The sequence below is a fragment of the Gossypium arboreum genome, chromosome 13, assembly GCF_025698485.1.
Source record: "Gossypium arboreum isolate Shixiya-1 chromosome 13, ASM2569848v2, whole genome shotgun sequence".
Lineage (NCBI taxonomy): Eukaryota > Viridiplantae > Streptophyta > Magnoliopsida > Malvales > Malvaceae > Gossypium > Gossypium arboreum.
Genome location: NC_069082.1, coordinates 83,143,871 through 83,215,959, shown reverse-complemented (window position 1 = coordinate 83,215,959; position 72,089 = coordinate 83,143,871). Strand labels below are relative to the sequence as shown.

The 72,089-nt window shown below is 34.8% G+C and overlaps 3 protein-coding genes and 2 long non-coding RNA genes across 8 annotated transcripts; 4 read left to right on the top strand and 1 right to left on the bottom strand.

The window, feature by feature from the left end:
* The first annotated feature begins 44,573 nt into the window (after positions 1-44,573).
* On the top strand, positions 44,574-46,601 carry LOC128286553 (uncharacterized). Its single transcript, XR_008277160.1, has 2 exons — positions 44,574-45,046; positions 46,254-46,601. It is a non-coding gene; the product is annotated as an uncharacterized LOC128286553 (long non-coding RNA).
* Positions 46,602-47,661: 1,060 nt separating this feature from the next.
* LOC128286554 (uncharacterized) lies at positions 47,662-48,725 on the top strand. The gene is made up of 2 exons (XR_008277161.1): positions 47,662-47,737; positions 47,834-48,725. It is a non-coding gene; the product is annotated as an uncharacterized LOC128286554 (long non-coding RNA).
* A 2,537-nt stretch (positions 48,726-51,262) lies between these two features.
* On the top strand, positions 51,263-54,074 carry LOC108484374 (uncharacterized). 2 transcript variants are annotated; one of them, XM_053024761.1, is made up of 4 exons: positions 51,263-51,496; positions 52,757-52,874; positions 52,953-53,172; positions 53,421-54,074. In XM_053024761.1, the coding sequence occupies exons 1-4, from the start codon at positions 51,345-51,347 to the stop codon at positions 53,603-53,605; spliced, it is 675 nt and encodes a 224-aa protein (XP_052880721.1). In that variant the 5' UTR covers positions 51,263-51,344; the 3' UTR covers positions 53,606-54,074. The 2 variants fall into 2 exon arrangements, with proteins under 2 accessions (XP_052880721.1, XP_017643632.1); XM_017788143.2 differs by having other exon boundaries at positions 51,265-51,496; positions 53,649-54,074.
* A 6,506-nt stretch (positions 54,075-60,580) lies between these two features.
* On the top strand, positions 60,581-65,227 carry LOC108486697 (FRIGIDA-like protein 5). Its single transcript, XM_017790882.2, has 5 exons — positions 60,581-60,747; positions 60,977-62,642; positions 63,230-63,802; positions 64,076-64,251; positions 64,365-65,227. The coding sequence occupies exons 2-5, from the start codon at positions 61,055-61,057 to the stop codon at positions 64,905-64,907; spliced, it is 2,880 nt and encodes a 959-aa protein (XP_017646371.1). The 5' UTR covers positions 60,581-60,747; positions 60,977-61,054; the 3' UTR covers positions 64,908-65,227.
* Positions 65,228-67,132: 1,905 nt separating this feature from the next.
* Positions 67,133-70,994, bottom strand: LOC108484274 (tubulin-folding cofactor B-like). 3 transcript variants are annotated; one of them, XM_017788004.2, is made up of 9 exons: positions 70,844-70,994; positions 70,329-70,460; positions 70,085-70,236; positions 69,849-69,967; positions 69,659-69,720; positions 69,378-69,419; positions 68,588-68,721; positions 68,195-68,264; positions 67,133-67,436 (listed from the first exon to the last, which is right to left on the bottom strand). In XM_017788004.2, exons 2-9 carry the CDS (start codon positions 70,428-70,430, stop codon positions 67,389-67,391), a joined length of 729 nt encoding a protein of 242 aa, XP_017643493.1. In that variant the 5' UTR covers positions 70,431-70,460; positions 70,844-70,994; the 3' UTR covers positions 67,133-67,388. The 3 variants fall into 3 exon arrangements, with proteins under 3 accessions (XP_017643493.1, XP_017643492.1, XP_017643495.1); XM_017788003.2 differs by having other exon boundaries at positions 70,329-70,448; XM_017788006.2 differs by having other exon boundaries at positions 70,329-70,439.
* Positions 70,995-72,089: the final 1,095 nt, after the last annotated feature.

Genomic DNA, 72,089 nt, shown 5'->3' with positions numbered 1-72,089 from the left:
TATTATACGAATTAGCCCACTATTTTGCTAGTTTAAGCTTTAAGGGTTCCAAAATAAAAATAAAAATCAACAAAAACCACTATCAAAATAACTTACATGCAAAGGTTTAAGTTGCTAAAAATTTCAAGCTTTCCAAAGCTCTTCTTTGCTAAAAATTTCAGTGGTAGTAGGAAGAAGATGAAGCTTTTTCTTTTATTTTTATTATATTAACCAATTAATACCTAATACCAACCTACCATCCAAATTTCATGATTACACTCCATGTACCTCCACTATCTAATTTATGGTTTAATTACTACATAAGGACCTCTACTTTAAATTTATATAGCTATTTAACACCTTTAGCTAATAGAACATAATTTTTGCACTTTATGCGATTTTGTCCTATTTCACAAATTGAGCATACAAATGGTAAAATTTCTTAACGAAATTTTTATACCATAATTCTAACATACTATTGACCATAAATAATTTAAAACAAATTTTATAACCTCGGATTGTGGTCCCAAAACTACTGTTCCGATTTCACCGAAAACGGGTCGTTACAACTCTCCCACATTAGGGATTTTTGTCCCCGAAAATCTTACCAGGTAATAGATTATGGAGTAGTTTTCTCATAGTTTCCTTTATTCTGTGATGTTGATAAAGAACCTTTGCTAAAGCAATGCTTTTATTTCTCAATTCATTTATTTCTCATGTTAGAATTTTGATCAGTTCTTCACTGTATGTCATATCAGGATGAATCTCAACATTTGTTGGATTAATAACATGTGGAGGGTCAGATTGATACTGTCGTAACATAGACACTAGAATGACATTATAATCCCTTTTAAGCTCTAATAGTAAATCTAATCAGTACGGAATAGGTCCGTTATTTCAGTAATTTTATACTGTCCGATAAACCACTTACGCAACTTCCATTTTTCGACCAAAAACGAAGAATTCTCTTCCAAGGCAATACTTACAGAAACATTCTGTCATCAATCCAAAATTCAATATCTTTACATTTCAAGTCTGCATACGAATTTTATCTATCTAAAGCTGTTTTCGAGTTTTCACGAATCACTTTCATTTTTTTCTAACCTCACAAATCAAATTAAATCCATGCCCTTTTTTCACACTGAACTCTATACAATGTAATACACTGAAAACTATCATTATACGCGAATTAGACCAACATTAAATATTTTTCCAAGTTACCTCTGCATTCAAATAGATACAGACATTCCGTGTAATCTATTTGAATGGTCAACAATAACCCAGATAACATCTCTCTTTTTCAGATATAGGTGTAATCTCGATACAAAATCTATAATAACTCTATCTTATTTCCACTCTGGTATTATCACTGGTTGTAACAGTCCTGAAGGCACTTGATGTTCAGCTTTAATTTGCTGACATATCCAATATTTGGATATAGAATTGGAAAGATCATGTTTCATTCCCAGGAATTAATACATCTGTTTCCATTGATTGCACATTTAATTACTTCCGAAATAAACAGACATAATACCATTTTGAGCTTCATGTAAAATTTTCTATATCAGCTCTAGACTTTTCGGTACACTAAATCTATTTCTAAATAATAGAAAATTAGCGAGTCCCACCTGATATTTTGAACTAGAAGTCATTTAACACTATACCCATTTAGCTTGTAACTCATTTTCACACTTCCGAACTTCACAGATCCATTGTAAAACGTCGGTTTAGCTTTTAACTTAGCCAAAATCGAGTCATCATTAGAAAAATATACAGTCGAGTATTCATAATTCATAAAACAAAACACAACATAAACTGTTCACTGACACATCAATAAAAACCACAATTTCCTTACCGGATCTCAAGCTGAACCATAACTGATGCTTCAGTCAACATAGCTTTTAACTTGTCAAAACTTTGCTGACACTTATTAGACCATTTTATCTGTCACATCTTTTTGTAAAACTCCATATCAACAGTGTGACTTTTACTGATAACTTCTTTTACAAATATCCAATAACAACAGGTTAGTCTCAGAAAATCTCTGACTTCAGATACATTTTTCAATGTTATTTTCGGTAAAAATTCTATAGCAAAATATTTTTACTTCTCTAACTAGTAGTAATCTAGGTAACACTTCTAGAAACTCATCAAATTTTTTTTCCATACCTCTTTCGCTGATCTAAACTTTTACTCAAATTCTTTAATATCAAATACATAAGCATTATAAGTATTATAACCTTTTCTGACACATTTCTGCGTTGATATGACTGATATCACAGTAGGCAAATCATTCAACTTTTATGATTCAAAATAGAGCATTTCACTATCCTGATACTTCAATATAATATGCTTTTGTTTACCATTTACCACAGCATCATACAGAGTTAATCAGTTTATCTCCACAGTCACATCAAGTTTATCAATAGGAAAGAAAATACCGGTAATGACATCTAACGTAGAAGTATCTTCCACCGTATAAACTTTTGTCAATGTCTATCCTTTCACGTAAACTAGAGAAATTGAGTTCTGTATTACTATATTCCCAATATCAACTAGAAATTATAACCGTCATAGATATAATTATCTCCGGCCAATGAATATCCTTTACAAATAAGCCATGTTTGATAGATAATGAAATCCAACATGTGAAACTATACTAAATTTTCTAGAATACAACCCGTATTGAATGATAAAAGGGCTCGATGATATCTAAGAGAAAATCTAGAAGAAAAACACAGCTCATACGCAATGGAATTAGTTATGACAGAGGTAATATAATTTCCATATGTATATAACAAAGTAACAACCGGTAGAAACAGAATGACTGCATCATATGAATTTTACTGTCGAATTTTCTACCAAACATAATGGAACAAAATACCAAAGAAAGATAGAATAATGTCTATCATAACACAACAAACTATCGATGCTTCTATCTAACATTGTGGTTAGCAAACTTTCTCATATGTTAAGGATTACATCTGAAAATGAACAATTACATATATCTCTGAAATTAAATAAACCCATAGAATATCCAGTAAAGATCATCATAAGCTACTAGACTATAATTGCTGCTCTCAAATAACTTTACAATTTAAACATTATTCTACTGACTATAACAGTCATCATTAATCCCACATTATTCCATTTACTATCGAAAATCAATTCAGAAGAAATTCTAGGTAATTCAATTTTTAGATATCAAATCCAAATAAGTCGAATAGTCGAGATTAACCTCTTCTTTAACAGTGACATTGCTTAATCCGAATGATCTAAAAAAAAATTGATATCTCTTCTAGAACTGTCTTTACTTGCTAACCCATTTTCAACTCTAACCACACTATTAGTCATTCAACCACTGAATTCTTTGGTTACACACTTTGTGAACTTATGCAATCTAAATCTTGTGAATTTCATTGTAGAACACTATACTGGTGAAGGGATGAAGATTGTAAAGCCTCAAATTTTGACTCTCATATATGCACACATATAACATAACATTTATCAACAAGATAATGTTATGAACTTCTATTCGTACCTTTATGAGTTTTGACTCATCATAAACAATATCTTTACTCAAATACTTGAGTATCACTTTCAGTATTATCAGAATTAGCTAGGTTGGATATCATCTCTGTCTTAGTAAAATAAATAAATAAATAAATAAATCTCATCAGAGTCAGGAGATATCACACTATCACAGGTTATATAGTGGCATGTATAACTAGAAACATATACGCAAAGTTCATTATGAGAATAGACTAAATCGTAGCTCTGATACCACTGAATGTAACGCCCCTAACTCATATTTGACGTCAGAACAAGGTTGCGGAGCATTACTAGACTTATAATCGAACAAACAAACATTTCATGTTCGTCTCACATTCAAATCAAAAACCATTCATAATCAATCATAAAGTCCCTTATATGGGTCCTCGAGGCCCAAAATAAATATTAGAATCAAGTCAGGACTAACCTGGAAGCTTGGAGAATTTTTTGTGAAATAAAAAAATTTCTCCTAAGTGCAGGGGACACACGCCCGTGTGGCCAGGCCGTGTCGCTCACACAGCCAAGTGACACGGCCGTGTCCCAGCTCATGCCCATACCCGTGTAACTCTCTAACTTTGGTCACATGGCCAAGCCACACGCCCATGTGCTAGGCCGTGTGAACAATTGAATTTGCATTAATTAGGTGCAGGGGTCACATAGCCAAGACATACACCCGTGTGCTAGGCCATGTGTCACACACGGCTGAGACACATGCTCGTGTTTCTGCCCGTGTTTCTGCCTGTGTGGATGAAAATAGGCTATTTTCCAAGCCATAATTCTCACCCAACTTGGTACCGACCTAAACACCTTAATGTGCATATAAAGATGGCATATTTAGTCATTCCAAACCAATCAATAACAAGCTTATAACACCTTATAAGATCACACACAACCATGATACTAATAGGTACCTTAATTGGCTACTTTAAACATGCCAATTTAAACTTCCAAAATCTGTCTAAATGGTCAAACACAGAAAGGAGACTTTGTGCTTAAAATTTGACATGCATACCATATCTCAATTTCATCCATTTGGTACACAAAATACCAATTCACAGACAAGACACTCACTTAGCAACCATACCCCACATATCATAAAGCCATTTACACATGTTTACATAACAAAACATATATCATTTTCAAGCCAAATCGATTGGCTAAAAACACAACAAGACATATAAGCTACTATTAGCCAAAATGACATATACATGCCATTATAACCAAAATTATAAAACCACAATACCAAAATAGCTGATAGATAGTGTGATGAAATCTCTGCCAACTTCCAACCCGAACGAGCTTCTGATATCTAAATACACAAAGAAATTAACACAAAGTAAGCATGTAATTCTTAGAAAGTTCATAATTCAAAAATAAAGCTTACCTCTACAATTTATAATCATAAGCCACTTTAGCCAATCCAACATGTCTTGGCCTTAGTCTAAACAACATTAGCCTCTCAATTTTAATTATCACATAAACTAACAAACCATCTCAAAACATCATAGCATAAGTACACCCTACTTAAATGCATTTACATTTTCAAGCATGTGTCTAAGCTTATTTCAATCGTCTAATAATTCATACCTTTCCATGCTTTCATAGCAATTCTAATTGAAGCAATTGACGATCTTTCCTTCTTTTTATACTCATTTAACCACAATCGATTTTAGTATGAAATTATAACTTAACCAAATAAGATTTCAGTTCTTTCGATAATTTAAGTAACCTTACCACAAGATCTATTAGCGACATGGCACCTGGTGCTTAGCGATAAACCACAGAAAAGGTTGTGCCCAGCACTAGTCGGATTAGCTGACAGCATTAAATGCGAGCCCAACTCTAGTTGGATAAACCAACAATTTTTGCAACCAGTGCTAGTTGGATATACCGACTATAATAATTGTGAGCCTAGCTCTAGATGGATAAACCAACGATATTTGCACCCACTGCTAGTAGGATATACCGATGATAATAATTGTGAGCTCAGCTCTAGTTGGATAAACCAACGATAATTGTGCCCAGCACTAGTTGGATAAACCGACAATTGTGTGCCCAGCACTAGTCAGACAAGCTGATAAAGATTGCGCCCAGCACTAGTTGAATATATCTACGATTGTACAATTATCTACTTCCATAAATTTCTCATTCATTTTCCTTAACATTAATTCCATAATATGCGTACATTTTATATCAAGAGCTAATTTAGCATTAATTAATTAATTTGTAATTAAAAATAAAATTTAGTTTGAGTCCACGAACTTACCTCAAATTCGCATAGAGATAACGGTTGCTTAACCTACGACTTTATCTTTTCTCCGATTTAGTTTCGAAAGTTACTTTTCTTGATCTATATAATCAAATTTAACTCATTTAATCATAGTTCTAATTAATTCGATCCAAAATTCATGTTATGGAAAAATTACTATTTTGTCTCTATACTTTTGACCTTTTTACAATTTAGTCCCTAGGCTCGTAAAATGAAATTCATGTAGTTTCATCCACATCTAAGCCTAGCCGAATTAATATATCTTATTATCAGTCCATAGAACCCACAATTTTCACATATTCTCAAATAAACACCTAATTAACATTTTCATAAAAAAAATTTAACAAAAGTTGTTTAATACCTTACAATACTTCATTTTCTTCCATTAAACTTCACTAACAACCATCATGCTTCCATGGAAAAAACCCTAGCCTTTCAATTATTTTACAAATTAGCCCCCTATTTTGCTAGCTTAAGCTTTAAGGGTTCCAAAAATTAAAAAAAAATCAACAAAAACCACTATCAAAATAACTTACATGCAAAGGTTTAAGTTGCCGAAAATTTCAAGCTTTCCAAAGCTCCTCTTTGCTAAAAAGTTTGGTGGTAGTAGAAAGATGGTGAAGTTTTTCTTTTATTTTTATTATATTAACCAATTAATACCTAATACCAACCTACCATCCAAATTTCATGATTACACTTCATGTACCTCCACTATATCATTTAATGGTTTAATTACTACAAAAGGACCTCTACTTTAAATTTCTATAGTTATTTAACACCTTTAGCTAATAGAACACAATTTTTGCACTTTATGCGATTTAGTCCTATTTCACAAATTGGGCATACAAATGGTAAAATTTCTCAACGAAATTTTGATACCATAATTCTAACATACTATTGACCATAAAATAATATTAAAATAAATTTTATGAGCTTGAATTTGTGTTCCCGAAACCACTATTTCGATTTCACTGAAAATGGGTCGTTATAGTAACATATGCTCGAGAGGGATTATATCAGGATTACCCGTCCGGGCTAAATCCTATCTGTAATGAGGTTAATAGGATTACTTGTCCAAGCTAAATCCCGTCAACAACAAATGCAGGACCTTATTCATTTTGGGAAATCACATATCTATTGATTTTCATTTATTCAAACAGAATTTGATATTTTTTCAGGAAATTTTCGAGTATGTGATCAATCTCATATATTTATCCATTTATGCAATTCAAATGTTCACATTCAACTCAAGCATTAAAATAACATTTTTATCATTTATCACTTATCAGGTATTATCATTTATTTCAAGTACTTTCATTTCTTACGCTTTAACGAATATGTGATCATTTCACATATTTATGGCATTTATACAATTTACATACACAACATTCAATTAAAGAATATAAATATATGCAATTTAGTTACACGAACTTACCTTAATAAGTATTTGTGTACATAAAGTTTACTAATCCAACATTTTCTCATTTCCTTTTTCTAACTCCTTATTCGGCTTATCCGGGTCTGTACGAGTAAATTTAACATCAATTTAATGTAATTCATACTCAATTTAGTCCAATTTACAATTTAAGCAAAATTATCATTTTGCCAGTAAACTTTTAATAAATGACGATTTCGTCCCTAGGCTCGAAAAATAAAGTTCATGCAATTTAATCATTATTCCGAGCCTAACCAAATTTTTCATGTAATATTTACAACCCATATATTTCATAAAAATCATAATTTTTTCATGTATTTCTCATTTTTACAATTTAGTCCCTAAATCAAGTTTTTATCAAAATTCATTTGTAAAAGTTGTTTATCTATCAACAACCTTCATTTTCTACCATAAATTTCATAATTTCAGCATATTCATCCATGGTAAAAATTCAATACTTTGATATCTTTTCAAATTGATCCCCAAAATAAATAGATTAAGTTACCCCGATATCAAAAATATAAAAAATTTTAAAAACAGGGCTTGAATACTTACCTAATTTGGCCAAGAAAGCTTGCTTTCTCTTTCCTAGGGTTTCCATGCGAAATATTTGGGGAAGATGATGATAAATGATGATATTTTCATATTTTATTATTTATCACCTTTATTTTTTTATTCTTCCAATTTTGTCCTTTTCTTTAATTTTATTTTCCATGGATGAATCATCATCCTTAATGACTAAGCATTTTTAATGGTCTAATTATCATATAAGGACCTCCAATTTAAATTTATATAGCTATTTAATCCCTTTAGCTATTAGAACTCAACTTTTGCACCTTGTACAATTTGGTCCTTTATCGATTTAAGCATGTAATCGATAAAATTTCTTTACAAAATTTTCACACAACATTATTATCATATTATAGACTATAAAATAATATTAAAATAAATTTTCTTTCAGGAATTAGATTTGTGGTCCCGAAACCACTGTTTCGATTTTTTTAAAAATGGGTTGTTACAGTTGTGGTAGTGGAAAGAATGTAAATATCGAACCGGGGAGGCAAAGATTGTAGTTATTAATAAGTTGTTTAATCACGGTAACCACTGTCACCTCGAAAGGACCTTCACCTTTTTTCCAATGCCATAGTCACTGCCCTATGAGAGTCTTTTTGCATCCAACTCTGTCGCAGTTTTTGGACAAGACAGAGGTTAAGGATACTGCTTCTGATGGAGATGGAGAAAAAGAATAAGTTATTTAGACTGGAAAGCCCCTTAGTTTTTCCCTATGATTATGATATCAAACTTATGTATGGGGTTTACAAACTATCCTCTTTTGGTGAGGTGGAACTTGAACCCGTATCTGTATAACCACCGCCAATTGGACTCCCGAGTTATACTCCAACATGTGACCTCACATTAACATCTGTCAAGTAGCCATAGTTATACTTCACTCCGTGATTGTATAAGCACCTCGAAGTCCGAGCTTGAGTTGCAATGTGATGGGCTTCTAAGGTAATGGTTTCATCTCGACACGACAGATGAAATAGCACCACCACTTCATCTTGAACTCAAACACACCTTAAAGCTAGCACACTATCTCCTTCAAACACAAATAAATCTTTCCGTAAAAAATTTCAATATTGAACAAAAAAATTGAGGGGAAAATTTTTAAGGTTGAAAGTTAGTGGCCGAAAGAGTTTATGGAGTAGAGGGAGGAAAACCAACTTTATATAGGAAATCTAGTACGCAAGAATGGACAAAAAAACATGTACCATGAGTATTTGCAATTATCTCAGGATGTTTGAAAAATAAGGACAGGGATCCTTGAGTTCTGGAAATTTTTCACGGGTTGGACCTGTTTTCACCCCTCAATTTTTCAACCAACCCCCAACCCGTGAAAAATTTCCAAAAACTTGAGAATCCCTGCCCTTATTTTTCAAACATTCCAAGAATCTTGAGATAATTTCAGATACTCGTAGTACATGTTTTTTTAACTAAATGCTTTTAACAAGAAGCGTCTTTTAAAAAACCACTCAGACTTGTCATGTCCCATCTTTTCGAACCATTTGATATGTTTGATATCCAAGGGCTAGTATTTGGTATAAAATGAATGCCTATTCTGTTCATTCCATAATGAAATTTCGAGTAGATGGAGATTAAGGATAACATTGTTTATATTAAAGAGATGAATTTCAAAAATCGACCCAACACACTGAATTAGATCAAGTAAGTTTCATGGTTGTTATTACATAATTAGTATTACTTTTTTCTATATAATGTTTTTGTTTAAAACATGTGAAACAAGTTATTCGGTTGACTATGAGTCGACGAATTAAAGTCGTTATCTATTATGATTGGGAAATTTTGTAATATCGAAAAAGGTTGTTTTTGCATCAGCCCAAACAATGAAATTGGCTTTCAACCGGACCATACAATTGTCAGAGTTCCAGTCTAGAAATAGGCGAAAAGTAGGGAGTTCAAGCCAGAGGAGAATTTCTAGTTTGAAATATAGATAAATAGCATCAGTACACCCCGTTAGATATGAAATATTCGAGCTTAGAGGCGACATGGCAATCGAGGTAATGTTCCAGACTCATTGTTGTAGTGTATCATCCAAACTAGAGTTATATACCAAGTCTGTGACAGCTCAAAATTGACCCTAGTCAGGAAGTGGTTTCGGGACCGCTAAACCGAGTCACCGAAATGTTTGAACGTAATATTTATTGTCTAGAATATGCATTTATGAATGTGTGAAATTTTCAAGCTTCGATTTAGTCGATTGCATGTGAATTCAGTTATTAGGACTTGTGTGACACTTTTGAAATGTGATAGGCTAATCTATAAGGACCTAATAGTGCATGTAATAAAAAGGGGGGACTTGCATGTCAAATTTCCCCCCTAATAGCTAGTGGCCGGCCATGACAAGGAATTATGGGCAAAACATGTCCTAGACATGTTATGTTGGTACATCATAGGAGAAAAAAATAAATTAATAAGTATGGGTAATAAAGAAATGAAAAAAAAAAAGAATGTGTGAGTGAACCCCCCTTTGCCGTGAGTTGAAGAAAAGCAAAGAAAAAAAAATTGTTCATCCTTTTTCATTCCTTTTGGCTTAAAATACTAAGGAAGAAGGAAGGAGTTTTGCTTCATGCTTGGTTTGGAAGAGGATTAGGAGGAGGTTTGACCATACTTGTATCTAGATTAAGGTATGTTTGAGGTTGTGCCATGAGATTCATGCATGTATTTAGTTGCTAGCTTGATGTTCTTATTAGCCCATGGTTCAAATCCTTGCTATGTCATGGGGATGATATTCGGCCAAGGTGGATTTTGTGTTAATGCCATTGCATGCTAAATATGAAGCTTGTTGATGATATATGTGATGGTGGGTTGAGGACTCTTGGATTTTCTTTTAGCATTTTTGAGTAAGACATTAAGTTCTTTGTTTAATCATGACCAAAAATTATGGTGTTGTGATGTATTCGGCCATGGTACATCCATAAGTATGATTTATGCTCATTGCATGGAAAGTAAGATTTGTGTTTTGGATTTATGTTCATGTTTAGTTACAATCAACTTGAGATTCGGCTCTAGCATATATATATATATATATATATATATATATGTTTGCACATGATGTATTGGTATGACATATATACTATCTCAAGGTATATATTTGCATATGGTGATGTTTCGGTTATGAAATAAATGATGGATGCGTATTGAGTTACAATATGGAATGCGTTAGTTAGTAAAATGTATGCTGTTTTTGTGAGGTATTAAGTGTATAATTGGCCTCAACATGGACATGCATATTCGGCCACATGAAGGGGGGGTTGGTGTGCATGCATTCGGTTAGAGGCAAGCATATTGATGCCTATTCTTGGCTTGGAAAATTCGGCTAAGGAGAGTACTAACTAATGTGTTGAATTCGATTCGTGATTTCATACACATGTGACTCTAATGTCTAATGTATATAAGGGCTAAGTACCTTGAGCCTCACTTTGATGTTTGAATGAATTGTATTGAATTGCTTGTTGTGATTAAAAATTGTGCATGACCATTGTGTATTTGAGCTAAAGGATGGCCATATGACCATTTAAACTCCTTGTCATATTCGGCCATAAGCTATCATAATGAGATTTTAATAAGTTAAATTTGTGTGAATTAGCTCAAGAGCTTAGAGGACCACAGTTGGATAAGGGAAAGGAAAAAGTGATCGAATAGCCGTCGAAATCGCTCGACAACATCCGAGGTAAGTCTTGAGTAATGACCCTACTTGAATTATATTGAAATGATTTGTCATATTATGGCGGACAGCCGAATGTGCGAGGGACTAAGTTATAAAGTCAATTGAAATCATGCTCTTTATGTGTGGCTATTGAGCCGAAATTGGAAAGGTTTGATAGATGTTTTGTGTTTGAGCCTTAGTAACGAGAATGAAATATGGATGTGTCGTGATCATTGATATATGTGTACATGAGCATTTGAATGATACCCGGCTAAGTCCCGAAGGCATTTATGCTAGTGATTATATCCGGCTAAGACCAAGGCATTCGTATGAAGTTGTTATATCCGGCTAAGACCAAGGCATTTGTGCAAGTTACCAAACCGGGTTAAGAGCCAAGGCAATTGTGCTTGTGGTTATATCCGCTAAATTCAAGAGACTCGGTTTGAAGGTGAGCGTTTTGGTGCTGTAATAAATTCAATTAATACGCTCGAAAAACCCATACGATAAGGTATGTTTACATGTGCATCGGAAAAGTCGATCCGTTTGAAATAGTATTCGCTCAATCGACTAACGAATTTTTCGCTCTTAGATAGGTTGATACCTTGTGTGTATATGTTGATGAAGTGTGAAGTAAGTATGATTATGAGAATGTGTATTAATAAAGTGATTCATTTAGCTATGTGAATGTAATACTTTAGTCAAAGCTGATTTCATTACTTGAGACTTACTAAGCATTAAAATGCTTACCCCGTTGCTTTGGCTCTCTGTTTTATAGATTTTGCTCGTTAGCTATCGGCTTCGGGATCATCGAAGTCGAAGTCATCCACACTATCAAAGCCCCCTTTTTGGTACAAATTTTGGTTGAACTTTGAAATGGCATGTATAGGACTACTCTTTCGTTTGTTGGCCGTAGACCCCTTTGATTTTGTATAAATTTGGATAGCCATGCGGAAATGGCTTATATACACTTTGGCATGGTATCATAATCATTTTGTATGTTGTTCATTAAGAGGTATGGAAATGTTTGGAAACGATTAGCCATTGGAATGGTTAATCATGATCATTCCTTGTGCCATGTATGCTAAAAGGGCTAGTTGAATCAAAGAAATTATGAAGTAGGTAAAGTTTACCTTGAAAACAGATGCTGACAGCAGCAGTGATGTGGATGTGAAAAATCACTAAAAATAGTAGGAAGGGAATTAAATAGTGAATAAATTATTTAAATGAACCTTGATGAATCTACTTTCATATGGAAGAAACGAAACGGTCATATGAGTTATATGTTAAGAGATATTAAAGTTCTCGTGAAACAGGGCCAGAACAGTTTCTGGATCCCCTGTTCCGATTTTGGAAATTCATTGTAAATTAACCAGAGATAATTAGGAGTCATGCCATATATTTATAGATTCCTCTTTGAGTCTAGTTTCTATAGAAACAAGCGGCATCAGTATTGAAGCCCTGTACAGGGAGATATCCAAGTCGTAATGCACAAAGGTCAGTGTAGTCGATCCCTGTAACAGGGGAGACTTTAACTAATAAACTGTACTAATTGGCCTGACCAAAAATTCTAGAAAAAAATTTGTGGATGGAAATATGAGTCTAATTTCAGGGAAAAATTACGAAACTTATTTTCGAGCTTTGAAACTCAAGATATAATTTTTAAAGTGACAGTGACGCAGTAACCAGCTTGTCTGGAAAATTTTAAATGGACTGTGAAAATGATTAAGTCAAGTTTGTGTGCACCTTGTGTTCGACTCCGGTAACGGACTCGGGTACGGGGTATTACAAAGTCTGCCGACGTTGATGAAGTGGTTCGAGTTCGACAATATTTTCAGTTAATGTCAAAATGAAACATGAAACTGAAAGTCCAACCACGCGATTGTGGGGTGGGTTCACAATATTATTGCAAAGCTCCCATTATGAAATCTCAAAAATCATCAATGAGAAGACATTTATCGGTTTCATCCCTCGATTTCAACTATGGTACACAGTTCTTCTAACAGTCGGGGTTTGTCGGTAACTGCAACTTCGATACCCCGACATGACATTCTTTTAGTGATTTTGATTTCAACTTGCAAATGTCGATGTTCTATGCTGAAAACACTTATATGAGTATGCCACCAAGTTACACCGTCGGGCAATCTGCAAGTGATTTTGGTTGTACTAAAAAGTGCATAAGAAAGGATGATGTATTCCTTACAACTTGCATCGAAAAATGGACATCCAACCCTGGACATGCAACTGGGGTTAATAACGAAGAGGGATATGAATTCGATAATGATCCAACCCGGGAGTCCGGGGAAAATGGTTCAGAAATTGCATTATTTCTAAACCAAAGCCGATTCCTACCAAACCAGAAGATGGTGGTTCTGACAATAAAGGTCTGGACAATATTGAAGGAACCCATCGAAATTTATGGCATATGTACCTCTAACCCACATGCATAATGTCAATCTCGATGCTGAAGCTGGGTTAGAATTTCTAGAACTCTTTCACAAAAAATTGGACCAAGTGAGTTAGATGTCAGCTATTTATAACATGGAGTTTTCCTCAACAAATGTTTTTGTTGATGCAATGAAGTAGTACAACATAAATCGTGGGGTAAACTTCTACGTTACAAAATCCCGATCGAAGAAATTCAAGGCCTAGTGCGCAATGTGTGAAAACAGATGTTCATGGAAAATCATGGCATCTATGAGAAAGAAGACTTGGTTCTGGGCCAATAAGAAATATAACGCTCCGCATACTTGTGTTGCCACTGGTACGTAACATTGTCATTCGAGATTTTATTCTGGACCTATGTATGATATTGACTTTCTCATTTTGAAAAACTCGTACTTTTGTAGGTATGACATAGGAGCATCTCAGGTTTGATTCTAACATGGTCTCTGACATTATATTACCTATGATGAAAGAGAGTCCCAGGATTTTCGTACCAATTTTGATTGCCAATATCTGTAGTCAATATGATACATGCTATTGTACTACAAGGTGTGGCTCGAGAAACAAAACGTTGTAGAAAATATGCATAATAGGTAGGAGAAATCATATAATGATTTGTGGCAATGGTGTTAAGTACTGGAACAGTACATACCAAGTTCCATAACTGATCTGAGAACAGAGCTTGCATATTTCCGCAACCGCTTAGTCCATGGGAAAAGAGTTCTCTATCGTTTTTTCTAGACTTTCAAGCAATGCAGTATTGGTTCATGTACGAGAGATATGAGTATTGGTTATTGTTGGTTGTTGCTGTGACAGCCCTATAGTGACCCTAGTCGGAAAGCGGTTTCGGAACCGCTAAACCGAGTCACCAAATTATTTGAATGTGATATTTATGGTCTAAAATATGTGAATATGAATGTGCGAAAATTTTAAGCTTCGATTTAGTTAATTGCATGTGAATGTAGTACATAGGACTTGTGTGACACTTTTGAAATGTGATAGGCTAATCTACAAGGATCTAATAGTGCATGTAATCAAAAGGGAGGACTTGCATGTCAATTTTCCCCCCCAATTAGTAGTGGCCGGCCATGAGCATGGGTGGACAAAATGTTATGGCTAAAAAACATGTCATAGACATGTTGGGTTAATGCATTATGTAAGGAATAATAAAATAAAGAGCATGGGCAATAAAGTATTAGTGTTAGTAGGATGAAAAAAAAAAAGAAAAGAAAGAATGTGTGATTGTTTCCCCCATTGCCGTGAGTTGAAGGAAAGAAAACAAAAAAAAAAGTGTTCATCCTTGAACATCTTTGGCCGAAAATTTTGAGAAGAAAGGTTGAAGAGGTTCGGCCATGCATGTAACTAGGCTAAGGTATGTTTGATGTTGTGCCATGAGATTCATGCATGTTTTAGTTGTTAGCTTGAGTTCTAGCTAGCCCATGGTTCAAATCTTTGCTATGTCATGGAGATGGTATTCGGCTAAGGTGGATTGGTGTTGATGTCATTTACATGCTAAAAATGAAGCTTTGTAATGATGCATGTGATGGTGGATTGATGACTCTTGAATCTTCTTTTTAGCATTTTTGAGTGAGACATTAAGTTCTTTGTTTAACCATGACCAAAATTTAAATGGTATGGTGTTGTGATGCATTCGGCCATAGTAGAAAGTAGAGGAGAAATATGGTTGTTATTCACGTTATTTGGATGAGAAATGGTAGTAAGGTGAAGAGCAAATGTTAATGTTTGATTTACTAGTGTGTATATGTGTATTAGCCGAGTTTTGAATTTGAAACAAAATGGTGTGTAGTCAATACAAGCAACCATATTTGTAGGAAGTATTAAGCATATAATCGGCCTCAACCTAGACATGTATATTCGGCCACATGAAATAGATTTTTGTTGTATGTGTTCGGTTAGAGGCAAGCATATTGATGCTTTTATCTTGACTTAGAAAATTCGGCTAAGGGGAATATTAGCTAATATGTTGAATTCGATTCGTGATTTCGTACATATGTGACTCTAATGTCTAATGTATATATGGGCTAAGTACCTTGAGCTTCTCTTTTGATGTTCAAATGAATTGTGTTAAATTGCTTAATGTGATTAAAAATGCGCATGACCATTGTGTATTTGAGCTAAAGGGTGGCCATATGACCTATTAAACTCCTTGTCATATTCGGCCATAAGCTAGCATAATGAGACTTTAATAAGTTAAATTTGTTTGAATTAGCTCAAGAGCTTAGAGGACCACAGTTGGATAAGGGAAAGGAAAAAGTTATCGAATAGCCGCCGAAATCGTTCGACCACATCCGAGGTAAGTTTTCGAGTAATGGAACTTAGATTATGATTTGATTAGATCATGTTTTAAGCAAATCAAAATCATGCTCTTTGTATGTGGCTATTGAGCCGAAATTGCAAGTGTGATAAGTGTCTTGTGTTTGAGCTTTGGTAATGAAAATGAAATACTGAATGTGTCATGATTTATTGATAAATGTGCATGGTTATTCGAATGATGTCCGGCTAAGTCCCGAAGGCTTTGTGCTAAGTGACTATATCCGGACTAAGATCCGAAGGCATTTGTGCGAGTCACTAAATCCGGACTAAGATCCGAAGGCATTTGTGCGAGTTACTAATTCCGGGCTAAGCCCGAAGGCATTTGTGCGAGTTACTAATTCCGGGTTAAGTCCCGAAGGCATTTGTGCGAGTTACTATAACCGGGCTATGTCCCGAAGGCATTTGAACGAGTAGCTATATCTGGTTAAATTTCGAAGGTACGTGATTCGGGAATGAGCGATCTTGCTGTAAAAATTTCAGTTAATACGCTTGTAAAATCCCAACAATGAGGTATGTCTCGTATGTGCATTGGAATAGTTGATTCCCTTCGAATAATACTCGCTCAGTCGAGTAATGAGCTTCCGGTATTTGGCTAAGATGATCCCTTATGTATGAATATAGGGGTTGGAATGTGAAGTAGGAATGATTTGAGAATATGTATATATGGAATTATCCGTTTAGTTATATGAATGCTATACTTCAGATGTGCTTAAATTCTTTGCTCAAAACTTACTAAGCATTTAATGCTTACTCCGTTTATTTAATTCTCTGTTTTATAAATTTTGGTTCTTCAGCTATCGGACTCGGGATTTTGAAGTCGAAGTCGCCCACACTATCAAAGCTCCTTTTGGTATACTTTTGGTTGAACTTTGAAATGGCATGTATAGGACTACCCTTTTGTTGTTGGTCATGTACCCTTCGGTTTTGTGTAAATTTGGATAGCCATGCGAAAAATGGCTTAAATATACTTTGATCATAGCATTATAATCGTTTTGTATGTTGTCCGTCGAGAGGTATGGAAATGTTGGTAACGGTTAGCCATGGGAATGGTTATTCATGATCACTTTTGGAATATGTATGACAAACTCTAGTTGATCCATGGAGGATCATGAAATAGGTAAAGTTTACCTTAAAAATAGATGCTGGCAGCAGCAGTGATGTGGATGTGAAAAATCACTAAAAATAGTAGAAATGGAATTAAATAGTGAATAAATTATGTAATCGAACCTTGATGAATCTATTTTCATAGAAAAGTAACAAAACGTTCATATGAATAGTATATTATGAGATGTTAAAGTTTTCGTCAGACAGGGCCAGAACAGTTTCTGGATCCCCTGATCTGACTTTGGAAATTCATTATAAATTAACCAGAGACATTTAGAAGTCATTCCATATATGTATAGATTCCTTTTTTAGTCTAGTTTCTATAGAAACACACTTCATCAGTATTGAAGCCCTGTACAGGGAGATATCCAAATCGTAATGCATGAAGGTCAGTGTAGTTGCACCCTGTAACAGGGGAGACTTTAACTAATAAACTGTACTAATTGGCCCAACCAAAAATTCTAGAAAAAAATCTGTAGATGGACATATGAGTCTAGTTTTAGGGAAAAATTACAAAACTGATTTTCAAGTTTTGGAACTCAAGATATGATTTTTAAGGTGACAGTGACGCAGTTAGCCAACTGCCTGGAAATTTTTAAAATGGACTGTGAAAGTAAATGAATTAAGTCGGTTAGCACCTGGTGTTCGACTCCGACAACGGTCTCGGGTACGGGGTGTTACAATTAAATTGGTATTAGAGCTACAGTTTAGTCGATTCTAGGACTAACGTAATGCGTTGGGTTTAGCTATACATGCCATTTTATGTGATTATTTGATAGTGTGGTGATTTCTGACAATTGAAAATGTGTTTATTATAGTAATGAATCCGATCTGACCGAAGCGGTAGTGATGATCTTGAGAGTGTAGCGCTGCTCCCACAAGGGACAGGCCGCGGACTCTCAACCTAATGCTAGTAATCCGAATGATGAAGCTAGACAAGCTTTCTATAGCGTGATGAATGATTGGTTCAACCAATACATTCGATCTAATCTGGTTGTTCCACAACCTCCATTCCCGACAAATACCACCCTCAAGACCTACAATACCTCCGGTAACTTACCAAATAAGGTCAAATAAGCCCCCAGTTGATGAATCCAAAACACGGGCTACTGAATTTAAAGCTACGGATAGCGATGATGCCGAGCAAGCGGAATTTTGGTTGGACAACACTATCCGGGTACTCGATGAGCTATCTTGCACACCCGATGAGTGCCTAAAGTGTACCATCTCCTTGCTACGTGATTCTGCCTACTATTGGTGGAACACGTTGACTTCTGTCATGCCCAGAGAGCAAGTAACTTGGGAGTTCTTCCAAACCGAGTTTCGAAAGAAGTATATCAGTCAGAGATTCATTGACCAAAAACGGAAGGAATTTCTTGAACTCAAACAAGGTTCCATGTCGGTTACCGACTATGAACGAAAATTTGTAAGGCTTAGCCGGTACGTGCGAGAATGCATTTCTTTAGAAGCCGTGATGTGTAAACATTTCGAGGATGGGCTGAATGATGATATAAAGCTGTATGTTGGCATTTTGGAAATCCGAGAATTTGTGGCACTTGTCGAGCGAGCTTGCAAAGCCAAGAGCTCGAGATGGAGAAAAGAAAAGCTAAGGTGGGAGCAAAGGAGTTTCAGAAGAGGTCTTCGGGAAGCCCTTCCCACGATCATCGAAGAAATTTAGAGATGGCTTAGGCCGGTCTAGAGACACTTCGGGCTTTTCTAGACGAGATCGCGATCGACCCCTGTGAGCACACGAGTCACTTCGATCGCCGGTGTTGGAAATAATCGTCGAGACGTAACGGAGTGCCGTATTGTGGCAAATGGCATTCGAAGTTGTAGATTCCATGACCGCTCTGTTACAAGTGCGGTCATTGACCACTTTATCAAAGATTGCCCGAGATTGTGCGAGCAGAATGTAAAGCGAGTGGGAAACCGAAAGTGCTACCACCGCCGAGGTAGACCATCTAGAAACACGGAAATGCTAGTGGTGGTCGAGAGGATCTAGAGATGCTATGACCGATCTAAGGCTCGTGCTCTGCTAGGGCTTATGCTATACGCCAAGACGCGAGGATGCTTCCTCGCCGATGTTATTACTGGTACTTTTACTCTCTTTGATACTAATGTGATTGCTTTGATTGACCCCGGTTCTACTCATTCTTATATATGCGAAACCTTAGCATCCAAGAAGACTTTACCTATTGAGTCTCTTGAGTTCGTAATTCGGTGTCAAATCCCTTGGGTCGTTACGTGCTTGTCGACAAAGTGTGTAAGAAATGCCCCCTAGTAATTCGAGGTTCCTGTTTTCCGACGGACTTGATGCTTTTTCCGTCTGATGAATTTGATGTTATTCTTGGTTTGGATTGGTTGACCGTGCATGATGCGGTTGTGAATTGCAAAAACAAGACTATTGATTTGAGGTGCGCAAATAACAAGATAATTCGAGTTGAGTCTACGGACTTAAAGGGGTTGCCAGCTGTAATATCAGCAATGTTGGCCCAGAAATATGTAAGAAAGGGGTGCGAATCATACCTTGCGTATGTACTTGATGACAAAGAGTTAGAAAAGAAACCCGAATCTGTGCCGGTGGTTTGTGAATACCCGGATGTTTTTCCTGAAGAATTACCGGGTTTACCACCTGTTCGGGAGGTAGAGTTTGGTATTGAGCTTGTACCTGGGGCTACGCCGATTTTGATAGCTCGTTATCGTATGGCACCAACCGAGTTAAAAGAGTTAAAAGCTCAGTTGCAAGAATTAACGGATAGAGGTTTCGCTCGACCAAGTTTCTCACCTTGCGGTGCACCAGTATTGTTCGTAAAAAAGAAGGACAGAACCATGAGGTTGTGCATTGACTATCGTCAGCTGAATAAAGTGACGATAAAGAATAAATATCCGTTACCGCGTATTGATGATTTGTTTGATCAACTAAAGGGAGCCTCAGTGTTTTCAAAGATAGATTTGAGATCGGGTTATTACCGATTCATAATTCGAGATTCGGATATACCCAAAACCGCTTTCAGAACGAGATACGGTCACTACGAATTCTTAGTTATGCCGTTTGGGCTCACTAATGCCCCTGCGGTATTTATGGATTTGATGAATCGGATCTTTAGACCGTATTTGGATCGGTTTGTAGTTGTGTTTATCGATGATATTTTGGTCTATTCGAGAAATGAAACCGATCATCTTGAACACCAGGATTAGTGCCGCAAATTTTACGGGATAAGCGGTTATATGATAAGTTCAAGAAGTGTGAGTTCGGTTAAGAGAGGTTAGCTTCTTGGGTCATGTGGTATCCGTGACGGTATTCGAGTTGACCCGAGCAAAATTTCAGCCATACTTAACTGGAAGCCTCCAGAAATATTCTCGAGGTTCGAGCTTTTGGGACTTGCGGTTACTACCGACGGTTTGTAAAGGTTTCTCAATGATAGCCACACCCATGACGGCTACTTCAAAAGATGTTAAGTTCGAATGGACGGAAAACTGTCGAAAAGTTTTGATCAACTGAAAACTTATTTGATGAAGCTCCAATTTTAGTCTTGACCGAATCGGGCAAAGAGTTTGTCATCTATAGTGACGCCTCCCTACTTGGGTTAGGTTGCGTATTGATGCAAGAAGGTCGAGTTGTGGCCTATGCGTCGAGACAATTAAAGCCACATGAGAAAAATTATCCGACCCATGATCTCGAATTAGCTGCCATCGTATTCACCTTGAAAATATGGCGACATTACTTATTTGGTGAGAAGTGCCATGTATTTTCAGATCACAAAAGTCTCAAATATTTGATGACTCAAAGAGACTTGAATCTGCGACAAAGGCGTTGGCTTGAGTTGTTGAAAGATTATGAGCTTGTCATTGATTATCACCCAGGAAAGGCTAATGTGGTTACGGACGCCTTAAGCCGAAAATCACTGTTTGCTTTACAAGCGATGAATGTACACTTGTCTATTCTACCCGACAATGTGTTAGTAGCTGAATTAAAGGCCAAGCCATTATTGATTCATCAAATTCGTGAAGCTTAGAAAGTCGACGATGAATTGGTTGCAAAACGAGCTGGATGTGTTTCGAACATGGAATCAGAGTTTCGAATTGATGACGACGATTGTTTGAGGTTCAGAAGTCGTTTGTGTGTTCCAAGGAATTCAGAACTTATTTCGATGATTCTGAACGAAGCTCATTGTAGCCGAATGTCAATTCACCCGGGGAGTACGAAAATGTACAACGACTAAAGACGTCAGTTTTGGTGGCATGGTATGAAACGAGACATTTCCGATTTTGTCTCGAAGTGCTTAGTATGTCAGCAAGTGAAGGCGAACATCAAGTGCCTCTTGGTTTGCTTCACCGATCATGATACCTGAATGGAAATGGGAACGAGTCACGATGGATTTTGTATCTGGGTTGCCAATGTCGGCAAGTAAGAAAGATGCGATTTGGGTCGTTGATGATAGATCGACTAAGTCACTCACTTTATCCCGTCGACGCATTTAATTTTTCATTGGATAAACTAGCTGAATTGTATGTTTCTCAGATTGTGAGATTACACGAGGTACCGATTTCTATTGTGTCGGATAGAGATCCGAGATTCACCTTGCGATTTTGGAAGAAATTGAAAGAAGCTTTGGGTACCAAGCTGCATTTTAGCACCTCTTTTCATCCACAAACCGATGGTCAATCCGAGCGGATAATTCAGATACTTGAGGATATGTTGAGATGTTGCATCCTCGAGTTCAGTGGTTCGTGGGAGCGTTATTTACCTTTGATTGAATTCGCTTACAACAATAGTTTTCAATCAAGTATTAAGATGGCACCTTACGAGGCCTTGTACGGGCGTAAATGCCGTACACCATTGTTTTGGACCGAGCTCGGTGAAAGTAAAATTTTCGAGTGGATTTGATTAAAGATCTTTGAGAAAGTAAAAATAATTCGTGAAAGTCTGAAGGCAGCATCAGATCGTCAGAAGTTGTACGCGGATTTAAAACGAAGAGATATTGAGTATCAGGTGGGAGACAAAGTGTTTCTTAAGGTATCACCTTGGAAAAAGATACTCAGATTTGGCCGTAAGGGCAAATTGAGTCCGAGATTCATTGGGCCGTATGAGATCTCCGAACGAGTTGGCCCAGTTGCATATAGGTTGCTTTTACCCCCTGAACTCGAAAGGATCCACAACGTTTTTCATGTTTCGATGCTTGACGTTCTGAGATCCGATCCTTCGACGTAATAAGCCCTCCGAGGTCGAAATTCAAGCCGATATGAGTTATGAAGAAGAATCGATTCGTATCCTAGCTCGTGAAGTGAAAGAGTTGCGAAACAAAAGGGTTCCGTTAGTGAAAGTGTTATGGCTCAAACACGGGATCGAAGAAGCTACTTGGGAAACCGAGAATGCCATGAAAGAACGATACCCAAACCTATTTACCGGTAAGATTTTCGGGGACGAAAATTTCTTAAGTGGGGGAGAGTTGTGACAGCCCTATAGTGACCCTAGTCGGAAAGCGGTTTCGGAACCGCTAAACCGAGTCACCAAATTATTTGAATGTGATATTTATGGTCTAAAATATGTGAATATGAATGTGCAAAAATTTTAAGCTTCGATTTAGTTAATTGCGTGTGAATGTAGTACATAGGACTTGTGTGACACTTTTGAAATGTGATAGGCTCATCTACAAGGATCTAATAGTGCATGTAATCAAAAGGGAGGACTTGCATGTCAATTTTCCCCCCTAATTAGTAGTGGCCGACCATGAGCATGGGTGGACAAAATGTTATGGCTAAAAAACATGTCATAGACATGTTGGGTTAATGCATTATGTAAGGAATAATAAAATAAAGAGCATGGGCAATAAAGTATTAGTGTTAGTAGGATGAAAAAAAAAAGAAAAGAAAGAATGTGTGTGATTGTTTCCCCCCCCCCCCATTGCCGTGAATTGAAGGAAAGAAAACAAAAAAAAAAGTGTTCATCCTTGAACATCTTTGGCCGAAAATTTTGAGAAGAAAGGTTGAAGAGGTTCGGCCATGCATGTAACTAGGCTAAGGTATGTTTGATGTTGTGCCATGAGATTCATGCATGTTTTAGTTGTTAGCTTGAGTTCTAGCTAGCCCATGGTTCAAATCTTTGCTATGTCATGGAGATGGTATTCGGCTAAGGTGGATTGGTGTTGATGTCATTTACATGCTAAAAATGAAGCTTTGTAATGATGCATGTAATGGTGGATTGATGACTCTTGAATCTTCTTTTTAGCATTTTTGAGTGAGACATTAAGTTCTTTGTTTAACCATGACCAAAATTTAAATGGTATGGTGTTGTGATGCATTCGGCCATAGTAGAAAGTAGAGGAGAAATATGGTTGTTATTCACGTTATTTGGATGAGAAATGGTAGTAAGGTGAAGAGCAAATGTTAATGTTTGATTTACTAGTGTGTATATGTGTATTAGCCGAGTTTTGAATTTGAAACAAAATGGTGTGTAGTCAATACAAGCAACCATATTTGTAGGAAGTATTAAGCATATAATCGGCCTCAACCTAGACATGTATATTCGCCACATGAAATAGATTTTTGTTGTATGTGTTCGGTTAGAGGCAAGCATATTGATGCTTTTATCTTGACTTAGAAAATTCGCTAAGGGAATATTAGCTAATATGTTGAATTCGATTCGTGATTTCGTACATATGTGACTCTAATGTCTAATGTATATATGGGCTAAGTACCTTGAGCTTCTCTTTTGATGTTCAAATGAATTGTGTTAAATTGCTTAATGTGATTAAAAATGCATGACCATTGTGTATTTGAGCTAAAGGGTGGCCATATGACCTATTAAACTCCTTGTCATATTCGCCATAAGCTAGCATAATGAGACTTTAATAAGTTAAATTTGTTTGAATTAGCTCAAGAGCTTAGAGGACCACAGTTGGATAAGGGAAAGGAAAAAGTTATCGAATAGCTTGAAATCGTTCCACCACATCCGAGGTAAGTTTTCGAGTAATGGAACTTAGATTATGATTTGATTAGATCATGTTTTAAGCAAATCAAAATCATGCTCTTTGTATGTGGCTATTGAGCCGAAATTGCAAGTGTGATAAGTGTCTTGTGTTTGAGCTTTGGTAATGAAAATGAAATACGAATGTGTCATGATTTATTGATAAATGTGCATGGTTATTCGAATGATGTCCGGGCTAAGTCCCGAAGGCTTTGTGCTAAGTGACTATATCCGGACTAAGATCCGAAGGCATTTGTGCGAGTTACTAAATCCGGACTAAGATCCGAAGGCATTTGTGCGAGTTACTAATTCCGGGCTAAGCCCGAAGGCATTTGTGCGAGTTACTAATTCCGGGTTAAGTCCCGAAGGCATTTGTGCGAGTTACTATAACCGGGCTATGTCCCGAAGGCATTTGAACGAGTAGCTATATCTGGTTAAATTCCGAAGGTACGTGATTCGGGAATGAGCGATCTTGCTGTAAAAATTTCAGTTAATACCCTTGTAAAATCCCAACAATGAGGTATGTCTCGTATGTGCATTGGAATAGTTGATTCCCTTCGAATAATACTCGCTCGATGAGTAATGAGCTTCCGTATTTGGCTAAGATGATCCCTTATGTATGAATATAGGGGTTGGAATGTGAAGTAGGAATGATTTGAGAATATGTATATATGGAATTATCCGTTTAGTTATATGAATGCTATACTTCAGATGCGCTTAAATTCTTTGCTCAAAACTTACTAAGCATTTAATGCTTACTCCGTTTATTTAATTCTCTGTTTTATAGATTTTGATTCTTCAGCTATCGGACTCGGGATTTTGAAGTCAAAGTCGCCCACACTATCAAAGCTCCTTTTGGTATACTTTTGGTTGAACTTTGAAATGGCATGTATAGGACTACCCTTTTGTTGTTGGTCATGTACCCTTCGGTTTTGTGTAAATTTGGATAGCCATGCGAAAATGGCTTAAATATACTTTGATCATAGCATTATAATCGTTTTGTATGTTGTCCGTCGAGAGGTATGGAAATGTTGGTAACGGTTAGCCATGGGAATGGTTATTCATGATCACTTTTGGAATATGTATGACAAACTCTAGTTGATCCATAGAGGATCATGAAATAGGTAAAGTTTACCTTAAAAATAGATGCTGGCAGCAGTAGTGATGTGGATGTGAAAAATCACTAAAAATAGTAGAAATGGAATTAAATAGTGAATAAATTATGTAATCGAACCTTGATGAATCTATTTTCATAGAAAAGTAACGAAACGTTCATATGAACAGTATATTATGAGATGTTAAAGTTTTCGTGAGACAGGGCCAGAACGGTTTCTGGATCCCCTGATATGACTTTGGAAATTCATTATAAATTAACCAGAGACATTTAGAAGATATGCCATATATGTATAGATTCCTTTTTGAGTCTAGTTTCTATAGAAATAAACGGCATCAGTATGGAAGCCCTGTACAGGGAGATATCCAAATCGTAATGCATGAAGGTCAGTGTAGTCACACCCTGTAACAGGGGAGACTTTAACTAATAAACTGTACTAATTGGCCCAACCAAAAATTCTAGAAAAAAATATGTAGATGGAAATGTGAGTCTAGTTTCAGGGAAAAATTACAAAACTGATTTTCGAGTTTTGGAACTCAAGATATGATTTTTAAGGTGACAGTGACGCAGTTAGCCAACTGCCTGGAAATTTTTAAAATGGACTGTGAAAGTAAATGAATTAAGTCGGTTAGCACCTGGTGTTCGACTCCGAAAACGGTCTCGGGTATGGGGTGTTACAGTTGCAAATGATGGTAATTGTAAAATCCTGCCAATAACTTTTTCAATAACACCGAGAGAATCTGCAAATGACTGAGATTTCTTCTTGACTCACTTGAAAAGGCAAGTTGTGCCGCAACTCGATATATGCGTCATCTTTTACAGGGGACAAGAAATACAGAACGTAATTAAATGACATGGAAGCCTCTAAGACTATACACACCATGGGTATTGTCTACGACATATAGGGTTTAATTATATGGGTCGATACCATTCGAATGCTCAGTGAGTAAAGTTATTAACATGGGTATGTAGTTGCCACTATTTCCTATTTCATTGTTTAACATGAAAAAGTGTTTGCATTCATGGACATATTGTTTTTTTTTCTTCTACAGGGTATGAGCTCATCCAATATCGTTTTCATTGAATGTTGGAGACGTTATGGGCTATTAACGAATGCAGTGCAAAGTGCCTTGAAAACATACCCTTCAAGTTGTTTACTTAATTGTATGATGAGGGTCTACAATACGGGCACATGATAACTAACCTAGCAGAATACATAAATTTCGTATTGAAAGGGACACATCATTTGTTGATAACCTTGGTAGTCAAAGGGACATATTTCCATTTTCCAGCCTTATTTCCAAAGCAAGCGAAAAAATATGTCGAACAGATAAAAGGCGGTCACGTTTGGTACAAAGATGTGATGAAAGAAATTAGAGAAAATGTAGAAAGAGCGAACTCTATGTTTTTAGTGTGTCACTTGCGCTCAAACCTATCATTTCAGGTTACAAAGTTTAGTAGACCTGACCAAGGTATTATCGGGGAAGCGTACCATGTCTACCTAAGACGATGGACCTACGACTGTGGGAGATTTCAAGCACTTCGTTTTCCATGAGCACATGCAATTGCTGCATGTGCCTTGGCATAACTGGATTGCATGAGTTATTGTGACAGCCCTAAAGTGACCCTAGTCGAAAAGCGATTTCGGGACCGCTAAACCGAGTCACCGAAATGTTCTAACGTAATATTTATTGTCTAGAATATGTGAATATGAATGTGTGAAAAATTGAATGTTTGGATTTTGTTAATTGTAAGTGAATTTTATCAAATAGGACTTATGTGAGAAAATTTAGAAATGTGCTAGGCAAATGTAAGGTGGCCTATTAATACATGTGGGAAAATGGTTGTCCTTGCATGTCAAATAACCCCCTTTCCTAAGGTGAGTGGCCGGCCATGACAACATTATGGGCAAAGGAAACATGTTTCCAACATGTTTTGCTAGTGGTGTATGTAGGAAGCCATAAAATAAAAACTAGCATTAAAGAAATGAAAAAAAATGAGCATGGATGCCCCCCATTGTGCCAGTAGCTAGAGAGAAAGAAAAGAAAAAAAAAAAAAGAGGTTTTGTTCATTCATTGTTCATTCTTTTGGTTGTTCTTGAAAAAAAAAAGTGAAAGGAAGGAAGATTTACCTAGGTCAATTCGGCAAGTATCTTTGGCTACTAGGAGGTAAGCATTGAATTTGTTGATTTGGTTTTGTAATATGCTAAGTTGAAGTGTGGGTGCACTTTTGTTAAGGTCAAGGAAGATGAGATTTCTCATGTGTATTTAGACAATATGCCGAATGATTAAGTGTTGGAGATAGGAGTTTATTTGCATGTTAAATGATTCCTACTTAGCCCATGCTAAAATTTGTAATTTTTATGGATGATAGGAGCAATAGGCTAGGGTATAAAGGTAGGGATTTTGGTTGTTCATCTAAGTATTGATGAGGAATGTACTATGGAAATAAATCGGCCTTCCCAAGAATACGAGTTGTGAATGTTTATACGTTTTGATTTAAGTAAAATAATTCATGTTTGAACACACAAGGATTCGGCATTGTTCATGACTATTGTATTTAGAACGTGATTTTTGAATATTCCGAATATTGGAATGTAAGTATAGGTGTGATCGGTCATGGGAATTTGAGATGAAATTAGGTGATTAAAAGATGTTATAGTTGACATTGTATATATATATATACATACATTCGGCCATATGGGGTAAAAAAAAAAAATGGGTCATATGCTCATGAGATAAAATTTTGTGAATTGATGTATTAATGATGATAGTATAGTTGATGTCATGTATATATGTATAAATATTTGGCAAGACGGTTAAACTAGTTTATTTATTGACTAAGCTCAAGAAGCTCGAGGTGGAGAAACAAGCAAAGGCAAAGGAAAGAACATCGAGTAGCCGAGTTGGAACCATTTTGCCCAACACAAGGTAAGTCATTAAGCACATATGTTTGATATTGCTTAAATGATTGGAAAATCTATGCAATTGTGTTTAATGGAATGCTATATATGTATAAATGAAATTGTATGTGTATGGAGTGATGATAATTGTTGAATGTAAAAGAAATAGTGAAATGTGTAGAAAGTTTGCTTTCGGCACTATGTGTGAGCAATACGTGTGTATGGTGACGAGATAGGCACTAAGTGTGCGTGTTGGAAATATATGGCACTAAGTGTGCATGCTGGAAATATATGGCACTAAGTGTGCATGCTGGAAAAAATAATACTGACCTGGGTGTGCGAGCTCGAAGGTATGGCACTATGTGTGCGGGCTTAAATCGCGTGGCACTAAGTGTGCGAAATCGAATATTAAGCACCGTGTGTGCGTACTCTATATATATGGAGGTGTGTCTCCATCGAGTTGAGTATGGACAGCGGATCGGTAAGTATCTCGAGCTCATGACGAATAGAAAATACGTTCATGCTCGGGGTTGAATTTGGTAAGCCTTAAATCTATGTGATGATTGAAATTGTATGATTGTGGTGGAAATGAGTTAGTGTGTGAAAATGCTTCAAATATCTTGTTGTGTAGAATATGAAATGTGGATGTATGACTTGGTATGAGATTGGACCAAAAGGTCCGAGGAATTATGGTATAGATTCGATATGGATGAGTACCTAACCTCGTTTATTGTTCATGTTGTAGTAACTTTATCATGGATTGATGAATGCTTATGACTTCTTGAGTTATAAACTCACTCGGTGTTTTCTTGTCACCCATTTTAGGTCTCTCGGACTCGTATTGTTTGCGTGATCGAACCGTCGTTGAAGTCATCACACGGCTGAAATATTTTGGTATTGTCTTCGTTGTTGAAGAACATTTGGCATGTATAGGCTATTATATTTTGTTGAACTGTGGGTTGTAAACTTTAAGCCATGTGAAAATGGCCTATGTGGTCGCCGAGTGGGATGCTAGAACCTATAGCCACGAGTCTTAGAAACTTTAATTTTGATAAGGTGGCCATAATTTGTGTCATGTATGATGGATGATTAAGGCCAAGGAAAGATTCATGAAATTGGCATAGTCTCATCGCAGTAACTGTTGCGGACAGCAGCAGTGAGGTGAGATTGAAAAATCACTAAAATTAGTATAAGTAGAATTAAATAGTTAATAAATTATGAAATTTAACCTTGATGAATCTAGTTTAATATGGATGGAACGAAACAACCATATGAGCAGTATAATGAGAGATATTAAAGTTCTCGTGAGACAGGGCCAGAACGGTTTCTGGGTCCCCTGTTGTGACTTTGAAAATTTACTATAAATTATCCAGAAAGAATTAGAAGTCATGCCTTATATGTGCAGATTCAATTTTGAGTCTAGTTTCATTATAAACAAACGGCACCAGTATTAAAGCCCTGTACAGAGAGATATTCATGTTTTAACGCTCGAAGGTCAGTGTAGTCGACTCCTGTAACATTGGTGACTTTAACTAATAAAATGTACCAATTGGCTCAACCAAAAATTCTAGAAATAAATCCATGGATAGATATATGAGTCTAAATTCAGGAAAAATTTACGGAATCAGTTTCCGAGTTTTGAAACTCGAGATATGATTTTTAAGGCAATAGTGACGCAGTTAGCTAGCCTGCCTAGAACAGCAATCAGATTTTACAAAGAGAGAAATAAGGGAAGTAAGCCCGGTAACACCACGTGTTCAAATCCGGTGACGGTCACGGGTTTGGGGTGTTACAATTTTATTGGTATCAGAGCTATGGTTTAGTCGGTTCTAGGACTACCATAGAGCGTGTGAGTCTAGCTATACATGCCAAATTGTTAGTGCTTAATAATGTGATGACTTCTGACGGTTGAAATTTTTGTTTTGATTAGCGATGGAACCCGGGATAGAGAGACCCTTGGCGGATGACGTTGAAAGTGTAGCGGCTGCTCTGCGCAAGGGACACCGCTGTTGAGCCTCGGTCATCCGCGAATAATCAAAATGAAGGGGCGAAACAAGCCTTCTTCACCATGATGAATGAGTGGGTCGCGAAGATATGCCCGAACTAATCCGATTGTCCAACCATTCCGAATTTAAATAATCCACCCCAAGAGCCCGTGATGCCATCGATTCATCGATCCTGTGAGGCTGAGTAAACCACCGTGGACTTGATTAGGAAGCGTGGGGCCGAGGAGTTTAAGGCCATAGTTACCGATGATGCCGAAAGGGTAATTTCGCTTGATAACACCATTAAAGTGTTTGATGAACTGTCATGCACACCGATGAATGTCTTAAGTGTGCTATATCTTTGTTACGAGACTCACCTACTATTGGTGGAGGACCTTGATTTCCATAGTCCCAAAGGAACAAGTTACTTGGGATTTCTTTCAAACGAATTTGGAAGAAATATATTAGTCAACGGTTCATCGATCGAAACGTAAGGAATTTTTGGAGCTCAAGCAAGGCCGTATGATAGTATCTCGAATCGAACATGAGTTCGTAAGACTTAGTCGGTATGCTCGGGAGTGTGTGGCTGATGAGGTTGCTATGTGCAAAAGATTTGAAGAAGGATTGAATGAAGATTTAAAGCTACTAGTGGGTATTTTGGAGATAAAGGAGTTCGTAACACTAGCCGAACGAGCCTGCAAGGCGGAAGAACTTGGAACGGAGAAGAAGAAGGCTGAATTTGAAGCAAGAGATTATCGTAAAAGATCGGCGAGTAAAGCTCCGTTCTCGACCGTAAAGAAATTCAGGGAGAACACCAGTAAGTCGAGGGCGACTGCGGGAATTTCCATTAGAGCTCGACCGTCGACGGACTCCCGAGCTACTTCGGTAGCTAGTGTGGGCAATAATCATCGAGAGAGACCTGAATGCCCCCAATGTGGAAGACGACACCTAGGTGAATGTTGGGGTAAGTCTGTTAATAGGGCCTGTTATGGATGCGGTTCGAAGGACCACTTCATTAGAGATTGCACGGAGCTAGATGAGAAGAATAAGATGCAAGGTGCAAGACCTAGTGGAACAATGGCTAGAGGTAGGCCCCCGAGAATTTCTGGAGGTAGGGGTGGCAATCAGAGAGGAGCCTCTGATACGGCTGTTCGATCCGAGGCCCGCGCTCCTGCTAGAGCATATGCCATCCGCGCACAAGAGGAGGCCGGTACTTTCACTCTTTTCGATACTAATGTGATTGCTTTGATTGACCCTGGTTCTACTCATTCTTATATATGCGAAACCTTAGCATCCAAGAAGACTTTGCCTATTGAGTCTCTCGAGTTTGTAATTGGTGTCAAACCCTTGGGTCATTACGTGCTTGTCAACAAAGTGTGTAAGAAAAGTCCCCTAGTATTTCGAGGTTCTTGTTTTCCGCGGACTTGATGCTTTTGCCGTTCGATTTAATTCGACGTTATTCTTGGTTTGGATTGGTTGACCATGCACGATGCGGTTGTAAATTGCAAAAGCAAGACTATCGATCCGAGGTGCGCGAATAACGAGATAATGCGAGTTGAGTCTACGGACTTAAAGGGTTGCCACCGTAATATCGCAATGTTGGCCCGAAATATGTAAGAAAAGGGTGCGAAGCGTACCTTGCGTATGTGCTCGATGACAAGGAGTCGAAAAGAAACCCGAATCTGTGCGATGGTTTGTGAATACCGGATGTTTTCCACGAAGAATTGCCGGTTTGCCACTGTTCGGAAATAGAGTTTGGCATCGAATTGGTACCGGTACCACTCCAATTTCGATAGCTCCGTATCGTATGGCACCAACGGAATTAAAGGAGTTGAAAGCTCGGTTGCAAGAATTGGTGGATAGAGGTTTTGCTCGCCCGAGTTTTTCGCCTTTGGGTGCGCCGGTGTTGTTTGTGAAAAGAAGGATGGAACCATGAGGTGCGTGCATCGACTATCGTCGACTTAATAAAGTGACGATAAAGAACAAATATCTGTTACAGCGATCGATGATTTGTTCGATCAACTGAAGGAGCCTCGGTGTTTTCGAAAATAGATCCGAGATCGGGCTATTATCGATTCTTGAATTCGAGATTCGGACGTACCAAGACCGCCTTGAGCGAGATATGGTCACTACGAGTTCCTAGTGATGCCGTTTGGGCTTACTAATGCCCTATTGTATTTATGGATTTGATGAATCGGATCTTGGATCATATTTGGATCGGTTCGTAGTTGTCTTCATTGATGACATTTTGGTCTATTCGCAAAATGAGACCGAAACATGTTGAACACCGAGGATAGTGTTGCGAATTTTACGGGATAAGCGTTATATGCTAAGTTCAGCAAGTGTGAGTTCGGTTGAGGAGGTTAGCTTCTTGGGTCATGTGGTATCTGCATTGGGTATTCGAGTCGACCGAATAAAATTTCAGCCATACTTAATTGGAAGCCTCAGAAATATTCTCGAGGTTCGAGCTTTTTGGGGCTTGCCGGTTATTACCGACGATTTGTAAAGGTTTCTCAACGATAGCCACGCCAATGACGAAGCTACTCCAAAAGGATGTTAAGTTCGAATGGACGGAGAAATGTCAGAAGAGTTTCGATCAACTGAAAACTTATTTGACTGAAGCCCCAATCCTAGTGCAACCCGAATCGGGCAAAGAGTTTGTCATTTATAGTGACGCATCCCTACTTGGGTTGGGTTGCGTATTGATGCAAGAAGGGCGAGTTGTGGCCTATGCGCGTCGAGACAATTAAAGCCACATGAGAAAAATTATCCGACCCATGATCTCGAATTGGCTGCCATCGTATTCGCCTTAAAGATATGGCGACACTACTTATTTGGTGAGAAGTGCCGTGTGTATTCGGATCACAAAAGTCTCAAATATTTGATGACCCAAAGAGACTTAAATCTGCGACAAAGACGATGGCTCGAGTTGTTAAAAGATTATGAGCTCGTCATTGATTATCACCCGGGAAAGGCTAATGTGGTTGCGGATGCCTTAAGCCGGAAATCACTGTTTGCTTTACGAGTGATGAATGTACACTTGTCTATCCTACCCGACAATGTGTTAGTAGCGAATTAAAGGCCAAACCATTGTTGGCTCATCAAATTCGGGAAGCTCGAGAAAGTTGATGAGGAGTTGCTTGCAAAAGCGGGTGAGTGTGTTCGAACAAGGAATCGAGTTTCAAATTGATGATGACGATTGTTTGAGGTTCGAAGTCGTCTGTGTGTTCCAAAGAATTGAACTTATTTCAATAATTCGAATGAAGCCCATTGTAGCCAAATGGCAATCCACCGGGAGTATGAAGATGTACAACGATTTGAAACGTCGGTTTTGGTGGCATGGTATGAAACGAGACATCTCGATTTTGTTTGAGATGTTTAATATGTCAACAAGTGAAAGCGGAACATCAAGTGCCTTGAGATTACTTCACCGATCACGATACCCGAGTGGAAATGGGATCGAGTCACAATGGACTTTGTATCCGGACCGCCATTGTCACTAGTAAGAAGGATGCGATTTGGGTCGTTGTAGATAGATTGACTAAGTCGGCTCACTTTGTCCCCGTGACGCACGGATTTTTCAATGGACAAACTAGTCGAATTGTACGTTTCGAGTTGTGAGACTACACGGGTGCCTATTTCCATCGTGTCGGATAGAGATTCGAGATTTACCTCGCGATTTTGGAAGAAGTTGCAAGAAGCTTTGGGTACCAAGTTGCATTTCAGATCGCCTTTCACCCCCAAACCGATGGTCAATCTGAACGGATAATTCAAATACTCGAGGATATGTTGAGATGTTGCATCCTTGAGTTTAGTGGTTCATGGGAACGGTATTTGCCTTTGATTGAATTCGCACAACAATAGCTTTCGTTAAGTATTAAGATGGCGCCTTACGAGGCTTTATACGATCGTAAATGCCGTACCCATTATTCGGTGAACTTAGTGAAGGTAAATTCTTGAGGTTGATTTGGTTAAGGATGCCGAGCAAAAGTTCGAGTAATTCGTGAAAGTTTGAAGGTCGCCGGATCGCCAAAAGTCGTATGCGGATTTGAAAAGGAAAGACATTGAATATCAGGTTGGAGACAAGGTATTTCTCAAAGTCTCACCCTGGAAGAAGGTGCTTAGATTTGGCCGTAAGGGCAAATTGAGTCTGAGGTTCATCGGTCCGTATGAAGTATCTGAACGAGTTGGACCAGTAGTGTACCGATTAATTTTACCCCCAGAGCTCGAAAAGATTCACAACGTTTTCCATGTTTCAATGCTTCGACGATATAGGTCTGACCCGACACACGTAATTACTCCATCTGAGGTCGAGGTTCAGCCTAATTTGAGTTATGAAGAAGAGCCGGTTCGCATTCTGATGCGTGAAGTAAAAGAGCTACGAAACAAGAAAATCCCATTAGTGAAGGTGTTGTGGCATAAACACGGGATGGAAGAAGCTACTTGGGAACTTGAGGACTCTATGAAAGAGCGATACCCGAGCCTATTTACCGGTAAGATTTTCGGGGACGAAAATTTCTTAAGTGGGGGAGAGTTGTGACAGCCCTAAAGTGACCCTAGTCGAAAAGCGATTTCGGGACCGCTAAACCGAGTCACCGAAATGTTCTAACGTAATATTTATTGTCTAGAATATGTGAATATGAATGTGTGAAAAATTGAATGTTTGGATTTTGTTAATTGTAAGTGAATTTTATCAAATAGGACTTATGTGAGAAAATTTAGAAATGTGCTAGGCAAATGTAAGGTGGCCTATTAATACATGTGGGAAAATGGTTGTCCTTGCATGTCAAATAACCCCCTTTCCTAAGGTGAGTGGCCGGCCATGACAACATTATGGGCAAAGGAAACATGTTTCCAACATGTTTTGCTAGTGGTGTATGTAGGAAGCCATAAAATAAAAACTAGCATTAAAGAAATGAAAAAAATGAGCATGGATGCCCCCCATTGTGCCAGTAGCTAGAGAAAGAAAGAAAAAAAAAAAAAAAGAGGTTTTGTTCATTCATTGTTCATTCTTTTGGTTGTTCTTGAAAAAAAAAAGTGAAAGGAAGGAAGATTTACCTAGGTCAATTCGGCAAGTATCTTTGGCTACTAGGAGGTAAGCATTGAATTTGTTGATTTGGTTTTGTAATATGCTAAGTTGAAGTGTGGGTGCACTTTTGTTAAGGTCAAGGAAGATGAGATTTCTCATGTGTATTTAGACAATATGCCGAATGATTAAGTGTTGGAGATAGGAGTTTATTTGCATGTTAAATGATTCCTACTTAGCCCATGCTAAAATTTGTAATTTTATGGATGATAGGAGCAATAGGCTAGGTATAAAGGTAGGGATTTTGGTTGTTCATCTAAGTATTGATGAGGAATGTACTATGGAAATAAATCGGCCTTCCCAAGAATACGAGTTGTGAATGTTTATACGTTTTGATTTAAGTAAAATAATTCATGTTTGAACACACAAGGATTCGGCATTGTTCATGACTATTGTATTTAGAACGTGATTTTGAATATTCGAATATTGGAATGTAAGTATAGGTGTGATCGGTCATGGGAATTTGAGATGAAATTAGGTGATTAAAAGATGTTATAGTTGACATTGTATATATATATATACATACATTCGCCATATGGGGTAAAAAAAAAAATGGGTCATATGCTCATGAGATAAAATTTTGTGAATTGATGTATTAATGATGATAGTATAGTTGATGTCATGTATATATGTATAAATATTTGGCAAGACGGTTAAACTAGTTTATTTATTGACTAAGCTCAAGAAGCTCGAGGTGGAGAAACAAGCAAAGGCAAAGGAAAGAACATCGAGTAGCCGAGTTGGAACCATTTTGCCCAACACAAGGTAAGTCATTAAGCACATATGTTTGATATTGCTTAAATGATTGGAAAATCTATGCAATTGTGTTTAATGGAATGCTATATATGTATAAATGAAATTGTATGTGTATGGAGTGATGATAATTGTTGAATGTAAAAGAAATAGTGAAATGTGTAGAAAGTTTGCTTTCGGCACTATGTGTGAGCAATACGTGTGTATGGTGACGAGATAGGCACTAAGTGTGCGTGCTGGAAATATATGGCACTAAGTGTGCATGCTGGAAATATATGGCACTAAGTGTGCATGCTGGAAAAAAATAATACTGACCTGGGTGTGCGAGCTCGAAGGTATGGCACTATGTGTGCGGGCTTAAATCGCGTGGCACTAAGTGTGCGAAATCGAATATTAAGCAATCGTGTGTGTGCGTACTCTATATATATGGAGGGTGTGTCTCCATCGAGTTGAGTATGGACAGCGGATCGGTAAGTATCTCGAGCTCATGACGAATAGAAAATACGTTCATGCTCGGGGTTGAATTTGGTAAGCCTTAAATCTATGTGATGATTGAAATTGTATGATTGTGGTGGAAATGAGTTAGTGTGTGAAAATGCTTCAAATATCTTGTTGTGTAGAATATGAAATGTGGATGTATGACTTGGTATGAGATTGGACCAAAAGGTCCGAGGAATTATGGTATAGATTCGATATGGATGAGTACCTAACCTCGTTTATTGTTCATGTTGTAGTAACTTTATCGGTGGATTGATGAATGCTTATGACTTCTTGAGTTATAAACTCACTCGGTGTTTTCTTGTCACCCATTTTAGGTCTCTCGGACTCGTATTGTTTGCGTGATCGGAACCGTCGTTGAAGTCATCACACCGGCTGAAATATTTTGGTATTGTCTTCGTTGTTGAAGAACATTTGGCATGTATAGGCTATTATATTTTGTTGAACTGTGGGTTGTAAACTTTAAGCCATGTGAAAATGGCCTATGTGGTCGTCGAGTGGGATGCTAGAACCTATAGCCACGAGTCTTAGAAACTTTAATTTTGATAAGGTGGCCATAATTTGTGTCATGTATGATGGATGATTAAGGCCAAGGAAAGATTCATGAAATTGGCATAGTCTACTGCAGTAACTGTTGCGGACAGCAGCAGTGAGGTGAGATTGAAAAATCACTAAAAATAGTATAAGTAGAATTAAATAGTTAATAAATTATGAAATTTAACCTTGATGAATCTAGTTTAATATGGATGGAACGAAACAACCATATGAGCAGTATAATGAGAGATATTAAAGTTCTCGTGAGACAGGGCCAGAACGGTTTCTGGGTCCCCTGTTGTGACTTTGAAAATTTACTATAAATTATCCAGAAAGAATTATAAGTCATGCCTTATATGTGCAGATTCAATTTTGAGTCTAGTTTCATTATAAACAAACGGCACCAGTATTAAAGCCCTGTACAGAGAGATATTCATGTTTTAACGCTCGAAGGTCAGTGTAGTCGACTCCTGTAACATTGGTGACTTTAACTAATAAAATGTACCAATTGGCTCAACCAAAAATTCTAGAAATAAATCCATGGATAGATATATGAGTCTAAATTCAGGAAAAATTTACGGAATCAGTTTCCGAGTTTTGAAACTCGAGATATGATTTTTAAGGCAATAGTGACGCAGTTAGCTAGCCTGCCTAGAACAGCAATCAGATTTTACAAAGAGAGAAATAAGGGAAGTAAGCCCGGTAACACCACGTGTTCAAATCCGGTGACGGTCACGGGTTTGGGGTGTTACAGTTATGTTAATGAAGTGTACAAACTAGAACACATATATAACATATGGAAATTTGAATTCCCACCAGTCCTAGATGAAAGTATGTGGTCACCTATACCGGATGCTCCTTTCGAAATTGTACCAAATATTTCGTTGCATTACAAGTCAAAAGGTTGATTGACTTTTACTTAGATACGTGCAATATGGATATTTGGGAGAGGATAGACCAACCAAGGTTATGTAATTATTGTAGGAACCCAGGGCATACGAGGCCAACATGTCCACACTTGGAGGAAACATTGAGGACAATACCTTATTAACACATTTATTCATTCATTTGATAGACAATTTGTTTATTTTTTATTGCTTCTGATTTTTTCGTAAATTATAAATATTGATATATTATTAATGTAAAATACAGAAAAATATAAACATTTTTTCATTTTTCATAGATTGAAAAAATAATGATATATTATCAAAATCAAATACATTGTTTTCTGAAAAATGTAACAATACAAATTAAAAGTTAACAAAGTAAATGATTATTTATAGGGATGAGCAAAACTCGATTCGACTCGAAAAAATCAAAAAAAATTCAAATTTCGAGTTAAACGAATCGAGTTATTCGAGTTAATCGAGTTATTCGAGTCAACTCGAAATTTTTTTCGAATTTCGAGTTAAAATCGAGTTGAGTTTTCGAATTCAAATAACTCGAATAATTCGAATATCAAACTATAATATTTTATATTTTTACCCCAAACTCCCAAACCTTTTTACTTTTCCCTCAAAACTTTTACTCCTTCCCACTTTCCCCCCAAAACTTTTACTCCTCTTCCATCCTAACCCCCCAATCTACCCAAAATCCATTTCCCACCAAAATTTTACTCTCCCATTTACTTTTTTTTCAAAATTTTACTCCCAAAAACCCTCAAAACTTTTTATTTTCCCCTAAAATTTTTACTCCCTCCCACTTTTCCCCTAAAATTTTTACTTCCTTTCCATCCCACCTCCCATCTACCCCAAATCCATCCCCCCAATTTTTTTTTTTAAATATTTTCCCTCCAAAATTTTACTCCCCTATTTATTTCCCCTCAAACTTTTATTCCCCAAAACTTTTTATTTTCCCTCTAAATTAACTTTTACTTCTCACATTTTACTCTAAAATAAAAATCAAAGTTATCCAAAAAATCACTAAACATAAATAGTAATAATTTTATTTATATCTACAATCTATATTATTAATTAAATTTCATATTTTATATTATTTATATTATTGAATTGTTTAGTCATATTGAATATTTATATTAAAATTGAATTATTAATTATGCCATTAAATATTCATGTTAAAATTTTATATTGGTATCAATTTCACATTTTATCTTTAAAATAACTTTTATTAAAAATTACATTTTTACATTTAATATATTTTTAATTCCAAAATACATAGTGACAAGAATCTGAAGATAATTAAAAGTGACAACTAAGCAAACAAATAAGCTAACCCGTATATAAAAGATTAATAAATAAATTATGAGGTGATGAAAGTTAATAAAAATTTTGATTAAGGTGGACAAATTTTATTACGATGGGTGATAGTGGCTACAAGGACCCAAAATTATTTTATAAAATTTAACTCGAACAAATATATTCGATTTGATTCGATTCGAATTCCATCTCACTCGACTCGATTCGAGAAAATTTCAAATCAAATTAGGATGATAAAATATGATTCGTCAACTCGATTAACTCGAAATTTTTTCATTCGATTCGATTCAATTCGATCGAACGCTCACCCCTAATTATTTATATGAAAAATATTAAAAAAAAACAAATAATTGGCATCATCGAGCCAAATGTGTGCCACAACCTGCTGTGTGCTATTTGCGAGACGGATTTTTCGTACAAGTGAGGCTCCGGCTCTTTATCTTCTTTTCTTCATCTTCACCTCAAGTTGCTTCTTCATCTTCATATCATTCCTCTGTGGTTGAGTGTTGTGTCCTTCTGCATCGCCATCGTATGTCTTCTGTTCCACAAATAGGCTGTTACGAAGATGGGCCACCTCGGTAGAACAGTGATGCCGAGTGTGTTTGCGACACTATCGACTGATAAGTGTATAGTGTCGCATAACCCGGTTGCAAATAAAATGTTAGAATTATCGAAGGTGGTTGATATGTCGGTGTTGTTGTCGACATTGGTGTGTAATATGGTTTTGGGGACGGAGGTGGTGTAACACCCCTAACCCGTCTCCGTCGCCGAAGTCGGGTCACAAAATATTACGATGTTAATTTAAACCTTTATCATTACTTACTCATAAATCTCCAACCATGAATATAAATAATTAATCACATTGCAATTATAACAAAAATACACTCAGGGCCTTAAATCGAGTTTGCGAGGCCCTAAAAATAGTTTGAAAGCATTCTGGGGTCGATTTGAAACAAAACAAAAAAGTTAGGTAAAAGTTGGAAATTTTGAAAATAGGGGACACACAACCGTGTGGCTAGGCCGTGTGTTAGAGCCCAAACCATGTAAACATTCAAAATCTAGACACACAACCGTGTCCCAGCCCGTGTGTGCATTTAATGTCGGGTCACACAGCTGTGTCACAGGCCGTGTGAAACCTACACCTAAATAATTATGACACATAGCCATGTGGATAGACCGTGTGAGACACACGGTCGTGTGCACCAAATTTTTCTTCTAAAACAAGGCAATTTTTACATCTATCTTGGTTCCCAAGCCAAACCTAAAACCACATTAAAACCATGACCAAAATTGTCCTCAAACAAGTCCAAAAAAAAATACATATCAAAATCCTACAATTCATGTGCCTAACCAATATGCCATTCAAAGGCACCTCAACAAGAATTTAGCATTCAATAAAGCAAGATATGTAGACATATAACTCAAACCAAGCTTTCACATTCTAACATCAACCAAATGACCAAATATATATATATATATATAAACATGAGTACATATATATAAACTTTCTTCTAATACTAATTCAAGCACATCAATAGCATAATACCAAAGTAACCAATTCACTAAAATAACCACCATGTGAAAGCATTTACATAAATAACTCCAAACATCTATATATAACTATGTTTTAATGTAACACTTCAGTCACAACTTATAGAACTAAATCCAATACAAGTAACCTTCACTAGAATTAACCATAATCAAAAGATCATTGTTTTGATATTGACAGCCTAGGTACATGCTAAGACACAAAAGAAATATATCACCAACTTGAGTTCGGGATTTATGTTGAATGCCGAAATGTCAATCAAAAGTAGGCACCTAACCTGCACATAAGGTAACGATCAATTAACGAATACTTTACTTAACTCAAAGAGCTACAAATTAATTTAATAACCATCATTTCATAAATTAATTTATATAAAGCTTAATCCAATTTGGTTATCATTGAATTCAACCCGAGTATACATAATTATATATATCTTTCTTAATAGTTCTCATTTACCAATCTTCTTCAATGTTTTGAATATACTTGATTTGTACGAGTCATTTAGTGGATGGTACCCGGTGTTTAACGGATAAACCGTAACAGAGATTTGTGCCCATCGCTAGTCGGATATCCGACAATAGATGTGCTCAGCACTAGTCAAACAAATCGAAGAAAGTTGTGCCCAGCACTAGTCGGGTAAACCAACAAATATAATGGTGTGCCTAGCACTAGTCAGATAAACTGACAAAGGTTGCACCCGACGCTAGTCGAATAAACCAACAAGTATAATGATGTGCCCAGCACTAGTCAAATAAATCGACAAAGATTGCGCCCAATGCTAGTCGGATAACCGACAATAGTTGTGCCATGCACTAGTTGGATGTACCAACGATAAATTGTGCCTAGCACTAGTCGGATAAACCAAAGATTTCGATTGCATAATTCCATATTCCATCAATTCATAATAAATCTTTTGTATTAATCTATTATGCTATATCCATGATCGAATTTCATAACATTCAATATAACTCCATAATATTTCATTTAAGCAATTTAAATTTTAATCATTCATTGATTCATTTCATAGAGCCACATTTCATATAAATAATTCACAATTTCTCATTTCATAATTTAATCATTTACATATATATATATATAATTAAGATATCAAAGTAATAATTAGGCATTTAAATTAAATAAATAAAGTTTGAGTTCAAAGACTACGAACTTACTGAATTTACAATAGTTTCCAGTGATCGAGCTTAATTAATCGACGACTTTTCGGTGATCAAGGTTAATTATTCGACAACTTTCTCCTTCCCTCGGTTAATGACCACTTTACTCGTTTCTTGATCTAAATACAATAATCTAATTCAATTAACTAACTCAAAACTTCAATAATTCAATTTAAAAATCAATTATAAAATTATATTTAAACATTTAACCCCTAATAATTGGTCACTACACAACTCAGTCACTATCATAAAAATTAACTTCATCTCATCCTCATTTAGTGTTCATAGCTAATCAAATATACATATAATTCACTATCAGTCCCCAAATTCTTGAAATTTATAATTTAACACCATGACATTTTAATTTATAACACTTAACTCTTTTAAAGCTAATACTAACTAAATCACTAGTTAAAGTAATAATTTCTCATACCATACAATTTAATAACTCAACCAACAATTTCCAGAAAAATAAATAGTCTCAAAAGAATCCCTATATTTATCATATTTTATCCATTTAATCCCTCAATTAGAAAATTTTTATATAAATTTGTCCTTAATGCAAAATTTCCTAAATTCATTCTACAGGGTACTCTCACTTAACTTCCAACCCTAAAATCTATCAACTTAACTTAAATTTCTCAAAGATAACATTTTCCACAACATTAACAATTCTAAAAATCCCAACATGAGCAATTTAACTTATGATCTCAAGGTTCCAAAAACATAAAATTTATGCAAAAAGGACCAAATTTTACTCACCAATTTGAGTTCCAAGAGTTAAAGATTAAAGCAAAAAATGCTTCTTCCCCCTCCAAGTTCGACATGCAAGAAATAATGAAGCTTAAATTTGTTTTTCTCTTCCCCCACTAAGTTATTTGTTTCTTTTATTTTATTATCATTTTCATTTCATTTTCTTTTTATTTTATTCTAATATAATTTACTATCTTAATTGTTTCAATATAATTAATATACATATAATATATATAATACCCTCATAATCATCTACTATCGAAACCCATACAAATATTAGTCTATTTATTTAATAAGTCCCTTAATCTAATCCCACTTTGAAATTGAATATTAATTACTATTTTTATCACCCACTTAATTTAGTCCTTGTACTTAATTTTAAACATTAATAATTAAAATTATCTAACTATCATTTAGTTCACTTCTAATGTAATTAAAATAAATAAATATAATAATAAATATTTACGATCTCGGTTCGCAAAAATTGAGTCCTAAGGGTATGTTTCCTGATACCTCTGACTTTTGGGTTGTTACAAGTAGTGCAAACAACATACTTGCAGAAGGCGTTGAAGCAGGGTACGGTGGTGCATAGTGTGGTGTTTGTGTAAAAATAACGGGGTTAGTGAAAGCACCAGAATAATATGAACCATATTGACCGGGAGGTGGTGCGACCCTTAGTGCCTCGTGTGGGGTTGGAGTTGATGATGACTCCATCGAGGCATGCACTCCCAACCTAGGATTGATGTGGGGTTGTCTTTGTAATAGCCCGTTTTTCAGTGGTGATGGAACAGTGGTTTCGAGACCACAAATTTCTATCGTGTCGACCTGTAAATATTATTTATAGAATATTTATGGAGTCATTAGAGTCGTATTAAAATTTGGTTAAGAAATTTTTAACGTTTAGATAGCTAATTAAAGAAAAGGGACTAAATTGAAAAAGGTGCAAAACTTAGTAACTACTGCATTTAGATGATTTAATAGCTTAACTAATAAATTTGGGAGGGCCAATAAGGGAATTAGACCTTATTGTTAGATAGTGGACTGTATTGAAGTGAAAATTAAAGAAAAAATTGAAAGAAAATTTAGTTAAGGGCAATTTTGTAAATAAGTTAAAATTAACTTAAAACATAATGAAAACTCAATCTGTAATAGCCCGATTTTGGGTCTAGTCGGAACAGTGGTTTCGGGACCACAAACCCGACGAAAAAAATTTTATTTTTATTATATTTTTATAGTCTATAAATTTATGAAAATATTTCGTAAAAATTTCATTCGAAAATTTTGACGTTTGAGCACTCAATTTAGTCAAAAGGACTAAATTGTAAAAAGTGCAAAAGTTGAGTTCTTTATATATGAGGTGCCTAATTGTTATGATTTTTAAATTGAAAGTCCTTATGTGACAATTATTCCTTTAATAAGTTAGTGAATGGATATTTGTTTAGTATTTTTGAAATTTGGTTGAAATAAAAAGGGTAATTTTGTAAATTAATTAAAATAACCTAATAAGACAAATGATAAAAGCTATCATTTTTTTTCATTCTTTCTTCTTCAACCGTGGGAAAGAACAGAAAATAGCAGCCATGGATGAGCTCCATTCGCCAAGCTTTTATGGCTTATATAGGTACGGTTTTGTCCGCTTTTAATGATTTTCGTATATTTTGAGATCCCCAAAGCTTAAATTTTCTATTTCTACCAATTGATTGAAGAGAAATTAGAGTTTAAAAATTTACCCATTCATGATATGGTTGTGTTTTGATGATTTATAGTGGATAATGAATGTTTGATGTGTTAAATATGAGTTTTATTCAATGAATTTCGGTAAAAATGTCAAAAAGGGGTTAAATTGTGAAAGTTACAAATTGGTCATAAGTGTGTGAATTAGTGAAAATTTGGAGTTTCCATAGAAGAGAAAAATGTTCAGCATGTCTTAAACCTTATATAAATTGAATAAAAATTAATTTACGAGCATTGGGGCAAAAGTGCAAATATGCAAAAGTTTAGGGGTCAAAATGAAAATTTGTAAAAATATGATTTTTAGACCCATATGAATATTGTGACTGATTGGTAGGCTAAATGTGATGTTATAGATGATGAAAATTGAGACTTGGACCTAGAACGGAAAGAAATCGATTTATGGACGAGTATGTCCTTTTCACATTTGTGGTATCGAGGTAAGTTCGTATGTAAACAATACCATGCTATACATGTATTTAAATGTTATCATTACATGAATTGTACAGATATTAATGTGTATGTAATTAATAGAAATATGATAAGACAAAGCCTTAATAGACGAGGAAAAATCCGTTTGAACCTTAGGAATAGAATAGGATACGAGTGACATGTCACTAGGAATTATGAGTCTAGATGACTAGCTCGAGAGTGAGCATTGAAATGTCATGAGATATGAGGTAGCTTTAGCTACAATTGAAGCACTTATGTGCAAAGGCTTTTCCGAGTATCTAATTAGTATTCCAAGTGTTCAACGGGCAATCCAAGGAAAGAGTTAATGATGGTCTCAATGAGGTAAGTCATTGGTGAGTATGCACTCGAGTTATGTTACGAGTTGTGCAAGTATGTATACTAATCCTATGAGAATGCCTTGATATGTGATGATCTATGATGCATAATATGTATTCTTACCATGATGGATAAAATGGTGTTGTATTAATATTATGAACAATGATCATGAATGAGTAATTTAGCCTTGACAGATTTGAGTTACTGCAGTAGTGTAACTTTGAAAATACACTAAAAATATTGGAAAATGAGTTAGAGGCAGAATAAAATATGGGATTAAAGCTTAATGAGTCTATTTTCACATGAAAGAAACAGAGGAAGAAAAAGAATTCCATATTGTTTGATATTTGAATTCTTGTGAAATAGGGTCTGAATGAATTCGAGATCCCCTGTTCTAAATTTAGAAATTCACCAAATATTGTACAAAAATTATTAAGATTTATACCTTACATGAATGGATTCCTTATTGAGTCTATTTTTATGGGGAATAAACGGTATGGTCGTTGGAATTTTGTACAGGGATAAATTCGGTTTGTAGTGTATAGGGGTCATAGTGGTCATACCCTGAAACAGGGGAGACTTTAACTAATAAACTGTACTATTTGGCTTAACCAAAAATTCTGGAAATTTTATGGAAAAAAATAAAATAAGTCTAGTTTCAGGGAAAATTAACAGAACTTAATTCGGAGTTTCGTAGCTCCAGATATAAATAATTTAGTGACCGTTGCTCAGAAAGACAGCTTGTAGTGAACTTGAAAATATGTTGTAAACATTGATAAAACAAGTTAATGAGTTGCTAATTGTTTTCATATGAACTTACTAGCTAAAGCTTACCCCCTTCTTTCCCATGTTTTCTAGAGTTTCCAGGTTAGCTCGGGTTGGAGGCCGTCAGAGATATTATCACCCTATCGAGTTAACGTTATCGGAGTAAGTAAACTCAAGTGATTCGAGTCTATGGCATGTATAGGGTTTTAATGTGAGTATGTAATATTATGATTTAGCCAAAGGCAGTGGCTTGTTATTAAGGTAGTATTAGTCATGTAAATTGGCCTATGTCGGCTAATGACATTATGGGCCCATATGATTATTCTTATGCTTGTATGTTATTATCTCTTGTGATGTGGCTTACAACATGTATGCCTAGAGATTGAATTGATATTCATTGATGAGCTAGTAACTAATGCAGGATTAAGTGATTGGTAAATAGTTAATACTGCTTCATGAATGGTTTGTGAGGTAATGATAGTTATGTCTAGTATGTGGTAATGATATGGGCAAATTCTATAATATTTATTACACAAGAAAATAACTTGAGCATAACATGTTTGTAGATGTTTAAGAGCTCATTTATGCCACGTTGTATGTTATTGGATAAGTATGTATCTATGCATGTGGTGTGAGAGTGACAAAAGGCTTGATAATTAGCCTATTTACGCCACACGGCCTGAGCACACGGGCGTGTGAAGCCTTAACGCAAGAGATTTTTCTAAGTTTTTTCATGAGTTCTCGATTGGGTCCCGAACCGCCCCGAATGCATGTATTGGGCCTCGTAAGCTCGCATAAGGGACAGATTGCATGTGAAAAGAAAAGTTTTTAATTATTTGAGATTTCATGGCCCTGTTTAGTATGGAAGTGTTAGTAAAAGTCAGGTAGCACCTCGAACCCCGTCCCGGCGTCGGATGCGGGCGAGGGGTGTTACACAATCATTTTCTTCATTTTTTCTTATTTGTTGGTCTAAACCTCCATTTTTCAGAGGTTGAAGGTTTAGTGGCTTTTGATGGATGCATGTAAGTGAAACTGACACCCGTTTTTAGTAATTTTTATGTTTTTGAAATCGTTACAACTAGGTCCAGCTAACTCATACCTTCATTTTTGAATTTGTTAAAAATTTTGAAGTTTCCATTGATGAATGTTGGTTTTTTTTATGATAATTATGTTTTTGAAGTTATGATTGTGATATTTGGTTGTTTTATGAAGTAATTATTTTTTTTAAGGATTAAATTGTTAAAATGTCAAAATTTCAAGGTTTGATGGTGAATTAAAGGTATAATTGGGACTTTTTAAGGGCATAGATTATTTGTCTATAAATTTTGACTTGAGAAAATGGTTAATTTGATTATTTTCGGGTTAAGGGATTAAATTGCATAAATTGTAAAAGTCAAGGGTAATTGTGTAATTTTTGAAAATAAAAGGGTATAAAATGTATAATTAATTGGAATATGAAATATAAGCTAATAAAGAGAAAATTTTACATTTTAGATGAAGACCCTATTGACTTACGTGGAAAAGGAAAAATTATAGAATAGTCCCTTAACTTCTGCAACTATTACAATTCAGTCCAGGTAAGTTCGTTCGATTTGTAATTTAATATCTTTATGAAATGTATGATGATATGATATAAAATAGTGAATATTAATGGTTTTATTGACGATGTAAAGCTATTTGGAAAATGATATCGAATTTCGATACTTGAGCCGAATGAACGTGAGATAGAGTATAACCGAATGATGGCATGTTATGAGGGATTGGAGTGGAGATTGATGTGGCGTGCTTTACATATTTTTCTTGAGTATTTCGAGGTTCAGCATTTGTTACGAACCCTCATGTATACTATCATATTCTGACGTGTTATGGGGGTGGATGTATAGCCTACAGGCTAGGCACGTGTTATTTGTTGGATTAGCTCTCATGATTGTTTGGCGTGTTATTGGTTGGATTAGCTCTTATGAGCGTTTGGTGTGTTTTCATTGAACTATTTGTGTACTCGTATCTGTAAGTCGTTCATCAGGTCGTAAATTATTGTACTATAACTTGTTTAATGACTTTGAATGGCATGACATGTACTTGACATCTTGAATTAACTCCGTTGTAGACATGTATGCTTTCCAGAAATTATTATATGAGCTTTGAATTAAACTTGTAATTCACTGGTTTGCAATTGTAGATGACAAGAAACATTTGTTGTTGACTATATTTGATTAAATTGTTATATTTACTTCGGTAAGATTTATTATTTTTGTCTGTTGAACTTACTAAGCTTCAATAAGCTTACTTGTGTTAGTTTCATTTTCTTGTATATATCTTTTAGTAAAATGGGCGATTGGATCAGCACTCAAGTCACACTATCCATCCGATTTCAATAGTTTTTGAACATTTATTTTGGATTATATGGCATGTAATAGGTCGTTATGTCGATGACCTCATTTGATATGTATATATATATATCTATAAGGCATGTAATTGGTTAATCTTTTGATCAATGTTGTCTTGTAATGTGATGATGGTTACATGGTTGCTAGGTTTGGTGCTGAATATAGTTTATTTTGTGAAGTTGTCGTTAAGTTTTTGGTAAGCTTTGCTAGGAAAAAATATGATACATGTTTGATCTTAACTTAGCAAGTTATAAGGTTAGGTATTTAGCTTAAAATTGATAAGATTATATGTTTTGAATGAATGAATCGTTTATGATTTATATTTTCATATAAGTGAGTATACTTGTGGTACCATTGAGGGTACATTGGTTAGGCGCTTAAGATGGTTGATTTAACATGATTTGAGTATGTTTAATGGCATTTTAAATAGGTCTAATGGCTGGTAAATAGATTGTTTAGTGTCCAAGAAATCTTGAAATGGTAAACTTGATGTTTAGGGTTCATTTAGGCACACACGGCTTGGGACATGAGCTGCCATACGGTCGTGTGCCATACAAGGTCTGCGACACGGTCATGTGTATCAAGTCAGAGAGTTACACGGCCGTGTATATCAAGTTAGTGAGTTACACGGGCTGGGACACGGCTGTGTGTCCCAACTTCAAAAGTCACACTGTTTGGGGCATTCCACACGACTTGGCCACACAGCCATGTGTCCCCTATTTTTGAAATTTTTCATATTTTCTTGAATTTTCTTGACTTGTTTCAAATTAGTCCTTGAGAGTTTTAAGATTATTTCTTTAGTCCCTTAAGCTCGATTTAAGCCTCGTAGATGTAAGTTATGATTGTAAGTCAATTACTTTACGGTATTTGAGAAATTATATTGTAATAATCATGATTTTTACTTGTTTATTTATGTTAACTTGCTGTAGCATTCCCGGAATTACTATTTCGGTGACGGATACAGGTTAAAGGTGTTATAGTCTTAGCCTCCTAGTATGATGTTGCCTAGTCATTGCCTCCTCAGACAGAATATATGGTTTGCCATGATGTTTAAACCATGACATGTAGTCGAGAGAGGTCGCCAAATATTGATATATTGTCCATGGAATGTAGGCCAATCTTCGTCTATTCTCCCTCGCAAATCGACCTTGTACAGTAGTTCGATGTCTTGGGGTGATGGAAGAATAGTTTGCCTAAACTCGAACTGTCGCATTCCTCGATCGGATTCATGCACCTCCACCTTCGCGTAAACTATCAATGGCACCTTCATATGCTAGATATTGGGATTAGCCAAATATTCAGCCGGGATGCATGCTCAAATTCTCAGATTGGCTTATGACATCCATTCAAACTATAATACGGAATAATAAATTTTATTACCTACATAATATTAACTTTCAAATCCTTAGGTTAACAATATATGATTGAAAATTTTAAAAACTAACATCATCTTTCGGTCGTTGATCTAACAGTAGTTGGATATCTTCGAGCTCCTCTGGTAGTCCTACATGACTTGCGCGAGTGTTTCATCTATTCAAATAATATGTTATTTCAAAAATATAATGATGAAAAATATTATGATAACTATATTATCAAATGAATTTTACCTTGTTACGAGTGGGAAAGTATAAAGGGCGTTAATTTGGGGATGTAAAAATGATAGTCGATACCATGCCCAAGACTGCAGAATGAGTATGCAACCACCGCCCAACACATCTATCAGTACAATGTGGCCAACACGACATCCCCAACTGAGTCGATCCGTTTCTTTCAAGTCGATGAGTTTTAGTAGCCATCTTAGATGTACCAGATTTCGAGATTTATCGGGCATTAGAACATCATTGACTAACCTTAGGATGAATGCTCGGACGTGTTGTTCTTTTTCAAGGGCATTCGAGGTGTCATCGAGATAACCAAAATTATCTTCTAACCATTTCATCTCTATCCGAATACCAAAAAACTTGTTTGGCACCTTGCCTAAGAGTTGCTCACAAATGCCGCTCCAACTGCCAACGACCACTGATCCTGTAACAATTAGCCCATTCACTAGTAAACCGAATTGTAAAGTTATATCCTCAAGTGTGATTGTACACTGATCGCATGGAAGATGGAATGTGTGTCTCAAATCTCCATCTTTTTACCAACACGCTGATAAGTGTGGGATCCAATCTACACCCCCTAGCATACAAGACACATGTAAGAATCTCGCCTCTTGAAAGTATCGTTCAGTTACATGCGGTGACTTTGATGATAGATTGTGTATGTACGTCTCTAAAATTTGATTTTCAGCTTGAATATAACAAAAATAAATTTAATAATATTAATAACTTAATAATGAATTTAATTAAAATTAAAAATATTAAAAATATTTTATTACCATTTGCAATTGGATGCCAAAAATGTGGTTGTCATCGAAACGAAAAAAAGTATTTGACATTTTGCTGTTACATAAGTATAAAATACATTTTGCTGAATGTATTTTTATTTCTCTATTCAAAATTAATCTATTTTCTTAAATATCTCAAAAGCGACCCAAACCCTTTTTTTTTTAAATATCCTTTTTATTATTATCAAATTTAGCCCACAAACCCGCTTAAACGATTTTTAAGTACACGATCAAAATACAGTTAAAAGGTATAATATAGAGACTATTAGAATACTTTTACAGTAAAATTAAATCAAACTTGGTCAATAGAGGGACTAAATTCATAATTTTATAAAAACTTAGTTTTTAAAGAAGGAAGACGACAGCTAACCATTTTCTTGGAGGAAAAAAAGAAAAAAAAAAAAAAGGGGGATGGGGAGAGAGGTATCAGAAAGCTGTATCGATAGCTTACTAACCGAAATGGTTTCAACATATTGCAACCGATTTTACGCTAATAACCCTGAACTCGCCGCCCGTCGGATCGAAGCCATTGGATATCAGGTCGGCCACCAGCTCTCTGAACGGTAAACCCTTCCACATCTTATCAATACCCGAATTCCCAAATTTTTTTATTGAGTTAATATTAGCATATTTATGAATCTGAGCAGCCCATTTGAATTGTGTTTTGGTAATTTTAGCTTGATTTTAAGTTACTCTGATTTAATGTCTCTTGTGTGTGTGTGTGGATTTCGAGGAAGGGAGAAAAAAACCCATTACTTGAGATTGAGTTAAATCGAGTGAATTCAGAAAAGCCATCTTGATTATGTCAATTTGGGTGAGTTTATGATGTGAGAAAAAGAATGCTCTTAGTTTTAGTTTTGTAGTAATAGTAATACGCCTTTATATGTATTATGATTTGTTAGTCTTCTGAACACTTAATTTGGATTTCTGATTGTATCTGTTGATGGATGCAACTCCTTGCCTTGGCTTTCATAATTATCGTATTGCTTGTAACTGTTGATATAATTATCTTAGCAATTCCAATTTTTCATTGAGTTTGATGATGTAATGTAAGATAGATGATATGGAGAATAAAAGTTTAAATGATTTGGAAATTTTGATTTGCAGTCTTGAAGACTCTTCATAACTTGTATGCATTTGTTTCTACATGAAACCGAAAAGATCTCATGGTTTTAAGGAATTACTTAGAATAAGATATTGGTCAATGTTTGGCAAAAGTACCATAGAGGTACTTGTACAAGGAGTTAGATTGCATTTTGTCCCCTCTACTAAAAAAAAGGGTAAATTATGGTTTCTTGTACATTATATCAAAGAGCAAATCGGTCTCTTCTATTAAAAGTTTCATCTATTTGTACTGTTAAAAACTAGTATGGCTGATGTAACCAATCAGTGACATGTACATCACATGTACCTCATGTTGACATTAAGTAGCCAATTTTTAACTGTAGAAATAAATGGAATTTTTAACAGAAGGACTAGTTTACGTTTTGATCTAATGTATAGGGACTGCTTTGCTCATCTTTTGAGTAAAAAGGGGCAAAATACAATCTGACTCCTAGTACAAAGGCTTCTACAGTACTTTTTCCATCAATGTCCCTATCCGATTTATTTTCGAACTTGTTGTCTTATGTAATGATCTCTTTACATATAGTGTTGATGTTGTTTGTCGCCCTCGACATCAACATTTGATTTACCATGGGGCCTTTAAGAAGTATGATAGTACCTAATGTATTTGCTGAAATGCATTCTGATATCTTCAGGCTTTGATCATTTGAGAGGTTCAAATGCTACAAGTCGTAATAACAAAGTTTAGTCGTTTCCAGGTACACAATGGAGAGGCCACGTTTTAGCGATCATTTAGAAGCAATCAAATTCATCTGTAAGGATTTTTGGTTTGAACTCTTCAAGAAGCAGATAGACAATTTGAAGACAAATCACAGAGTATGTTTAGGAACTGAAACCGACCAAAACTGTTTGCGGTGATGAAGTTTAATGAAGCTGTTGACATTTATCTTGTAGGGTACCTTTGTATTGCAAGATAATCGTTTTCGTTGGCTTACACGCATGTCAATTGATCAATCACCCGAAAATGGAACATCCGAAGAGCTTTCTATCATGGCTGACAACAAGACTATGCAAAGCATGCATCTCTATTTTCCGTGCGGAATTATCAGAGGAGCTCTATCAAACTTGGGAATACCTTGTGCAGTTTCCGCCGACATATCCAACCTTCCTGCATGTGAGTAACCTACTTGACAATTGCTAATAAATTTTATTACCCTTTTCTAGACACTTCACCATATTTCGAGTCATGCAAATTATAAATGATTTTGACTCGGTTAAGGTTAACATTCCACTTTAGGAACTTGGCCAGTATTAGTTAGATTTTGGTTCCCTAAATTATAAACTTTCAAGTAAACCTAAGTGACTTAATTATAGAAATTAGAAAACGGGTGATGTAATAATGCTATCACATTTGCTATCCAGGGCTTTACGAAGAAATCTGGATGATCACATCGATAACACCGGACCATGAAAATCTTACATTCAGTTCATTTGATGGTTCTTTGGTTTTGAAAATATCTTTTGATGTTTTCTTTGCCCTTGTTTGTACTGTAATCATAATGATAACATGTTTCTGGAAGAAATTTAAACATAATGAACAGATTTAACATGTAAACTTGTTCAGACTTGTAATCTTGCTTTTACTCCCAGGTTCATTTGTGATCCGAATAAAGGCTTGATGAGGATGATGCGGGGTTTCGAACATACTCTTATTGCTAGTTTAAAGCATGATAACAAGAAGTTGGCTGGAGAAGTAATAGAACCCATTCAGAAGGATCAGAAATTGTGGTACATGTAAGTACTTTCTGAATAAAATTATGTGACAAATAGAGTTGGAACATTTTGTATATTGTGAAAACCTTTGTTGTTGAGTTCTTGTCTGTGTATCAATGCCCTTCACTGTGTTGACAAACCGAACCAGTTGGTGGGACTAGTTAAACCCCACAATGTTAAAAGAAAATGGGAGTGGAGTACGACAAACTGATGAGGCGTTTTAACGAGTTGAATTGGTTGGTTGTATTAAAATGAAAATTTTAATATTGAAATATAATTGTAGTCCTTGGCATAGTTGATAAACAGGAGGTTTTCGGTTTCGGGACCAAATCATGGCAATTTATGCATGTGGATTTTTTATGTTTCAGGGTGTATTACTGTCATATTTTAATAATAATTTATTTTACTTATGTATTTGTATTTTTATTTTAATAGTATTGTACTTGTATCTTAATTATAATTATGCCTTGTATTTGTTGGGGTTTTAAAATAATTAATTAAATAATTTTTTACTTAAATTTTATATTTGTAATCAATTAATATATTGAGTTAATTACATCAAACATCATTCTAAATTCATCTTTAAATTTTAAATAATTCTAATTACATCCCCAAACCATTGAGGCTATATCAATTAGATCCTTTTGTTACTAAAATTGTTAATTTATCGATTAAATGACATAATTTAAAATGAAAAATTTTAAAAATAAATATTGTAAAATTGATGTTTTGAAAAATCTTAGTTTTGAGGTATTCAATGTTTTTACAAAAGGTTTTTTGTAAGAAATATAATCTACTGTAAGACAAATTTGTTAGCACTAACGGAGAAAAATAAATAATTAAATTGGTGTAATCGTGTAATAGACATTGTCTTTTAAGGTTCGATTAATGTTGCTCCTGTAGGGATTCTATTTATACTAATAATAAAAGGGCAAAACAATATCTCCATTAAATCCTCAACAAACAATCAAACATGTATGATTTTCAACTGTATTATCATTCACTCATTCTTTCTTTTTCTGTTTTCATTGTACTTTAATTCTTTTAAAAGTGATGGAATGTAACAAATTGTATTTCAAACCGGTCACTTTATTTTCTGGTGTTTACTTACCTTAAAAGCAGCTCCACCCCTCTCCATTAGACCAAGTAGCTGCTCAGAAATTATATATATTCATGAGGAATATTTCAGATACTATTGTTGAGAAGTTGCGGGTTTAATACAAATTATGTGCGCTGAAGGTTGAGCATCTTTCAAAATCACACTCATCATTTAAGTCTTTTCATTTACGGTCTTCATTAGCTGCCACTGAATTTCCCACCATAATGCTGACCTCAACAACATTAACATTTTTTATAAATTCAAGGTTTGTTTAAATTTGAAGTTTTTGTTGTAAATTAAATGGATGTCTATAATCTTAATAAAATAAAAATTTTATTTCATTTATAATTAGGAGATCATTAAATAGAATAATTAAGAAAATTTATTTCATTAGATGTAATACATTTATTAATTAAATGTAAAGGAGCTTATAAATAGCACCTTGCAAGTGAAAATAAGACAATGAAAAATTCTCCCGTATTTTCATCCACTTTTATTTATTGTTTTATTAATTTTCTATAACATGTTATCTGCACGAGCTTCTACGAGTTCATAGTGAAGTTTACGTCATTTCGACTTTATATAATTTGCCCATAAACTCCCGCTAAACTATATACAAATGTGAATATTCAACAAAATTTCGATGGACCCAAAATCAATGGAGATGTGTGTCTTGCAGATAGTGTTACAACACATACAATATTCAAAGATAAAAAATATTTTTGTCATTTGACAATGAGTAATGCCCATGTTAATACAATATCAAGTAGTTCAAAACTTATTGAAGGCTCTGGAAGAGCTATTATATTATTACCTAAAGGTACAAAAATTGTCATTGATGATGCTTTATATTCTACTAAGTCTCAAAGAAATTTATTGAGTTTTAAAGATATTCGTCTTAATGGATATCATATTGAGACTATGAATGAGAAAATTATTGAGTTTGCTTATAATGTTGCTATTGAAATAGCAAAAGAAAATGAGGATCCTGAGCCTAAATCTATTGAGAAATGTAGAAATAGAAAAGATTGGCCAAAATGGAAAGACATAATTCAAGCAGAATTAAATTCACTTTCTAAATGTGAGGTTTTTGGACCTATAGTCCAAACATCTAAATATGTAAAGCCGGTAGGATATAAATGGATATTTGTGCGAAAAGGAAATGAGAAAAATGAAGTCGTAACATATAAAGCACGACTTGTAGCACAAGGATTTTCACAAAGGCCCGGCATTGATTATGAAGAGACATATTCTCCTGTGGTGGATGCAATCACGTTTAGATACCTTATTAGTCTAGCAGTACGTGAAAAACTTGACATGTGTCTAATGGATGTTATCACAGCCTATTTATATGGTAAACTTGATAATGAAATTTATATGAAAATCCCAAAAGGATTTAAAATCCCTAAAGGCTATAGAGTTTTCCGGGAAAATTGCTCAATCAGATTAAAGAAAAGTTTATATGGATTAAAACAATCTGGACGTATGTGGTACAATCATCTTAGTGAATATTTGTTAAAGGAAGGTTATAAAAACGATCCAATCTGCCCATGTGTTTTTATAAAAAGGTCTGAATCAAACTTTGTGATAATTGCTATTTATGTTGATGATCTAAATATTATTGGAACTCCTGAAGAGCTTCAAAATGCAGTAAATTATTTAAATAAAGAATTTGAAATGAAAGACCTTGGAAAAATAAAGTTTTGTCTTGGCCTGCAGATCGAGCATTTAAAAGATAGAATTCATATCCATCAGTCAACTTATACAAAAAATATCTTAAAGAAATTTTATATGGATAAAGCACATCCATTGAGTACCCCGATGGTTGTACAATCGTTAGATGTGAATAAAGATCAATTTCGTCCTTGCGAGAATGATGAAGAGTTTCTTGGTCCTGAAGTACCATAACTAAGTGCCATAGGAGCATTGATGTATCTTGCAAATAACACAAGACCTGATATAGCTTTTGTTGTAAACTTGTTAGCAAGATTTAGTTCTTCTCCAACACGTAGACATTGGAATGGAATTAAACATGTATTTAGATATCTCAGAGGGACCATTGATTTGGGGTTATTTTATTCAAATGATTCAAAATCCCTATTAGTTAGTTATGTTGATGCTGGATATTTTTCGGATCCACATAAAGGTTGATCTTAAACGGGATATTTTTTTTACATGTGGAGGTACGACTATATCATGGCGTTCAACAAAGAAAACATTGCTTGCTGCCTCTTTAAATCATGTTGAAATAATTGCAATGTATGAGGCAAGCCGAAAGTGTGTTTGGCTAAGGCTATTAACCCAACATATCCAGAAGATATGTAATTTTCCTTTACAGGAAAATATGCTAACTATCTTATACGAAGATAATGCAGCATGTATAGCTCAATTAAAGGGTGGTTATATCAAAGGTGACAGAACGAAACATATTTCACCAAAATTATTCTTCACTCATGATCTTGAGAAGAAAGGTGATACAGAAGTACAACAAATTCGTTCTACTGATAATTTAGCATATCTTTTTACCAAGGCATTGCCAACTTCAACATTTAAAAGACTACGAAACAAGATTGGAATGCGCCGGCTCAAATATATAATGTTATGTTACCATTAGGGGGAGTCTAAAACACGTTATACTCTTTTCCTGTAACCAAGGTTCTGTCCCATTGGGTTTTCCTGATAAAGCTTTTTAACGAGGTAACTTGTAATAGGAGATTGTGTACTCTTTTTCCTTCATTAGGTTTTTATCTCACAGGTTTTTCCTAATAAAGGTTTTAATGAGGCACATTTAGGGGTGAGCAAAACTCGATTCGACTCGAAAAAATTGAAAAAAAATTGAATTTTGAGTTAAATGAATCGAGTTATTCTATTTAATCGAGTTATTCGAGTTAACTCAATTTTTTTTCGAATTTCGAGTTCGAATCGAGTTGAGTTTTTGTAACAACCTGATTTTAGCTAAATCAGAACAGTAGTTTCAGAACCACAAATCTGAGGTTAGAAAATTATTTTAATATTATTTTTGATGTTTATAGCATGTGATTATATATGTGTGAAAATTTCGTGATCTAATTTTATCGTTTAATAACTCAATTTGAGAAAAAGGACTAAATCGCATAATATGTAAAAGTGGCATTCTATATGTTAAAGGTGTTTAATTGCAATGAATTATTAAATCAAAGGTCCTTATAATGATATTAGACCATGAATAGTGGGAATGGACATAAATAGGCATATATTAAGTGATTATATAATGGTTTCATCAAGGGTAAAATGGTAAAATATGTATTAAGTATAATAGAATAAAAAAAATATAATTTGTGTTTATCTTTCTTGCTATCAACCGAAATTTAAAAATAAAAAAGAATCCATTTTAGGGCTTTGATATTCGGCTAGCATATTCCTTGATTAAAGTATGTTCTTTGCTCAGTTTTTTATGATTTTTATGTTTTTGAAATCGTTGCTTCGTATACTAGCCAGCCCGTACCCTAATTTTTGAATTGGTTGATGAATTTTTAAGTTTCCATTGATGATAGCTTGATGTTTTTGAATGTTAATGATGGAAAATGAATAATTGTTGATAGATTTTAATGTTCTATAAAGTGATTTTTGATAAAAATGTCAAATAAGAATTAATTTTTACAATGTGCAAATTGAGGGGTTTAAATGTGAAATAAAGAAAATTTTTGGACTGCTATGGAATTCGGCTAGTGTGTATTTGGATTGAATTGTGTGAATTTTGTGTAATTATGAAATAAGGACTAAATTGTAAGAAATGTGAAAGTTTAGGGCTAAAATGTAAAAATACTCAAATATGTGTTTAAAGATTAAATTGAATGAGTAGTTGACTAAATGGGCTAATTTTGAATACATATAAATCAAGAAAGAAAGAATTCAGATTTAGATCGTGGGAAACCGAAAGTTATTGAGTAATTGATCCAATTTGTCAATTCCGAGTACGAGGTAAGTTTGTATGTGATAATTTTGTTATAAATGTATGTTATATGCTTTGGTATTGCATAAAATGTGATTGTGAGACTACAGATAATGTTTGAATTGTGAATACAACTATATAGATGTGTTCGACAATGAAATAGACAAGCGAAACTTCTCGGTTAAACCTTAGGAATAATTAGGATGCTAATGACATGTCATTAGGCTATTGTGTTGGCTTCGGGCAATGATATCGGCACTCCGGGTGCGAGTGATACTTTGATTTGACTACGGGCCATGGTATAGGTATTTCAGTGAGGAGTTACCTTAATTTGGCTACGGGCCATGGTGTAGGTACTCCGGGATAAGTTACCTTGATTTGGCTACGAGCCATGGTATAGGTACTTATCAATTGAGATCTTGAGTATTCGACTTCTATTTAAAATGGTTCAATGGGTAGAGAATGACGTAGTTGAGAAAGAGGTTAGTACGAGGTGGTATAGGTACGTACAGAACCTATTCAAGTATTACATTGAACAAGTTCAATGAGATGGTATTTGATCATGTTTTGAGACATGATAAAGGTTCGTGGTTAATGTGATTTTGATTTGGTAATGTGAAAATAGCTAAATTGCATTTATTTGATGAATTGATATATTCACTTACGAACTTACTAAGCTATAAAGCTTATTGTGTGTTATTTGTCTATGTTTTATAGATTTCTTTTATGAAAATATGAATAGAAGGCTATGTGGTACTAAGGGTTAGTTTAGCAATGCTTTCGAAAAGTGTCATAAGAAAGTGCTTTTGAGAAGTATTTTTGAAAATTTTGGTTAAAAATTTGAGTGTTTAGCATTGCTGTCAAAAAGTATTTTTGAAAAATAAAATATCCATTTTAGACATATTATTATCAAGTAACAAATATACATTTAAATAATGTTTAAATTAGTTAATATTATTATATTTTAGTGAGAATAAATTTTTTACTATAACTTGTTAATATTTTATTATATGAAATATAAATTTTAAATATTTATAAAATTTAATTAGAATATATAAACTATATTTTAAATATTTAAATATAACCATTAAATATTTATAATTAGTATTTTAAAAATATTTTTATTTTTAATTAATAATTTTAATACATTTGTAATTAAGCAATCGGGAAAAAAGAAAGTACTATGTTATTGGAAGGATAAAAAAGTAATTAAACACTAAAAGTATATTTGGGAGAGAGAAAGCTAAAAATTTTAACTTTTCTTCTCGAAATGCTTTTAAAATGTTTTTGAAAAGTAAAAAATTTAAGCAAAAAAACAACTTGTTTAACACAATTTTTCTTCTAAAAGTACTTTTGGAGTCAAAAGGGTTTTTTTTTTAAACAATACTAAACATGCACTAAATATGAATGGAGTTAGATCCGGATTGGTTCAACTTTTTAAATTTATTAGTTAAAATATTTTATATTTTGATAAAATTTTAGATTTTGTTTCTATATTTGAAAACTTGAAAATTAAATCCTCTTAAATTTTATTTTTATGAATTAAAGTCTAATAATTAAAATCGTTAGTATTTATTGTACAATTTTGTCAAGTTTGGCATATTAATTAAGTTGTTCTTATGACATGTTAATAAAAAATAAATGTATTAAATTAAAATTGGATTAAACCTTTTAAGATGAAAAGTAGAAGGATTGAATTATAATTTTAAAGTATAGGATTAAATATCAAATTTGATAAAATTACATGAACTAATAATGGAATATTTTACCAAAAGGGCTAGTCTAGGCAGAAAAGGAAAAGACTCCTTACGCAGAAATAATTCTTGTCGTTAACAAAATCTTCTCACCACAGTACCATCAAAATTTACATACAAAAAAATCTCTCCCTTTCTTCCCACCTTAGGGTTTCTTTGTTTCTTTTAAACTGTGCCAAAAACCTTAACTAGGTTCGTCACTTTCTGCTTTTCCTTTTTTTTTTCTTTTTTCTTTTTTCTTTCGCATTGTCCTTTATATCTCTGTTTTGCATTGCTTTACGTTTTTTTTTTGAATATGGCCTGAACTTTTTGGTTTCTGAACCTGGGTTTTGCATTTGAGTTTCTCTTAAAGCATTTAAAATAACAGACTATTTTTTTTGAAAAAAAAAGAGCTCAAAACTTGCTCCTTTTTTTTTGGCAGCCGGGTTTTGCAATTGTTGGTTTTATATACTTTTTAACAGTGGAAAAGTTTTTGTTTGGGGGGGAGGGGTTTCCTTCAATGGAGGATCTTAAGACAGAGTTGAGACTTGGTGAGTTAAAGAGCGAGAACCTTCGTAAGTCACTTGAGCAAGCCAAAGGTCTAGCGTCTTCAGTTCTGTTGTTTACTTTACAATGGAAAGAATTGGAGAGTCATTTTGATTCGATTCAACAGAAAATTGAGGAAAGGGTTGCTGTTTTCGAGTTGCGAGAAAAAGAGCTTGAAACTACTATGAGAGTATCGAGGGAAAGACAAGAAGAGATTGGTTTGAAAGAAATTGAATTAAGTTTGTTGAGTAAAAAGGTTGACGAATGCAATGTTGAGCTTACGTTTAAAGAAGAGGAAATTGATCGGAAGCGGAAATTGCTGGAAGAGTGTTCATCGGAGTTTAAATCAAAAAACCAGGAGTTGGATTTGGTTAGAAAATGGGTTGAGGATTGTTCTAAGGAGCTTAGTTTGAAGAACAAGCAATTGTGTTCTGTGCAAAAGTTGATAAGTGAATGTTGTAAGAAGCTAGAAGGGAAGGAGAAACAATTGATTTTGGTTGAGGAACAAATTCGAAAATCCAGTAATGGAACTGATGCGTTGAAAGAGGAGTTGGAATGTTTGCAAAACTCGATAAAGGAATGCTCTAATCAACTCGATATGAAACGGACTGAACTTGTTCAAAGCCAAGAAATGGTTGAGGACCAGCGCAAAGAGCTTAATGAGAATGAGAAAAAGCTAGATTCAATCAAGTCCTTGATTCAGGATTATGAGGAAGAACTTGAAGCCAAAAGGGAAAAATATGAAGCACTTGACAAATCTATCTGTGTTCATGCTGCTAAACTCGATTATAAGGAGAAGAAATTGGGGTCGATCAATGAAAAAATTAGGCATCGCTTGCAAGAGCTTCATTCAAGAGATGATGAACTTGGTTCACTCCAAACATTGATTCTAAGGAGAGAAAAACAACTTGAATCAACAAAGGAGGAGCTCAAATCAGTTGAAGCAAGGGTGAAACTATGTTCCAAGGATATCGAATTGAAAAACCAAGAGTTCAATGCTATACAAATGTCCACGGAAGAACTCAGTCAAGAACTCCATTTGAAAGAGAAACAACTCAGCTTGGTTCAAATATCGATTGAAGGATGCTCCAAGCAGCTCGAAGCAAAGGAGGAAGAGCTTACCTCAATTAAAAACTCAATCTTGGAGTGCACCAAGGAAATTGAATCAAAACAACTGCAGCTTGAAGCAATACAAAAATCTCAAGAGGAACTCTCTGGCACGCTTGAGTCAAAAGAAAAGCAACTGGATTTAGTCGAAAAGGCATGCGGTGAACGACTACAGGAGGCTAACATGAAGGAGAAGCATCTTGATTTGCTTAAAAGATCATTAGAGGAAGGCCTGGAAAAACTGGAAACAGAAAAGAGGCAATTTGAAGGTCGTGTCAAGGAGTTTGAACTGAGGGAAAACCGATTCGATTCCGTCCAAAAGGCTGTTGAACAGAGAAGTAAAGAACTCGAATTGAAAGAGAAGAAACAATCTAATGGCCTTCACTCTCAAGCGAGCAGCAAGAATCCTAGTTCTTTCTTCTCGCGGGCTGTTGGAATAGCTAACACAGAATCAGGTGGATTCTCTATTTTTATGTATCAATTCACTGATAGCTATGTTAGTCAGACTTGCATATATGTTTCAGGTATCTGTACATATTCAAAACAGGATGTGTTTTGTTCTTTTTATGTGGTTGTGGAGCACCATAAGACATGCTCATTGTCTTTTACTTTCAGTCTCTTTATTTCACTGTGTTTACTATTTCAAAACCATGGTTGAAGTTACACCCTATGGCCAATATGAAGATTTTGAAAGCTTGGTGGCTTGTAGGTGACATGATTATGTTTTGTTATATTAGGGCAACCATCCGCTATTTTAACAACCCTGTGAAGGACATTTTTTATTCTAGCTGTTCTAGTTATAAAGTGAGGAAATCTCATTTGTTGTCCGCGATGTTGCAGTATACTAAAGTAAAACTTGTATATACCTTGGAGATATAATTCACCGCCATTGGCTCTTAGAAAGTTTCTTGATATAAATATGTAATGCTCGTATGGAAATAACTCATCACTGCTATGAATGTTTTAGTAATTGCAATGCAGAATTAAGACTTTGCTTTTCTTACTAAACTCTCTCTTTTTCTTCTCTATTGCATGTGCTTAGTGAACTCCATCATCCCTAATCAAATAAAGACGGAAAATCCAGAAAATTTTATCATTTGCAGAGCAAGTGAAGCTTTGTCTGCTGATCTTGTGGTTGGTGCTACAATGGATGGAATGGATTTGCAGGGGATCCTCAATAAGCATTTAGATGAGCCAGATTTGAGAAAGAATGAAGTTCTGAGTGCTCTTCAAATGTCACCCGATCCAGCCAAGTTTGTTCTAGATCTAATGCTATGGATATCTTCTCAACATAAGAAGAGGGGTGGAACAGGATTCGAAGAAAGTGTTCTGAAGATTTCTCTCCTTATGTTGGAGCAACTTTTGCAAGTCTCACCGCATGTACAACCTAAGGTGAAAGCAGACGCATTGAAGTTGGCAAGCGAGTGGAAAGCAAGGATGAAACTGAATGCAGACAATTCTATCGAAATATTGGGTTTTTTGCAGTTTATTGCTGCTTTTGGATTAGTGTCCTCTTTTAATAGAGATGAAATCTTCAAACTTCTTGGCACTACTGCTCAACACCAGCAGGCTCGAAATGTATGCCAGGTCCTTGGTTTTACAGATATGATTCCTGGTAAAATTTACTGAATGCTTAGTTTGTGTATTCATTTTCTTTTTTGATTGTGTAACCGTACATGAACATTATCATTTTCTTCTGTATGTTCATGTAGGCATCTTCTATACATTTCGTGCTTATGTTCTTTCTAGTTTTCTCGATCTTAGTTCATTCGTAAACTTTTTTCTTCAATATAAAAAAGTAGAAATCAAATAGAAAACCTAGAGACTAAAATGTATATTGAAATTGACAGATTGATGAAGACTACAATTTCATGTTTTTATGTAACAGGATTCATTCAAAGTCTAATAGAAAGGAAGCAGTATATCGAAGCTGTTAGATTTGTTTGTGCGTTTGATTGCAAGGATAAGTGCCAACCAAAACAGCTCTTAACCTTATTCTTGCAGGATGTAAACAGAGTGGCTTGTCATCGCTGCAAGATTGGGAAGAATTCGCCTGAAGTGTGGGTAATGTCTTACAATTCATTGAGGTGTTAATATATCCTTGATAGTAAAGTTTAATTTACATTATATTTTTACAATAAATGATAGAAACAGTTGGATATGATTGTCTTTGGCAGCAAAAGGCTACAGATGAACAGATTGCTGCTTTGAAATCCGTAATTGAATGCATTAAAGATTGTAAGCTTGAATCGTGTATGCCAGTTGAGGTCATTGGGAAGTACATCGCTGAGTTAGAAATGCAAAAGATGAACATGACATTTTCTGCACCAGCCCCTGCCCCTGCAGTTCAGCCAATAGTTATCCCTTCTGGGCCCTGGAATCAACCGAGTCCTGTTCTTGCAGCTCAACGATGGTTTCAGGGTGGGATTCATGCTTTCACTCCGGGGACTCAACCACTTGGCCAATTTCACGGTGGGATCTATGCTTCCACAGCGGGGACTCAACCACTAGGGCAGCTTCACGGTGGGATCTTTGCTTCCACACCGGGGGCTCAACCGCAAGAGCTAAGCAATAAGCGTGCTCGGACTGATGGGCCGGTTATTAACTCCTATAGACCTCAAGTAGCAACTGTTAACCCCTATATTCGTCCAGCTTCACCGCATGGGTTAGGCATTCCACGTAATCAAGATATGGCCCATTTTGGTCGGCAGCCGAATTAGAACGTTCATCTACTTCAGTATTGCTGAAGAAAACTACTTGATCCACAACAGGCTCAAGCAGTCGTAGATCCTGTCCAGTAACTTTCCGACAACCTGTACATATTTTGTATATATATATATGAAGCAGCCCTAACCCGGACCGACAATAGTCATTTCCGACTGATCTGAATCTAATTATAACATTTATTGAAGGAGTTGATTTTCATATGGTTAGGGTATAAACCATGGTACTCGGTACCGTTCTGGTACCACTCATATGGGCTGGAACGCTCTGTACCGGTAATAAATTGGAACAATTTTAAGTTCTGTTCTGGTGCAAATTCTGATTGATACTGATCTTATCAATGCGTACAGGTTAATTTTGCCCATACTGGTTGAAATTAGAGTACCGGTCATTATAAAAAAATAAAAAAATAATTTTTTTATTATTTATTTAGAATTTGTTGAATTATGAATTATTTTATGTATGGGATGATCTTATTGTTTAATTTATGAAATAATTTTTTGCTTTTTTTTTGAGTTTGTTTAGCAATAAATTGCATTTGTGAATCTTATTAAAAATAATTTATATAATTGATAAGTTTTTTTATTGGGTGTCTTAAAATTTACATATTACATATGGTGATATTTGAATGCATATATTAACTTTTTAAAATTTTTCTTTTAACATTTCAAACAAAATTAAATTTTATTTTCTCAAGTATTTTATATTTGAGGTTTTTCATTATTTGATATTTATAAATATTATATATATATCAAATGTTTTCCAGCAATAATAATAAATTCAAAATGATACATTGAAATAAAGTGACATAGAAAGCAGTACGTCCACCATGATACTGACTAATATAGACTATAATTCGTACACCAATCCTTATCTCATTATAAACACATAATTCTAATTAAACCATTTTCCTAGGATATTGGCATAACATAACGGTGAAACCATATAGCCGGATATCGGAATGTGTCTAACCTACACTCCAATGGACGCACTAAAATGCTAGATATAAACCCTTCACCTATACACACATCCATAGAACTATTAAAATTCTAGTTGGCATGTCGATTTATCCCACTATTTTTCTACCAATTTACGAAGGCATTTCCAAATACTTAAAATTAAAGGCAATATATATATTATATACCAGTTAGGGGGAGGCAGGGCCTACACCAAAATTAGATTTTTTTTTTTATTTTTTTACTTTTTAAAATGTATAGAATTATATATTAATAATAGTAAAATTTCTATTTAATTTAATTTAATTTAATTCTTTAAAAAATTATAAAAATATTAACTAAGATAAGGGTGAAATTGCATTGCAATTCTTATTAAAATTTATAACATAATTCTATCCTTTAAAAAAAAAAATTCAGACTTCACCTTAAATACCCATCATAACATACCTGATTTTTTACCTATAAAGCATATAATGCCATTTAGGCAAAACAGTGCAAATACTTGACATGGTAACATGATTGGCTAAAATATTGCTCCCTTTATATTAAATTTGGATACTTTAATATATGATCTCATATTCATCCCATTATTCATTTCAATATAAACTCGTATTTATTCATTTATAAATTCAATATACACTCATATTCATTCAATTAACCACACAACCAAATTCCTCCAATGCAATTAATAAATAAGCAAATACTTAAAAGTTGTCTTCATTTTCAATGCTATTACCGTATAGCCATAATTAGACTTACCTTAACTCAACCACAGCTTGATAGTTCACTCATTAGTTTGATAGCCGAGTTCCTTAATTATTTAGTCAATAAATATAAATGTTATAACTTACATTTTAGTATAACCCAACATTATAAACCATTGAACACATACACCACCTTAGTCTACATACTTTCCTTTGTTAAAAATACCATGAAATCATGCGGTGAAATTTTAAAATTGTTTGAATCAACTCAAATAATTAAGAATTAAAACATTGATAATCTAGTACATTTGTGTTCTGATCTACTTTAGCATGTTGAAATTGATTTGCGTGCTCGTAAGAATTGCAAACATATCTCAAAATTAGATGATTCAAAAACCATTTCAAAAAGGACTCAAAGATTTCGAAATGTCAAACCAAAATTACCCCTATAAAACCTATTCAATTGATCTTAAACTTTCCATTCTACGAAAATGACCATATCTTGAGCTACAGAATCAAGTGATTCAAAAACTATTTTAAAAAGAACTCGAAGATCTACAATTTAGACGAAAGAATCATATATTAATAATAGTAGATTCCAGGAAGAACTCGGAAGATATATTATTTAGACATAAGAACCACATATTAATAATAGTAGATTCTAGGAAAGTATTGCTCCGGTATAATCTCTCTAAGAGTTTCGTGTCTCACACGTCAGTCCCACACCAAATTTAACTCAAATATCATTGTCAATATCTGTAAGGTTATTGATACTGCATGGAAACAAAAAATGCAGCAGTTCCCTTTCGCGACCACATCATATCTCATCCTCCTCAAACGGATCTCGTTCAGGATAGTAACCAACCTGCAAAAAACAAGTTCCGTTCTAAGTTACAAATAAATAAAAGTGGTAAAACAGGTAGAAGACTCCAAGTATTTAACTGTCAGAATACATCTACTGGACTTCGGATATGAAAAACGATTAAGCTGCCTGTTAAACATATATGTAATATATTTTCTCATGAAAGAAGAAAAATTTAGACAAAAATAGAGTCCATCAGCTGTTTGGATAGACTTGTTAGATACTCAACAAAGATCCAAATCTTTCAAAGCAAAAAAGTATGTATCGGGTTCCCTAATATAAAATCTGACCAATATGTACAACATTTATTCCATCTTTTATTCTTCCTATCACTTTTCTCGTGTCCCATCCACTACTATAAATCAATTACCAATCAATGTTAATGCTACTTTTCCATTTTTATTTATGCTATAATAATTAGAAGGAAACACAAAATAAACAAATAATACTATTAAGTTGTTATGGACAATGCATTGCAATGCAGTAAACTTGCTTTCTTAAAGTCTGCAATAGCATCATGGATATACGTGCATTACGAACTGTTGCAATAAAGGTCCATAGATAGAAAAAAGAAAAAGCAGGATGCGAGTGGGCAAGAAACTTTGCCAACGGTGAAACTTAAAGGTAAGCTCCTGCAGTTTATTCAATTTGTTGGAGCACAATGCTTCATAATAGGACTATCTACCTAAAATATTTGAACTTGAGAAGGCCACAGACTAACCCCAGAATGCTTATATCACTTAACATATTTGCATACAAACCTTTACTTTGTCAGGCCTAACCATTGCACCGCAAAGTGGAGGGCATTGAAAATATCGAGTTCCTTTCACTCTGCAGTATGACCAATAGATAATTTAACAAATGAAAACAAATAGTGAATCCAAATAAGGTAGATTATCTAATAAACATCCAAATAGGATAGCCAATTTAATGCGTCTGTGTCAAGAGAAAAATTCAAATCACCTTCAATGTGAATAAATTAAGTGCCATTTTTTTTAAAGAAGGCATATAATAGACCAAAAAAACCAATCCTTGTAGGAGTTTCTATCACACACAGACACACACACACACAAAAACAGAAGTGCCATACAACAAGAACATTACTGCAAAATTGAATAGAACATTAAGAAAATAAGAATATAGAGTTTACATACATTCCATCATGTTTTCCCAATGGCTCATCATATTGAACTCCAATCCAAAAGCCTGGCCCTAATGCTTCTGCTCGACCCACATATTTGACAACACCTCTTTTCTCCCCTGGATCAACTTCACATCTGTCTCCTACCTGATTTGAGACAATGTGAAAATACATACGGCACTTAAGTGGAAGCGAGCAGGCAAAATAACAGAAGATACTCGTGACGTTGAGAAATAGAGGGAAAATAGCATGGTTCTTCACTCTAGGAAAATATACAAAACATTATCCTAGAAGTGATATACACAAAAAGCTACATTTAGTAGTGGGTGAGCATTATCAAGCATGAAGTACTGAATTAATTGAATTCATTTTCCACTATATTTAAGTACCCTATCAATCAGTCTATGATCTTCATTAGCTTTCCTTAAGCATCTAGCAACAAAAGAAAAGATCATTCACTTGGCACTTCAAAAAGGGAAAATCACAAATGAAAAACTAACCAATCTCTGATCTGTAAAGAAGATAAAACTAGAAATAAATTAGCACTACTGACTTTTATTAAGTTCTTTCATCAGTACAAAACCATTGTCAAGATGGTAGGCAAATATTGAATAATTTCTTCTTGAACTACCAATGTCCAAAGGTAATTAATAATAAATGACATTTTCTTCAACACACACACACACATGGAATTGGACTATTTTACTTCCTTTAAAAAGAGTGAGAGACCAAAACAGTACTTTAATATGCTGCAAAAGATGCTAAGTACATATGAAAAAGTTAAAAATAAATACACAACCAACCTTGATATTTGAGCAGAGGTCTCCCATGTAGTCATCTGACATCTGTAAATGAAACCATCAAGCATGACCAAGACAGAAATAGCAGCAATATATACATAATTTCACTTTGTAATAAGCATTAGGGACCTGTGCGTACTTAAATATAATATTAGTTGCAGCTATTGATAACAGCTTAAAGCTACCCCATATATATATACACACACACACACATACACATGTATATAAGTATGTATAGATATGTAATTGTGTGTGTGTGAATATATGAAATAAGATGTACTTACTTTATTCCTGAATTCTGATGGATTTTGAGATGCCATCTGTTCCTTGAATTTCCTAAATGTACCTGAAACAACAAAAAAGTTCAAACCATTGCAAACAAATAAATGGTAAATTAAAAGGAAACAAATGTGGAGGATAACAAATTTAAGTCAATAACATTGCAGAATCAACTTATGCAGGTAACTAACTTACCAGAACGTTTATTGTATTCATCTTCAGAAATCGAGTACTTCTCGACTAATGACGTATCTTCAAGCCACCCTCCCGAAGTTACCGATGAAGGATCAAGATCTATAATGTGTAGTCGGAACCTGTTACAGCAAAAAGGAGTCAGAAGGAAATAATTGATATGTTTTTAATATGAAAATCTATAAAATTAGAGTTAACAATGAAAATAAAAATAAAAGGAGAAAGGGCGAAAGACTAACCCATCTAGTGGAGAATAGAAACCGAGAGGTCTTGAATCATCGCTTAAATCACAAAGTTTATTTTTACAATCATCATATAGCTCTAACCGCATTGAATTTACTGAAGTCCCACATTTCTTCCATAGCTTATCTTTCACTGCTTCCACGTTCATCTTTAAACAAATCAATTTGTTTTTAAAAATAAAAATAAAACCTCAGGAGTAATTAATTTAAAGTTAAAGAAATTGTTTAATAAAAATGGAACCTGAAGAGAGAAGCGAATGTCAGCGGCGAAGCTTTTGAGGTTGGAGTGAGTGACTCGAAGCAGCACTGAGGCATCGCCCTCGATTTGCAGCCGTGATGCCATGAATATTTCCTATAATTTCTGGATTCAAATCTAAATGTGTAACAAGCAAATAGAAAACAAAAGAATCTAACAAATTTTCTTTTTGAGGCCTAATATAAGATGAAAAACAATGGGACAAAAAATGAATAGGAAAAAAGTGTGCAAAGGATGGTGCAGATGTTTTTAAATGTTTTATTCATGAATCATTTAAGCAAATTTGTGGGTAGAAGACGCAAAAAGGAAAGAGAGGTAGTTCTCTTTTATCAAATCCCCTTTGACTCAATTATGAGTGTAGTGAGAGGTAAAAAGCTAAGTAAAAGCACAATCTGAGAAGACACGAAGAATATATGAAAATCGTAAAAACAGTGTAAAAAAGTGCACCATCATCACCCCACAAGATATGAAGAGAGTAGGAAAGAGGGATCTCATCTCACCTTGGCAATTAATGTAGAATGGCAGAAGCCAGTGAGGGGAAGCCACTGGCAATTGGCAAATTATATGAGAGGACTGAACTTAAGTCTCAAGGAAACAGTGAAGTACTGAAAGATGCCTAATTCCTTAAGGTTAAAAGAAATTTGGGCTCAATTTCATAGCCCGAGTATAAAGCTGAGACAAAGAGTTGGCGGTAATAGAGTGAAACCAAAACAAAAATCCATATTACCATAACCCAAATTACATTTTGTATGTTAAATTAGATAATAAATTAGTTTTTTTATTAATTTTTATTCCTATTCAATATTTCGTCAATAGAAATTATTAATTTATCCTTTTATTTAACATTTTTTAAAATAGAGAGAGTAAAAATATAATCTAACTCTTAATATAGAGACTTCTATAATACTTTTACCGTAGAATGAAACATGAAAACAAAAATCAAAATAAGAGGAAAATAGAACGAGCAAGTCGGTGCTTTGAACTCAATAATAGAGGTGAGCATTCGATCGAATCGAGTGAGAATTTTTTGAATTAATCGAATTCATGAGTCATGTTTTATTATCCTAACTTGATTTGAAATTATTTGAATTTTTTTATTGAATCAAGCCGAATGAAATGAAATTTGAATCGAGTAGAGTTGTTCGAGTTAAATTAAAAAAAACTAAATATGTTCTATTTAAAATATTATGACAGTATAACTAATTCAATGTTAGAGCACACAAATTTGAAATCATATATATTTGAAAATTTTTTCAAAGCAAAATAATAATAATAATAATAAAAGATACTTTAATATGATAAGCTTGAATAATTAATTTAACTTATTTATCTCTCCCAAATTATTATTTTAGAAAATTTTAAAATTTAACTTTCTTTATGTATTTTTTTAGATTTTTTATAATTTTTTAAAAATATAAATTTTGAAATTTTTATAAATATTTTGAATTTTAGAAAATTATTTTAAATTTTTATTGTAATTTTTGTTAAGAGAGAAACTGATTTTTCATTTTTAAAGTTAACATGGACTGAAAGAGTATTTACACAAATCATTATTCAAATTGTAAAGTTCAACTCGACTCAAACTCGATTTGAGTAACTCAAATTTAATTTTTTAAATTGAATCAAATTTACTCAACAATAGAATTTAATACATTTTGTTAAATAATTTTGGAGTGCAACTATTTTCACAAATTTTGTTTGTATTTAATATGCTAGTTTTATCTTAAACAAGAGCCAAAACAAATA

Excerpts from the sequence above, each read along its gene's own strand:
- LOC108484374 (XM_053024761.1), top strand. The coding sequence starts at position 51,345 with ATGGGGAGAGAGGTATCAGAAAGCTGTATCGATAGCTTACTAACCGAA. Across the intron at positions 51,497-52,756 it reads GGCCACCAGCTCTCTGAACG|GTACACAATGGAGAGGCCAC; the intron begins GTAAACCCTTCC and ends AGTCGTTTCCAG. Across the intron at positions 52,875-52,952 it reads ATTTGAAGACAAATCACAGA|GGTACCTTTGTATTGCAAGA; the intron begins GTATGTTTAGGA and ends TTTATCTTGTAG.
- LOC108486697 (XM_017790882.2), top strand. The coding sequence starts at position 61,055 with ATGGAGGATCTTAAGACAGAGTTGAGACTTGGTGAGTTAAAGAGCGAG. Across the intron at positions 62,643-63,229 it reads AATAGCTAACACAGAATCAG|TGAACTCCATCATCCCTAAT; the intron begins GTGGATTCTCTA and ends GCATGTGCTTAG. Across the intron at positions 63,803-64,075 it reads TTTTACAGATATGATTCCTG|GATTCATTCAAAGTCTAATA; the intron begins GTAAAATTTACT and ends TTTATGTAACAG.
- LOC108484274 (XM_017788004.2), bottom strand. The coding sequence starts at position 70,430 with ATGGCATCACGGCTGCAAATCGAGGGCGATGCCTCAGTGCTGCTTCGA. Across the intron at positions 70,237-70,328 it reads ACATTCGCTTCTCTCTTCAG|ATGAACGTGGAAGCAGTGAA; the intron begins GTTCCATTTTTA and ends ATTTGTTTAAAG. Across the intron at positions 69,721-69,848 it reads TGAATACAATAAACGTTCTG|GTACATTTAGGAAATTCAAG; the intron begins GTAAGTTAGTTA and ends TTGTTGTTTCAG.